The sequence below is a fragment of the Bubalus kerabau genome, chromosome X, assembly GCF_029407905.1.
Source record: "Bubalus kerabau isolate K-KA32 ecotype Philippines breed swamp buffalo chromosome X, PCC_UOA_SB_1v2, whole genome shotgun sequence".
Classification (NCBI taxonomy): domain Eukaryota; kingdom Metazoa; phylum Chordata; class Mammalia; order Artiodactyla; family Bovidae; genus Bubalus; species Bubalus kerabau.
Genome location: NC_073647.1, coordinates 131,247,972 through 131,308,919, shown reverse-complemented (window position 1 = coordinate 131,308,919; position 60,948 = coordinate 131,247,972). Strand labels below are relative to the sequence as shown.

Sequence of the window (60,948 nt, the reverse complement as noted above, 5' to 3'; positions counted from 1 at the left end):
AAGTGCAAGCATTTAGAGAACTCTTTTATAATGTTAATGAGAATGTCAATGGGTGCAACCATTGTGGAAAACAGTATTGAGGTTCCTCAAAAAATTAAAAATTAAATTACCATATGATTCAGCAAGCCCACTTCTGGGTTTTAATCCAAAAAAACTAAAATTAGACTCTCCAAGAGATATTTTCATTCCTGTATTTGTTGCAGCATTATTCACAATAACCAATACAGGGAAGCAGCCTAAATGTCCGTTGATGTATCAATGGATAGATATATGATATATACATATCATGGAGTGTTTTGTGTGTGTGTGTGTGTGTGTGTGTGTGCATCCTCAGTCACTCAGTTGTGTCTGATTCTTTGAGACCCCATGGACTGCAGCTCACCAGGCCTCCCTGCCCTTCACTGTCTCCACGAGTTTTCTCAAACTCATGTCCACTGAATCAGTGATGCCATCCTACCATCTCGCCCTCTGTTGCCCCCTTCTCCTTCTGCCCTCAATCTTTCATTCCTAGCGTCAGGGTCTTTTCCAATGAGCCAGCTCCTCACATCAGGTGGCCAGGGCATTGGAGTCAGATTCAGCATCAGTCCTTCCAATAAATATTCAGGGTTGATTTCCTTTAGGATGGACTGGCTTGATCTCCTTGCTGTCCAAGAGACTCTCAAGAGTCTTCTCCAAGACCACAGTTTGAAAGCATCAGTTCTTCAGCACTCAGTCTTCTTTATGGCCCAACTCTCACATCCATACATGACTACTGGGAAAACCATAGCTTTGACTACAGGGACCTTTGTCGGCAAACTGATGTCCCCATTTTTAACACACTGTCTCGCTTTGGAGCCTTAGGAAAATGCAGAGCCTTCAGCAAGAGGACATTTCAAGGGACGTTGCCTGGTGGGCTACTCCTAGACAGTGGGAGCGGTGAGCACGGCCAGATCCTCAGATGGAGGGCCTGAGAGAATCCACAGTCTCCTGGACTGGTGACCTTTATTTACCCTGGGTTGAGGGAGCCAGAGACCTCTCCTTAAGGACCTACTCGATTATTTTATCTTGTGTGTAATTGGGCAAATTCTAGGCAACTTCTAGATTTTTTGTTGGTACTTAAATGCGTGGAAATATTCGTTAATTAGAAGAAAGGATATCTGAGAGGGAAGATACTGGTCAATGACAAAAATTCTAAGAACTCTGAGTTGTTTCCAACTGGGAAAGATTCTACCTCAAGCACATTCTATGTTACATCCTGTGGTGGGAATGTTACATGATTGTCTTTGCTAGGCAACATTTAGTTCACTGTGATTTTCTTTGTCTTGGAGTTTGGGTAATGTGCTAGAGTTCAGGGGGCTAGTGAAACAGCATGTGAAACAATTGACCAGTTTAAACTGGTTTGACCTTCTCAAATAGATTGTTGATTAGTCATACCTTGAGTCATTTTACAAAGAAAGAACTGCATGTGTCCAAGAAGGAACACATGACCTCAGGATGACCCCGGAGCCAAGCTCTTCAGTCTGCACAACTCAGAGAAGAGAAATATTGTCCCGGGCTGTTTACAAAGTGAGACCTCCTTCAGTGAGGAAAACCTGGCTTCCTGTAACCTGAGTAGCTGAAATGGACTAATTGAAGACTAGCCAATTAGCTTCCAATTTAGAAATACCCCTGACCCCTTAGATTGCACCCAGGCTCCTGGATTGAAGAGAGATTTGATACCTTTCCTCCTGCATTGGTTGGCCTTGCAGTGAAGCTCTTTTCTCTAAAGCTCTTGCCATAAGTGTTGACTTCTCTTAGCATCCGGCAGTGAGCCCATGTTCCGTGAGTTTGGGCAGCCTTGTTGAGATTTAGGACTTGTGATCATCTGCTTGATGCACTGTAGCCCCTGGTGGGCCCTCAACACCAACCCTGAGTGGCCACCTATACTGAGTCTGTCTAGAGAGTTGGCTCTCGGGTTCCTGTTTGCTAGCCATGGCACTCTGGGCTCCTCTGGCTTCTGGGGCTCCTTTCACTTTTAAGGAAGAAAACAGCTCCTGGATCAGACATCTTTGGGGTGAGTAAACTCCTTAATATATGCCTGTAATTAAATGTGCTATATGAAGTTAGAATGTGCCTGTAGTCTAATAATCTCATCAGGACTGCTTGTTAGAGAGGATGAGATGGTTGGGATGGCATCACCGACTCAATGGGCATGAGTTTGAGCAAACCCGAGGAGAAAGTGAAGGACAGGAAAGCCTGGTATGCTGCAGTGCATTGGGTTGCACAGAGTCAGACGTGACGAATTGATTGAAGAACGACAACACCACCCTGGGTTAGAGTCCCACCTAGGAGAGTTTCTTCTGTCTGATTTGAATCCTAAGGCTACAGTCCTGGGTTAAAGACCCAACCTAAGAGGACAATGTCAGAGGTTAGCGCTACTGAGGTGCTCAAATGATTGGGTTAGAGCTCTGAACACTGGCTTAAGGTTCCAGGCCTTTGGATTTAATTGCCTATGTTTGTCTGTGTCTGACTGTTTTATGTGTTGGGATTGGCTAGTAGGAGTTGGCTATGGGATGAATGTGGTGAGACTTTATTCAACCTGTAATTAATGAGGGTCCTCTGAATCGGGAGATAAAACACCTTGCTCCTGGACTGGAAACCTTGCTGTATGGAGGTGATGGGGGTTTTCCCCTTTGCCTAAGGTGACAGCACAGAGGTATTGTTACAGATGAATATTCTTTTAAAAAAATTTTATTGGAGGTTTCTTGATTTACAATCTTGTGTTATTTTCAGGTGTACAGCAAAGTGATTCAGTTACACATATATTCAATCTTTTCCAGATTCTTTTCCCATATAGGCTATTACAGAATATTGAGTATAGGAGGTCCTATTCAGTTATCTATTTTCTATATTGGTTGTATGGGTATGTTCATCTCAAGCTTCTAATGTATCCCTGCCCACAAAGTTCTCCTTTGGTAACCATAAATCTGTTTCAAATTGTGCGAGTCTTTTTCTGTTTTGTAAATAAGTCCATTTGTGTCATTTTAAAAAATTAGATTGTACCCATGAGCAACACACTATGGGATTTGTCTTTGACTTACTCAGACAATCTCTACGTCCATCCGTGTTGCTGAAAATGGCATTCTTTCATTCTTTTTTATGGCTGAGTATTCTTCCAATGTATTTATGTATCACATCTTTTTCATCTGTTGATGGACCTTTAGGTTGTTTCCATGTCTTGGCTCTTGTAAACAGTGCTGCAAGGAACATGGGGGTGCTTGTTCCTATTCAAATTATGGTTTTCTTCAGATATATTCTCAGGTAGTCTATTTTTTAAAATTTATTGGAGTATAGTTGTTTTACAATGTTGTGTTAGTTTTAGACATATAGCAAAGTAATGCTGTTACACACACACACACACATATATATATATATATAAAAATTCATTTTCAGTTTCTTTTCTCATATAGGTTATCCCAGAATATTGATTAGAGTTCCCTGTGCTATGCAGGAGGTCCTTATTGGTTATATATTTTATATATAGGGGTGTGTGTACATTGATCCCAAGCTCCTGATTTTTCCCTTCCTCACTACATTTCCCCTTTAGTACCCATAAGTTCGTTTTCAGGATCGGTAAGTTTTCTGTTTTGTATTAAGTTCATTTTATCACTTTTTTAAATTAGACTCCACATATGAAGGATATATTTGTCTTTGACTTACTTCACTTAGTATGACAATCCCTAGGTCCATCCATGTTGCTGCAAATGGCATTCTTTCCTATGGCTGAGTAATATTCCTTTGTATTTCTGGAACACATGTTTATCTACTCCTCCGTTGATGGACATTTAGGTTGCTCCCTTGTCTTGGGTATTGTAAATATTGCTGCAATTTACATTGGGGTGATTGTTCCATTTTCAAATTATGATTTTCTCAGGATATATGTTCAGGAGTCAGATTGCTGGATATTATGGTAGTATGATTTTTCTATTGCGTTTTACTGAGTATAATTAATTTAAAATGTTGTGTTAGTTTCAGGTGATTCAGTTATACATTCACATATTCACTCATTTTCAGAGTCTTTTGTCATACAGATTACTACAGATTATTGAGTAGAGTTCCCTGTGTTATACAGTAGGTGCTTTGGGGTTATTGCTATTATATATATATATTAGTTGTAGATGTGGGCTTTCCAAGTGGCACAGTGGTAAAAAATCACCTGCCAATGCAGGAGACACAAGAGAAGTGGGTTCAGTCCCTGGGTCCCTGGGTCAGGAAGATCCCCTAGAGCAGGAAATCACAACTCACTCCAGTATTCTGACCTGGAAAATTCCATGGATGGAGGGTCCTGGTGGACTACAGTCCATGGAGTCATGAAGAGTCAGACACAGCAGTCATGTATGTTTATCTCAGGCGCCTAAAGTGTCCCTCCCCCAGCATGTCTCCAGTGGTAATCATAAGCTTGTTTTCGATATCCATAAGTTGGTTTCTATTTTGTAAATGAGTTTATTTGTGAAGTGAAATGAAAGTCGCTGTCTTATCTGACTCTTTACAACCCCATGGCCTATATAGAATTCTCCAGGCCAGGATACTGGAGTGGGTAGCCGTTCCCTTCTCCAGGGGGTCTTCCCAACACCGGGATCAAAGCCAGGTCTCCCACATTGCAGGTAGATTCTTTACTAGCTGAGCCACCAGGGAAGCAAGTTCATTTGTGTCATTTTTTAAAAATTAGATTCCACTTACGAGTGATAACATATGATATTTGTCTTTCTCTGTCTTACTTTACTTAGTATGACGTTCCCTATGTCCATCCATGTTGCTGCACATGTCATTGATTAATTCTTTTTATGGCTGAATAATATTCCATTGTATATATTTACAACATTTGCTTTATTCATTCCTCTGTTGATAGACATTTAGGTTACTTCCATATCTTCGCTAATATATATAGCTCTGCAATGAAGATTGGAGTGCATGTATATTTATGAATCATGGTTTTCTATGGATATGTACCAGGAGTGGGATTGGAAAATCATATGCTAACTCTATTTTTCATTTTTCAAGGAACTTCCATAATATTCCCCATAGTGACTGTGTCAATTTGCATTCCCAATGAGAGTGCAACAGTGTTCCCTTTTTTCCACACTCCATCATTGTTGTTTGCAGATCTGGGGATGATGACCATTCTGGCTGGTGTGAGGTGATACCTCATTGTACTTTTCATTTGCATGTTTCTGATAATTAGTGATGTTGAGCATCTTTGCATATGCTTTTTGGTCATCTGTATGTCTTCTTTGAAGGAATGTTTGTTTATACACTCTGCCTACTTTTTATGGGATTGTTTATTTTACACAGAGGTGCATGAGCTATTTATATATTTTGGAGATTATTGCGCTGTTGTTTGCTTTGTTTGCAAATATTTCCTCTCATTCTGTGAGTCGTCTTTTTCTTTTTGGTGTCTTTTGCCTGTGGAAGCTTTTGACTTTCATTAAAGGTCACCTGTTTGTTTTTGTTTTTATTTTAATTACTCCAGGAGGTGGATCAAAAACCATTTTACTAAAACAAAAAAATACTGCTGCAACTTATGTCAAACAGTGTTCTGCCTAGGTTTTCCTCTGAGGGTTTTATAGAATCTGGGTTTACATTTCAGTCTTTGATCCATTTTGAGTTTATTTTTTGTATGGTGTTAGAGAATGTTCTACATTCATTATTTTACATGTAACTGTCCAGTTTTCAAGGCACCACTTATTGAAGAGACTGTCTTTTTTGGTTCGCTAGTATTTTGTTGAGGATTTTTCCATCTGTGTTTTTCAGTGACATTGGCCTGTCATTTTTTTTTTGTTTGTTTTCGTGTGTGCTTCTCTGTCTGGTTTTGCTCTCAGGGTGATGGTGGCCTCATAGAATGAGCTTGAGTGTTCCTCCCTCTGTAATTCTTTTTGGAAGAGGTTGATAGAATCTCTAAGTGTTGGATAGAATTATCCGAGAAGCCACCTGATCCTGGACATTTTATTGGAAAATTTTAAATCACTGTTTCAGTACTTGTGATCTGTCTACTCACGTTCTCTAGTTCTTTCTTGTTTAGTCTTGAAAGGCTGTACCTCTCTAAGAATCTGTGCATTTCTTCTAGATTGTCCATTTTATTTGCATATAGTTGTTTATAGTAGTCTCTTATGATACTTGGAGTTCGACACGAGTGTATTCTTAATGAAACCAGCCCTGATTACCTTGTTGTGGTGTGAGCATAAATGTAAGATGAGGGAATATAAAGCAGGAAAAGTCTCCCCTCCATACACAGAAGAATGCACCCTAATCTGGCTAAGGAATTTCTTTTTTTTTTTTTTCTCCTTCCAGTTTTATTGCAATATAATTGACTTACAGCACTGGGTAAGCCTAAGGTGTACAGCACAATGATTTGACTTACACACACAATGAAATGATTGCCACAGTAAGTTTAGGGAACATCCGTCATCTTATATAGATATAAAAGAAAAGAAAAAAAATTTTCCTTGTTTCGATGCACCATATAGGATGCTTGGGGCTGGTGCACTGGGATGACCCAGAGGGATGGTACGGGGAGGGAGGGAGGAGGGTTCAGGAAGGGAAACACGTGTATACCTGTGGCAGATTCATGTTGATATATGGCAAAACCAATACAATATTGTAAAGTTAAAAAATAAAATAAAATAAAAATAAAGAGAAAAAATCAGATGAAGGAAGTAAAAACGTCACACTTCCAGTTATAAGATAAATCAGTACTAGGGATGCACTGTCTTTGGGCTTCCCCCATTGGTTCAGATGGTAAAGAACCTGCCGGCTAAGGAATTTCATACAATAGGGCACATTCTGGTGTTTCCTCACTAAAAAGTCCAGTCCTATTGTATATCAGCCGGAATAGCGGGAGGTAGTACTGAACTACTTTTATATATTTGTGCATGTGTGATGTTAAAAATGAAATTTTACCAGGAAAAATAGCCATTGGTTATGGTCTTAAAGGCCATGGGCTACATAGAGGCCTTGGAGTGAATGTATTTCCCCTGGAAATTACCCAGACATCTAGATTTGCTTGTCGGTGATCTCTGCTGGAGGGGTAATGTATTTTGGTCATCTACCAGACAGATTAAACCCCAGCATGCTCAGAAAGGAAGTGAGGATATCGGTGTTTGAATGTGTGTGCTCCTGAATTGCTACCTGAGTCTAAGACAGCTTCCTCTTTCACTTTCTTCAATGCGATGCAATCGCTCTCTCAGCCTCCTACTCAGTAGGTAAGTTTTTCTACGTGGAGACTGAGACAGAGACTGAACTTCTATAGGACTCTGCTCAGTAGACAAGCATGCCCTCAGCACTTGGCGGGGCAGAAATATTAGGAGCCTGTGACCAAATGGGCTGCGGTCTTGGAACTGGTGGGACAGATTCCTTGGAAGCTGGGTAGCATGTGTGCCTTTCAAGCTACAGTTTGACAACCACATATAATAATGGAAAACTTTTCAGGGTTCTTTAAGTGAATCCTCAGATCCAAGCTGGTCACCTTGAGACTGTCCATTCTTCTCAGTGGTTTCTCCAGGGAACTCATACAGCCAGCGCTTTCCAGAAACCAAACTAGGAGATGGAATGGGTCCTAAATTAAGGGGCAATGCCTTAAGTTTGCCCATTTTCTTCCTAGAGAGGAACAAAGTGCTCTGAGCCACAGATAGAGAAGCCCTGAAGGCTTTCCTACAGCTCCCACGAATGCAATGGCTTTCCAGGGAGACCTCAAGCTCCTGATAAGAGTGCTGGTTGACGTCAACTTCTATCCATGAAGGCTGGGAAGAGGCAGCAAGCATTGGTTAAAGACAGTTGGTCCAGGCTCTGTTTGCTGGCCAAAAGGTAAACTATTTTCAGCACTACAGTGGAAGAAATTGGTCAGTCAACTGCAGAGCTCAGTTTGGGCTGAGGAGTGGCCAGGAAGAGCCAAGACAGATGACCCAATAGTAATAAATTCCATCCAGGCACCAAAACGCCAAACTTCAAGCAATAGCCTGAAAAGAGACATGTGAAGGAAACTAAGCCTCTGATAATCACCTTTCTTAAATACCAATTAATCCAACCTTGTCAGTGCTTATGTAACACTCCAGTCCTGGTGGTAGAAAACTCTGGGACCTGGGATTATCATTTTCTACAGAATTTGAGACTCATTAACCAAATCGAGGATGATTTCCCACAAGCTTGAAGAATGTACAAGGAGAAATGGTGGGATTGACGCATAAAGCATTGACCAGTTTAAACTGGTTTTGCCTTCTTAAAACAGGTTGTTGATTAATCATACCTTGAGTTATTTTTAGAGGCAGCACTATGCATGTGCCAAAAAGGAGCCTATGTTTCCAGGATGACTGCAGAACCAAGAGGGTTCAGTCTGTGGAACTCTCAGAGTAGGAATGTTGCCAGGGGAGAACTGTGAAGTCCTTCAATATGGAAAATCAGGCTTCTAGCAGCATGAATAGCTTACATGAACTAATTCAAGACTAGCCAATTAGCTTCTAAGTTTGCAGTTCCCCTAAACCCTTTCATTTTACTTCAAACTCTGGATTGAGGAGACAGATATGAGAGCCCCACTTCTGTCTTCTTGCTAGTCCACCTTGGATTAAAGTTTGTCTCTCAAAAGCCTGTTCCATAGTATTGGCTTCTAGGTGCATCAGGCAGTAAGCCCTTGCTGGGGAACACTAGCGACTGATAGGCCTGGAATTAGATTCCTCTCTGAATTCCTCTAGATCCGACGCTGTTATACTCCTCTTGCCCTAAAGCAGAACTTGTGTTCCTTAACACTCAAATGTATCTTGGGATAAAAGCAAGGATTGTGGATATATTCCAATACACTTCTTCAGGCACAAAGCCTTGAGGGCTACATCAATAAATGACAGGAATAAAGAAGAGAAACAGATGATAGGGACAGTAAGTTCGTCTCTCTGTGCAGTGTCCAATAACCTCAATCAGAATAGCACAAAACCATCTTGGATCACTTTTTTCCTTTAGAATTGTACTCATATCTCAGATATGGTGACTTGGGTTCTAGATCACTGCAGTAAAGTGAAAATGGCAATAGAGTAAATCAGTAGGAATTTGGGGGATTCCCAGTGCTTATAAAAGTTGTTAATCCTATTGTACACTTACTAGAAGATGTCTAAAAAATGCACATAGCTTAATTTACAAATGTAAGACAGTTACAATAGTAACAAAGACCACTGATCAGAGCACCATAAGAAATAAAATAAGGAAAGAGTTTAAAATATTTAAAGAATTAACACTATGTGGAACAGGGACCCCAAGTGAATACATGATGTTGGGAAATGATGCCATAGACATGTTCAATGCATGGTTACCATAAACTTTCAGTTTGCAATGAAACACAGTATTTGTGACGCATGATTACATGCAGTAGAATGTTTGAAAAGTATGCCTGTCAATCAATTAAAACCAGTCATGAAAAGAGACTGACTCTGGCTTTTGAAAAGGATGGAAGCAGCATTTTTCTCTGGGAGCACACCCCATTCTACCCCGTGCCTTCTGTGTTATTTTCTCCATCTCAGGTCCAGTCTGGGACATGAAACTGTAAGGTTTGCATTAGGGACACTGCTCAAGAGTTTACTGGGATGTGGTGTTCCCCAGGAATCCTTTAATCCAAGAGATAGAGAAAATTTGGGCCCCCGTAAGTGGGGACTGGAGAGCAACCACCATAAAATACAGGTCATTGAGAGACCTGCCCAAACTTGCTCTCAGGCTTAGAATGCCCAGACAGGACATTCCCTCTTATAAGCCTTGTAGTTCTCTGTGAGGTCAAAGTCTCAGTCTAAGAAGAATGGCCTCAGTTCAGTAGAGGGAGAATCTCAGGTTGGAGGGTCAGGTCCCAGGACTGGCCAGGACCATGGTGAGGTCCCTGAGTGAAGAAAGAAGTATCACTAGACCCACAAATGAGGAGGCTTTACATACCCCTGCCCCTATTCCTAACCCCAGAGGCTCCAGGCAGAGTTACAGGGATGAGAAGCCTCTTCATTTCTGTCTGGTCTCAGCGAGGGAATGGATGGAACCCCAGTTCTGAGGAGGGTGGCATCTTGGCCATCACCACTGGGAAGATGAGGACCATCAGTGCTTATGAGAGGGTCTCTCCCACCATGGAGGAAGGCTAATGGAGTGGCACTGCTCCTGTCAAGGAGAGATGCACAGAGAAGTGCCCTGATTCCCCACTAGGGACTCGGAGAGGTGAGGGCTTCGTTTGGGGGCAGGACTCAAGTTCGTAGTGCAAATGGTTCCGGGCTCTGACAGACGGCATGGTGAGGACCCTAAGCGGTGACCCAGGGACCGCTGAACACTGAACGACGGGGTCCCCACACAGCCCCGCCCCTTCCATCATCCCTCAGAGATTGTGCACAGGGCAGCCATAGCCGAAAGTGTCTCTGCAAAACTTCCGTGCTGGTGGCGAAGAGCTTGGACTGATGTTCAGCGCGTTCGTGTGGCTAAGAGTGGATTCCCAGGACTGATCTGAAAGCAAGGTGAGGACCTGAATGTGGACTCAAGGGACCATTACCCCGTCCGGTAACAAAGATAACTCCCAAAGTCTCATCTCTGTGATCGGCAGGGGAAGGTTCCTACAACTCTCTTAGGCCGATTTCTTCGGTACATCGTGATCTAAGACATTCTGTAAGATAAGCGATTACTTGATTCTGTAAATGAAGGAAACCTAGGCCCTAACTCCAGTCACCGGGAGAGCGCCGAGTGCGAACGAGGCATGGGGCAGTAAAGATGGCGACACAAAGCGGCACCCATGCACTCAATTCCCGGACTTCTCCCCTGCCGAACTCTAAGAGGTGAAACTTTGGAGGCTTGTGGACATAGTTGGGGAAAGGGAGGAGTGTCAGACTCTGAGAGATATGAAGATTGGGACTCTGAATGAGGACTGTAGAACACCCCGCCAGACTTCTTCCCCCTCCCCCAACCCCACCCCTTCTGTCAGCTATCAGAGATCCTGGGTATCACAGCTTTGAGAGGTGAGGAAGAGAGGGTCCAAGCCAGCACATATCCCAGTGTTCCTCCAGCAGTTCTTCCCACACCTAATGAAGCTGAGCCAAATTCTGTACTTTGTGGCTGAAGATAGCATTCAGTGTTCTATAAGTAGTATAGAACTGGGCATCCCAGAGGGTGCACAGTGTATGATTCCTTGGGGTTTGTGTTCTGTATGAGGAATTTAGAGATAAATCTGTGTTTTTATGTTCTTGCTACTTTTCAAAGGTTGCTCCTCAATGAAAGCTTATATTCTAAGTGTACGAATGACATCAGTCAGACTTATTGTTGTTTATCGGTCTTAAGGATAAGAGTTTTTCTGTTGTGTAAAACAAATGGGAAAGCTTCCATTTTATTTAGTCAGCTGGTGCAAGATAACAAGGCATTAAAATATGTTATTTCCTTGACAATATGAAAAAATTAAGCAGTGCAATACGTGGGGTTCAGAAATAGAGGGAAAGTAAGATGGATGGTATTTTGTTTCCTCATCTTTTGTAGTCTGTGTTTTACAGAATTATAAGTGACCATGTATGCTTCGTTAATTCAAAAATGTAAAATTAAATTCTAAGAAATTCATCCTCATGCTCACAGGCTCATTTATTCCCTAAACAGTAATTGAGCCTCTGCTCATAGAAGACTCCATGCTAGTACTTGGAGAGCTGAGAAAAAAGATCTAGGCACTGACCATAAAATTATAGAGTCGAGAAGCAGCTGTCATGTAAAGGAAATGGTGACATGACAGCAGTCAAATGTGAATTCCCTGATGCAAGGTAGTGGTGGGCCTCGGGAAAGTGTAAGTCTTTCGGTGGGAAGTAATTATAAGTTGAGTGCATGGTGGGCTGGATGAGGCTGTGGTAATCGTGACCAGGGACCAGGTTCTCACATGGTGGGCCGCATAGTTTAAAGACAAAGCCTGGGATGGGAAACTGCCTTTAACAGTCACAGGCACACTTCACTCTGTTGCACGTTGCTTTATTGTATTTCACAGGTACTGCTTTTCTTTTGTTTATTCTTTTTCTTTACCAAATTAAAAGTGTGTCAGTCAACCTTGCTTCCAGCAAGTCTTTCGGCTCCATGTTTCCATCACCTTTGCTCACTTCATGTCTGTGTGTCACGTTTTGATACCTCTTGCAATGTTCACACCCTCAGCAGCAAAAATGATGGACTCAGTGAAGGCTCACATAATGGTTAGCATCTTCTTTCTTTTAGCAAAGAGGTGTTTCTATTTAAGATATCTATATTGTTCTGAGGCATAATGCTATTGCCCACTTAATAACCTATAGTACAGTATAAACATAAATTTTATGAAAGCACTGGGAAACCCAAAAATTCGTATGACTCAATTGTGATATGGAATTTCCTTTGGGGGTTGAGACCCAAACCTGCAATATTTTCTGAATCTCCCTGTGCTTTGGGATTGTGAGTAAATCAGAGAGACATCATGTGAAGCTGGCATGGAATGTGTCCTGTGCCCTTATTCCAGTACAGGGAAACCCTGTGCAGATTAGATGGTTTATTCATGTTGTCTTCTGTCTGTGGAGTTTCCCAGAAATCTGGGTGACACTCCCCTGAGGTGAGATGATGCCTTGAAGCCGCTGGACTGGCGCACTCTGCCCTCAGGGTGGGGGTGCCAGAGCCCACGCCACTAAAAATATAAGAATAATTGAAATCAAGTTATCTTGACTGTAATTTGGCAAACAATAAGGAAGGAATAGATACTTGTGGGTGGTTAAATAAATGAAAGTAAGAGTGGTTTATGAAAAAGGACAAGTTAGAGATAGGTAAGTTCGGGGCCCTTAAAACATTTTGGAGCTTTCTGTTACATTCACTGAGGATGTCTACCTCATGGTGACCTTCAGTGGCATACTTTTAACTGGAATATGCTAGTTTCCCTTGCTAACCAGTATTTTTCTGATTTATTTATTGATGAGTTTGGAGATAAGTCTACTCCTGTGAAATGACCACCACAGTTTATGCCATAAACATATCCATTACCTCCAAAATTTCCCTCTCATCCTTTTTTAAGATTATTTTTTATTGGAGTTTAGTTGCTTTACAATATCGTGTTGGTTTCTGCCATACATAAACATGAGTCGGCCATAGGTATACATATGTCCCCTCCCCCTTGAACATCCCCCCACCTCCCACTCCTCCCCACCCGTCTAGGTTATCACAGAGCACCATTTTGAGCTCCCTGCATCACACAGCAAATCCCCATTGGCTGTCGATGTTCCATATGGTAATGTGTATGTTTCAGTATTACTCTCGGTTTGTCCCTCCCTCTCGTCCACCCCTGTGTCACCAAGTCTGTCCTCTACGTCTGCATCTCCATCCTGCCCTGCAAATACATTCATCAATGCTGTCTCCTAGATTCCATGTATATGTGTCAGGATACGATGTTTATATTTCTCTTTCTGACTTTCTTCACTCTGTATAATAGGCCCTAGGTTCACCCACTACATTGGAACTCACTCAAATACGGTCTTTTTTATGGCTGAGTAGTATTTCATTGTATACATGAACCAGAGCTGCTTTATCCATTCGGCAATGGACATCTAGGTTGCTTCTCTGTCCTATCTGTTGTAAATAGTGCTGCAATGAACATTGGAGTACATGTGTCTTATTCAGTTATGGTTTCCTAAGGGTTTATGCCCAGTAGTGGGATGGTTGGGTCACGTGGTAGTTTTAGTCCTAATTTTTAGGTAAACTTCATACTCTTCTCCATAGAGGCTGTATCAATTTACAGTCCCACCAACAACAATGCAAGAGAGTTCCCTTTTCTCCACACCCTCTCCAGCATTTATTGTTTATAGACTTTTTGATGATGGCCATTTTGACAGATGCCTTCTCACCCTTTATGTTTTGTGTCTGGGATAAGAACACTTGCCATAAGATTTGACGTCTTAGAGAGTGTACAATATAGTATTTTTAGCTACAAGCTGTATATTATATAGTAGATCCCTAGAACTTATTCATTTTGTATAATTAAACTTTGTAACTTTTGATTAATACTGAAAATTGGAATACTGCCTGCTGTATCAGTGAATAAACACTGTCAGTTATCGACAGTTGCAGCCACCACGGATGGTGAACCCTGAGGGAACACAGGATGTAAAAATACAGGATACGGGCCCCAGATATGTGAAGTTCATATCAAAGGAATGATTTCAGTGAGCCCCGATTCTTGCATCTTTCCATATATGGAAAAGGGCTAAATTCCTTAACCAGGGTTATCTGGTTTTCCTTCATTTATCATAATCTTTTGATATTCAGACTACCTGCCCTTTGTTGCCAAACTTCTATGTAACCTGGCTCCTCCCCTCCCTTCTTTGGAGCAGTTCTCTAAGGGTTATTCGAGACGCTGCCTCCTGGCTTGAAGTCCTAAACGTTTTTACCAAAGAGAACATACCTGTCAGCTTTTAGGCCATGAATGTTTTTTTGTTTTTTTTTTTAATTTATTTATTTTAATTGGAGGCTAATTACTTTACAATATTATAGTGGCTTTTGCCATACATTGACATGAATCAGCCATGAGTGTACATTGTTCCCTTTCCTGACCCCCCTCCCACCTCCCTCCCCATCCCGTCTCTCAGGCTCATCCCAGTGCACCAGCCATGAGCACCCTGTTTCATGCATACACTGTGAATGTTTTTTAAGTCTACAATTCCTTCTCATTCACCCTCCCATAGACCATGGCTACCACCACTCTACTCTGTTTTTGTGACTTTGACCATTTTAGATTATTCATATAAATGACATGCAGTATTTGTCCTTGTGTGTCTGGCTTATTTCACTGTAGCAGAAGGTCCTCTAGGTTTATGCACGCTGTCATAACTGGAGAGGTTAGCTTCTTTTTAAGGCTGAATGGTATTCCATTATATGTATATTTTGCATCTTTTTTTAATCCATTCATCTGTCACTAGACACCTAGGCTGCTTCCCTTTCTTGGCCATTGTGAGTAGTGCTGCAATGAACATGGGAGTGCAGAGCTCTCTTTGAGGTCCTGATTTCAGTTCCTTTGGATAGGAGTGGAATGTGGAAAGTATTATGAGTTATTTTTGGTTTTTTGAGGAACTGCTACACTGTTTTCCCTGCAAATTGGCTGTACCAATTTATATTCCTACCAGCAGTGTTGAATATGTATAGTTTACTAAGAAACTTGCAAATTGTCTTCCAAAGTCGCTCTACCCTTTTGCGTCACCACCACCACCGAGGAATGAGAGTTCTTGTCGATTCACGTCCTTACCAGCATTTGGCGTTGTCAGTCCTTTGAAATCTGGCCATTCTGAAAGGGATGTCGTGGTAGCTGCTTGTTTTTTTTATTTGCAGTTCCCTAATGATATATGATGTGGAGCATCTTTCCATATGCTTGTTTGCCATCTCTGTATCTTCCTGGGCGAGGTATCTATTCCTCTCTTTTGTCCATTTTTTTATTACATGTTTTCTTCTTATTAATATTAAGAGTTCTTTGTATATTTTAGATTAAAGCCTTTATCAGATATGTCTTTTGCAAATATTTTCTCCCAGACTATGGCTCATCTTCTTGTTCTCTTGGTGTATTTTTATAGAGCAGAAGTTTAAGGGAATGAAATCTAGCTTATCAATTATTTCTTTCATGGATCCCCATCACTTTTTTCTGTGATGATATTTTGTTGATTGGTTTGCTATGTGGCACATGGGATCTTAAATCGCCAACCAGGGTTTGAACTCACAGCCCTTGCACTGCAGGCACAGTGTTTGTAAAATTTTAGCTTTTTTATTTTGTGTTGGGGTATAGCAAATTAACAATATTGTGACAGTTTTCAGGTGAACAGTGAAGGGACTCAGCCATACATATACACGTATCCACTCTCCCCCAAACCTCCATCAATACTGCCACATAATACTAAGCAGAGTTCCCTGTGTTACACGGTACATCCTTGTTGCTTATCCATTTTAAATATAGCAGTGTGTACATGTCCATCGGAAATCCCCTATCTCTGTCCCACATCCTTCCCCAGCGGCAACCATAAATTTGTTCTCTGAAACTGTAAGTCTTTCTATTTTGTAGTTCAATTCATTTGTATCATCTCTTCTTAAATTATACATCTAAGATACGTCATATAATATTTCTCCTTCTCTGTCTGAGTCACTTCAGTCAGAATGATGATCTCTAGGTCCATCATGTTGCAGATTGGCGGTTGCCACAAGAAGGGGTTGGAGGATGGGTGAAATGGGTGTAAATGACCAAATGGCATAAACATTCACAACTTTCACTTACAAAATAATAAGCCCTAGTGTTCTTTCCTGGAGAATCCCAGGGACGGGGGAGCCTGGTGGGCTGCCGTCTATGGGGTCACACAGAGTCAGACACGACTGAAGCGACGTAGCAGCAGCAACAGCAGCAGGGATATAATGTACAGCATCGTGACTGTAGTTAATCATTGCTGTTGTTAAGTCGCCAAGTGGTTTCCTACTCTCTGCAACCCCATGGATTGTAGCTTGTCAGCCTCCTCTGTCTAGGGAATTTTCCATGCAAGAATACTGGATTGGGTTGCCGTGTCCTCCTCCAGGGCCTCTTCCCAACCCAGGAATTGAACCCACATCTCCTGCATCAACAGGCAGATTGTTTACCACTGAGCCACCAGGGAAGCACATAGTTAATAATATTGTATTGTATATGTGAAAGTTCCTGAGAGAATATATATGTTTTTAAAGCGAGCTATAGTTGTTGTGGGCTTCCCTGGTGGCTCAGATGGCAAAGAATCTGCCTGCAATGTAGGAGACCTGGGTTTGATCACTTAGTCAGGAAGATCCCCTGTTGAAGGGAATGGTTACCCACTCCAGTGGGTAATTCTTACTTGGAGAACTCCATCGATAGAGGAGCCTGGCGGGCTACCGTCCTTAGGGTCAAAAAGAGTTGAACAAGACTGAGCAACTAGCACTTTCAGTTTATTTTCATAGCTGATGTACAATATTCTATGTTTCAGGGACACAACAAAGTGATTCACAATTTGTAAATGTTATGTTCCATTTATAGTTGTTATACAATTTTGGCTATATCCCCTTTGTTTTGCAATATATCCTTATAGCTTATCTATTTTATACATATGAGTTTGCACCTCTTAATCTTCTATCCCTGCCCTTACCCTCCCCCTTGCTGCTCTCCCCTGGTAAACACTACTAGCTTGTTCTCTGTATCTGTCCGTCTGCTTCATCTCCCTAGTCGGTTTTATTTTTTAACTCTCCATATAAATGGTATTATACAGCATTTGTCTTCCTCTCTCTCAAATATTTCAGTTAACATAATGCCTTCCAATCAATCCATGTTCTTGAAAATGGCAAAAGTTCATTCTTTTTTATGACTGAGTAATATTCCATTGTGTATGTGTGGATCTTTTCTTTTCTTTTTTTTTTTTAATTTTATTTTATTTTTAAACCTGAAACACTGTATTAGTTTTGTCAAACATCAAAACGAATCTGCCACAAGTATACATGTGCTCCCCATCCTGAACCCTCCTCCCTCCTCCCTCCCCACACCATCTCTCTGGGTTGTCCCAGTGCACCAGCCCCAAGCATCCAGTATCGTGCATTGAACCTGGACTGGCAACTCATTTCATATATGATATTACACATGTTTTTGTGGATCTTTTCAAATTAGTGGATTATTTTTTTCATTTTTAGCAGCAATAAAGTAAGTTGAGCACTGAAGAATTGATGCTTTTGAACTGTGTTGTTGGAGAAGACTCTTGAGAGTCCCTTGGACTGCAAGGAGATCCAACCAGTCCATTCTGAAGGAGATCAGCCCTGGGATTTCTTTGGAAGGAGTGATGCTAAAGCTGAAACTCCAATACTTTGGCCACCTCATGCGAAGAGTTGACTCATTGGAAAAAACTCTGATGCTGGGAGGGATTGGGGGCAGGAGGAGAAGGAGAGGACAGAGGATGAGATGGCTGGATGGCATCACCGACTCGATGGATGTGAGTTTGAGTGAACTGCAGGAGTTGGTGATGGACAGGGAGGCCTGGCATGCTACAATTCATGGGGTCGCAAAGAGTTGGACATGACTTAGCAGCTGAACTGAACTGACAGTTTATTCAAGCTTTAATGCAGGTTATTCTGACTTTAAGGTAACATCACATGGCATACTTCTGAGTACATTTCTGAAAAATTCTTTTCTACTTATTTCTGTTTTATAGATCTATGCAACCTCTGGCACTGGGGAGGCTATCATCTGGGTTCTGATCATGTAGCAGTGAATAAATGGATACCGGAAATTCAGAAATCATGAAAGCAAGAGACCACAGTGATCTTAGAGTAGTGAACTGAGTGTTGCCATTAGTGTTCATGTCTGGATGACAAATTCTGTTGCAAAAGCACCCTTAGGTAGTGTGAACAGGTAATTTTTAGGGAAATGAATTGTAAGAGAGAATACACTGCCTCAACAGGGTCTGCCACTCTTTTTCATAATTGTGGTTTGCCAATGAAATGTATCATCCCCAACTGGACCTGTAGAATATTGTGCTGGAGGGTCCCTGGCCACCTCACTAAGTTCCTTATTAATCAATTTCAGGGCCACAGTCTGTGCATTTTGTCTGACTCCTCACTGTCTCAGTGTGTGCTCAAAGGTCCAGCCAAAACTCCTGATTATCTTGTGGCTGGGAAGTACTATCTCTTCATCTCATACTGGCTCTGCCAGTCACAGGTGCCTTCTTAATAAACAGGAAGGTTGGACTGGGGTGGGGTCACTGGCAGAGAGTAGATTAGGCTGGAAGGGAAGGGGAGACAAGTAGTGGAAACCCTTAGACTCAGAAAAGCATCAGGTACCTTACGGAGACCATCCAAATTAGTGGGTTATTATTTTTTTTTTTTTTCAGATATACACCCGGGAGTGCGAATGCTGGGTCATGTGTTAGTTCTGGTTTTAGATTTTGAGGACCCTCCTTACTGTTATCCATGGTGGCTGCACCAATTGACATTCCCAACAACAGTGTACAAATCATGTCCACATGCTCACCAACATTTGTTACTTCTGTTCCTTTTGGCTTAGAGCCCTTCTGATAGGCATAAGATAATACCTCATTGTGGTTTACATTTGCATTCATTTGACAATTAACGATGTTGAACATCTTTTCATGTGCCTCTTACCAGCTGTTTGTCTTCTTTAGAAAAATGTGTATTTAAGTCTTCTGCCCATCTTTTTCTTGATTTTTTTTAACCTGTTATATCAACTGTTTATATATTTTGGATATTAACCCCTTATTGGTTATATCTTTGGCAAATATTTTCTCCCGTACAGTAGGTTGACTTTTCATATTGTTGATGGTTTCCTTTGCTGTCCAAAAGCTTTTAACTTTAATTTGCTTTTATTTTCCTAGCTTTAGGAGACAGATCCAAAAAACTATTGCTATGATTTATATCAAAGGGTGTTCTGCTCATATTATCTTCAAAAGTTTTATGGTTTCCACTCTTATAGCTAGGTCTTTAATCCCTTTTCGGTTTACTTTTGTATATAGTGTTAGAGAATATACTGATCTCATTCTTTGAGAGCTACATGTCAAAGAATGAGATTAGAGCGTAAATACAGTTTGGTAATGCCAGAAAATTAAATGTGCTTTTACATTTGAGCCAGTAATTCAGTGTTTTCAGAAATTAACTCTGAAGAGACATCCACGAACACATGAAAATACGAAAATGCCTATGCCCATGTTATTTGAGGGAACATGATATATCCACAGAGTGGAGGACTACGAAGCTATAAAAAGGAATGAGTACAATTTTGTAAAGTAATATGAAGTGCTTCCATGATAGATATAGATATATAAAAGAATGTGGGAGTTTGGGGCTAATGTCGATGATACCAAGTCCAGTGCCTTCCCATTCTGGTATGAGGAGGCTTTGAGAGCTGAAGAAGAGAGAGCCAGAGCCAGAGCTGCAGCCAGGGCTCCTATGGTGCCAGGGCCAGTGCACTTTCTGGAGCATGTCCAAGTTTCCTCCCACCCCTAGTGAAGTCTGAGCAGATACTTCACATTGCATTTCAAGAAAGCAGGCAGTCTTCCCACTAGCGGAGGGCCATGGTGGGGCTCATGGAAATTTAGCATATAAGGTATTTGTGTTCCTATACAATATTCACAAATTTGAGGTTTTTCTTTTCTCTGTTTTTAAATGTTGTTCCCTTTAATTAAAGTTGTGTTTAGCTCCAGAGTCCAAGCGTACTAATGGCACAGCTCCCACATGTACTACAGATTATCAAGTTGAAAAATCAGAAATTTCGTATTACATAGCACAGACTGAAATCCTTGAATCATTTCTTGTCATTCGGAACAAGATAACATGATATTGCAATATGGATTCTTTTGTGAAAATGGAAATTTTTCCACAGTGAAGTCTGTGTGATTATCAGATACAGAAAAAAATCATAAGAGGTATTCACTTCTTGTTTTGTTGTAGTCTTTCTTTGTAATATTGAAGTTTATTTACCTGGATTGGCTTCATTTATTTCAGAATGTGGGGAAATGAAATCCCAGTAAATTGTTTTCTTGCACACTTGCACTGTAATTGTTCAGATATCAATTTAGCATCTGCTCTTTGGAAGGCTTCTGGGTGGTTTTGGGGATGCTAAGAAATATAAACTCAACCCCATAAATTCTAGAGTCTAAGAGCAGCATTCATATAAAGTAGCTGGTGAACTGAGATCTAGGGGCCCAATAAAAATGAGGTGTAAGGAGGTGAGGGGATTGAGGGCTTCCTCATGAAAAGTCTAGTGTGAATACACTGAGGCAAGGCACTTGGAGACTTTAGGACAATAAAAGTCCGGCAGTGGAAGGTAGTTTTAAGTTAGGCTACAGGGCGAGCCCACCAGGGAGGCTGTGGAAACACTGAATAGGGGTCAGACCCTCAGATGGCGGGTCTCAAAGTTGAGAGACTTAAGCCTGGAATGGAAAACTACCCTGAACAATTGCTTTGGAATTAGCTGCCATGTCTGCAGGCTCTTTAGTTGTGGCATGTGAGATTTTTAGTTGTGGCACATGAACTCTTGGTTGTGACATGTGGGATCCAATTACCTGACCAGGGATTGAACCCAGGCCCCCTGCATTGGGAGCACAGAGTCTTAACCACTCAACCAACAGCAGGAGGGTACTGAAAGTAAAGATTTTTAAACTACCCTAAATCTGGTGGCTCAGATGGTAAAAAATCTGCCTGCAATGCGGGAGACCTGAGTTCAATCACTGGGTTGGGGAGATCCCCTGGAGGAGGGCAACCCACTCCAGTATTCTTGCCTGGGGAATCCCCATGGACACAGGAGCCTGGCAGGCTGCAGTCCATGGTGTTGTGAAGTGTCAGATATGACTGAGCAAATAAGCAGACACCCTAATCTGGCTGAAGAGAAGGAATATATCAGCTCCTTTTCTCTGACAGCATAACATCTTTCCCGAGTTCCTTGATTTCTACTGCATGTTCCTAATCTTAGATTACTTTTGGGACCAAGACCTGTTTTCTCCAAATTTGCTAGAGGTTAACTGTTCAATGTCTGTAGGAATATGCATTTCCCAAGAAGCCTTTAGTCAAGTGACAGATGCTGATATGGGAACCTCCATGTAGGAGGGCTGAGGAGACAATCATCACTGAATATAGTGGTCATCCAAAGACTAAGAAGTGGAATGTTAGATGAGTAGAAGGCAGAGACCCAGGTTGTAGTAGATGTAGTATGTTGAGCAAAAGGAATCCGAAAGGACTAGAGTTGCATCCCCACTGTCTGTTCTCAGAGGCCCTGATGGACTACGATCACATGAGGATCACCCTGACTTCCCACTTGGAATTCTCAGGAGACTAGGACCTTGACGTAGGACAAGCAGCTTCATAAACCAGAGAGTGGAGTTACAGGATTCGTCTTGAGTCAATGTGAGGACCTGAAAGTGAACTCATGGTAGCACACACTATAAAAGGAGGCCCTGGAAAATCACTGATGCTGTGGTCCCCAGGAAGCGCTGGGCACAGATGTCAGGTTGATTTCAGTCTGGAAAGTCTCAGCGAGGTGAGGCCTTTGTCTAATAGGATCATCCTGTTTCGCAGAGGGACGGACCTGAACCCAAGGAGGACCTCACATGCGATGCTGAGTGTTAGACAGGACCCCTGGAAAGGGAGCCAAACACATTTCTGTAAATTCTTAGCCCTGAGAGACCCAGAAGAGCTACTTCTGAGTGGTCCCCTCATTCAACCTGTGTGATCTTAGGGAGGACAGGGCCTCCTCTAGCAGAATCGGACCCCAGATCTGCAGAGGGGGGCATCTTGACCATAACCGGACTTAAGGTGAGGACCATCAGTGCTAGTGAGAGGGTCTCTCCCCCTACGAGGGAGGCTCACTGAGTGGCGCCCCCTCCTGACAAGCAGAGATGCTCAGAGCAGCACCCTGACTCCCAACACTAGGGACTTGGGAAGGCGAGGGCTTCGTTTGGGAGCTGGAGAACTCGAGTTCGTAGAAGGAGGTGTCCTGGGCTCTGATAACACTGCACAAGGAGGACCCAGGGACGGATGAATATTGAGCTACCGGGTTTCTGTAGCACCCCGCCCCTGCCCCCTGCCCCTGCCCCGCCCCTAGGAGACCCCACGTACGAACGTATGCAGGACTCCTCTTTTCCGCTTTCGAGGCGAGGAGAGCGACTGGTAGCTGCAGCGTCTGTTCAGCGGAGATTGTGTACTGGACTCGTCCGGAGCCAAGGTGAGGACCTGAATGTAGCTGAAGTGAATTTCCCAACCCCTCCCTGTAAGAAAAGTGACCCAACCGCATCCCACCCCTGCAATCTACAGTGTAACATGCCCTGTCCCGAGTTGCGGGCCGAGGAGCCATCTTGTTGCCACGTGGAGGGTCGGTGGCGGCTCGGGCTGCTTTGTTGAAAGAGGATGGATTCTTTATGCGTTGGAAGTGGTATTTGCCCTCAACAGGTGAAAAGATGGGGCTTTCAGCGCTCACAGGGATATCTCCTTCGAAAGTGGTGGCTGCACAGAAGTCATTCCTGCAACCAATGCTGCAGTGCCACACAGTAGTGGCCCCCAATCTTTTTGGCACTGGGGGATCGGTTTCTTGGAAGACAATTTTTGCATGGGGTGGGGTGCAGTGTGGGATGGGGTGTGATGCGGTGGATAAAGGAGGGTGGGGTGGCATGAGGGTAGGGTGGGTAGGCTAAAGGGATGGTTTCAGGATGCTTCAAGCTCATTACATTGTTTACTTTATTTCTGTTATTATTACATCCCCTCCCGCTCAGATCATTAGATCTGATCATTAGATCATTAGAATAAGAAGGTTTGGACCCCTACCATAGGGGTCCAAATTACCATAGTGTAATTCAGGCTGAGAGAACCCGTCATTTTTGCATGGTGTGCGGGGGCTGGCGGGGTTTGGGTATAAGGGGCGTTCAGGTAGAGAAAGGCCTTTATATAAAAGGATATGGACCTAGAGGGTATTATGTATGTTAAGTGAAATGAGTCAGAGAAAATGAAATACTATATGATTTCACTTCTGTGAGGAATCTGAAAAACAGAAACAATTATAGAAGCAAGAGAGAAAAAACAGGTGGTTGATGGGGGTTAGGTTTAGGGGTGTGGGGGAGAAGAGAAAGAGGTGAGAAAGGTTAAGATGTAACTACCAGTTACATAATAAAAAGCAATGGGTGTGAAAGGTAAATAAATAAAGACATAGAATGATAGATAAGGTAACCCCATGAGGCATAGGGAGGAGTCTCAGCCTTAGAAGGAGTGAAGCTGGGACCTTCAGTGCTAGTCAGCAGGCCTGGCATCCAAGCAGATTGCTGCACTAAGGAGCAGCCCTGCTCTCAGGTCTGGGCATCCCCAAACAAGGTAGCTGGATATGGAGCCCCCAGCATCTCCTCTAGCCACTCAGGGAGGTGAGAGCTTTGCTCTGGGGCATGCAGACTCGGGTCAGCAGAGGGAAGACCCCAAACCCTACCCAAACTGGAGGCCAGAATCCTGAGTGAGGACTGAGGGAGCCCCTGACTCCAGAACTGGGGCAGGGGGTGGGGGTCGAGAGTGCTGCCCTTGTGGTTAGCAGCATAGCCCCAAATCATTTTTGGCGGAATGTGGCTCACTCTGTCAGCTTGGGTCCTCTTGGGAAAGGTGAAGACCTTTCACAGGGTCTTGGGCTCAGGTCTGCAGAAGGCAGAGTCCCAGGAAGGATGCAGAGTCGAGGGGAAGATCCATACACGGTAGAGACAGCCACATCTGATGGCGCCTCAGCTGTCAGCCCTGGGGGTCCCAGGGAAGAGTTGGCCAGTTCTGGTGCCCCTGATTTTGCCTGTGGGGTCCGAGGGAGATGAGGGCCTGGTTTCAGGTCTGCCTGCCCAGGTTAGGAGAAAACGAGGAGTCCTAGGCCATGAGAGATGTTGAAGCACCAATTCTATGTGAGGAAGGAGACAACTGACTCCCCCAGAACAGAGGAGCCCACACAGAGTGCCACCTCTGCCGTCACCCTGGGAAGCCGGGTTAGAGCTCTCAGGCAGAGATGCCCTCTCATTTTCTCCAAGGATGGTATCAGGGACATTCAGGTTTGACTCTGATGGGTGAGGCCTCATTCAACATAGGGAGGAAGACCGGTTCCTAAAGGGAGTGACAGTGGTAACACTGAATGAACATGCCAGAACCCCACCCAGAAGGAAGTGAACCACATAGTCGCATCACTCCTCTCAGACCTGGGAGACCCAGGCATGGGGACCAGAGGACCCCCACTTGCTTCTGCCCAGAGCCTCGCAGGGAGGTGAGGAACCTCGATGATGGGGGTATGGGTTCAGGTCCGCCACTGGAGCATTTGCAGCTAGTACCAGGAGCCCAGAAGAGGACCTAAGAATTGAGGGACCATCCAGCTACACCTCGACAACAGAGGGCAGTGCAGAATCTCTTCCTGACTGTCCGCATCAGGAGTCCACACACAGCTGTAGCTAGAGATTGGGAAAATGTCACTGCTTTCTAGTGGGTCTCAGGGAGATGGGGGCCTTAGTAGGAGGGGAGAGATCTCAAGTCGAGACAGAGATTTCCTGGTCTTGCCAGGAGTCACAGAGTCATGATAAGGACCCAGAGACATGACTTAGATGAGCACCTACCCAAAGCAGTGGGGGCCTGCAAAGTCCCAGTCCCTGTCTGCCCTGGGGCACCTCAGGCAGAGATTGCCAGATGTCACCCCTCACTTTCAGCCCCAGGAACTCAGGGAGATGTGGGCCTTGATCTGAGGCCAGAAAACTCAGGGTGGACTAAGGGAGGAACATAAATCACATCCAAGTGCGGACTAAAGGGGCCAGTGATGACAGAACAGTGAAGTCCCACAGAGTCCAGCCCCTGCTGCCATCCCAGGGAGGTCAGGGACAGGGATGCCGAGAGGTGGCTCACACTTTCTTTCACCTTGGGAACCTCAGCGTGCTCAGGTCAGCAGAGGGAGAATTTCTAACATTTGCCAGGACTCACAGAGAAGATGCTGAGGACTGTGGGAAACTCCCAGAATTCCTCGCACTGTCACTCCTTGGTGCCCCCAGGCATACATGGCCGGCAGAAGTGTGCCTCACTCACAGCTAACAGGGAAGTGAGCACCTTAGTCTAATGGGTCAGCAGAGGAAGGAATCTTAGACTCTGCCCTGAGTAAAATCTGGGGACCTTGCATGAGTAGCACCCATTACAGGGCCTCAAACTCCTGCTGCAGCTCTTCTGGCCACAGAGACCATGGGCGGTAGGGCCAGGTAAGGCCACCCTGGCTTTCCCCATTCGATCTCAGGGAGCTGTTGGCCTTGCTGTGAGGAAAGGTCCTCAAGCCAGGAGAGAAAGGAGCCCCCAGATCCTCCCAGGAGTCAAAGTGGGGACTGCGAATGAGGACTGAAGGTAGCACGCTCCCCCTTCCAGCTAATCAAATGAACACTAGAGTCTTGCCTGATCCTCTGCTGAGGCCCCTCATTTCTTTGTGTCATTTCTAAGGGAGATGAGGTTCTTCACCTGAAGAGGCAGCACCAGAGGCAGGAGGGAGGGGCCCGAACCCTTGGTGTTGACAAGATGAGGACCCTGAATGGTGGAGAACCGAGTTCAGGACAGAGCAGGCCCCCAGAACTGCCAGTGCCATCCACCCCTACTGTGTCCACGACTCGGCTCCTTCTCATGGGTCCCAGGGAGCTTTGAGGTGTCACCTTTCAAGCGGCACATGGCAGGGGTCCCGGCCCCACTAAGAGCTGATGTGACAGTTGTGTGTGTGAACGAAGGGACCCAGAAAGGGCCCCGGTCCCAGGATCTTCTGTCAACTGGAGGCAGCCACAGGCAGGCTGCGGCCTGAGGCTGGCACGCGCTCACTTCTTACACAGGGTTCTCAGGGGATGGGCTGACCAAGAACAAGAGGCCAGCGGTTCCTGGAGTAGGGCTCTCAAGGAAACGGGCAGAGCAGCCTCATTCCCTCCATGCTGAAGGAGCTCATCCACTAATCTTCCCTTCTCCAGGTTCCAGCATCACCTACTTCCTGCCTGCTTCCCTGCCCGCTGTGCCTGCTGATAGTCATGCCTCGGGGGCAGAAGAGCAAGCGCCGTGGACGTGAGAAACGCCGCCAGGCACGCATGGAGGCCAAGGATCTCGGGAATGCTCTGGCTGCTGCCACCCCCACCCCTACTTCTGGGGGTACGCCCCCGGGCTCCCCCCCTGCCGGTGCAGGCCAGAAGCCTCAGGGAGCTGCAGCCACTAGCTCTCCTGTTGCAGGGGCTTCACACCCAAGATCTAAAGCACGTGGCAGGGGCCAAGTTGAGGAACGTGAAAATTCCTCCCGGGCCTCAACCTCTGCTAAGACCACTCCTCTAGATCCTCTGACGGAGAAGGCAGGAGTGTTGGTCAATTTCCTGCTTGATAAGTGTAAGATGAAAGAGCCCATTAGGAGGCTAGATATGCGGAAGCTTTTTCACAAAAGGTACAAGACACGCTTCCCCGAGATCCTCAGGAGAGCAGCTAAATGCATGGAGCTGTCATTTGGTCTTGAATTGAAGGAAGGCAAGCCGAATGGTTACTCCTATACCCTGGTCAGCAAGATAGGCCTCATCAGTGATGAGGTGCTGAGCAGCAGCTGTGAGGTGCTGAAGAATGGGCTTCTGATGCCTCTGCTGAATGTGATCTACCTGAATGGCAACCGCGCCTCTGAGGCTGATGTCTGGGAGTTCCTGAATGTTCTGGGCATCTATGATGGAAAGCAGCATGTAATCTTTGGGGATCCCAGGAAGCTCATCACGGAAGAGTGGGTGCAGCAGAATTACCTGGTGTATCATCAGATTCCCGACAGCGATCCCCTGAGCTATGAGTTCCTGTGGGGCTCAAGAGCCTACGCTGAAACCAGAAAGATGAAGGTGCTGGAGTTTTTGGCCAAGATCAAGAGTACCATCCCCAGTGCTTTCCCGTTGCATTATGCTGTAGCTTTGGGAGAAGAGAAGAGATCCCGAGGCAGATCTCTAGTTAGGTCTCGTGGTGCTGCCAGGGCCACTGCCTGCTCCAGGGTCCCACCCAGAGATCCGTCCAGTGCCCAGTGAGTTCTCAGGCGGCAGCTTCACTTTCTTTGACCAATACTGCCAACCTTTTAAGAAGTGAGAGGCTAAAGTAGGGCTGGAAATGTCAATACGTATCTTCTTTGTGTTCCTGTTTTACACTATTACCTTTCAAATGTTGTTTCATTTCCTAGAATGTTTGTTTAGATTCAGAATCCAAATTTACAAATGACATGGATCACAGATTTGTTGTTGTCTGTCAGATCTAAGAGTAAGAGTTTTGGTACTGTGTAGTGTAATTCAGAAAATCCTTCATCTTTTGGGGATCCAGAACAAGATAACACAGCTTTGGAATAGTAATTTTCTTGGAAATGTGAAAGAATGTTGTAGTTTTAAAACAGATGAAAATCAAGTAAGCTGTAGTCAAGTTTTGATTTATGTTATTCACCTTTGTCTCTCTCTCTATAACATTCAGTAGTACCCTTGGCGATATATTTAGATGTTGTTAGCTTATTCAAGAATGCCGATAAAAACAATGAGAAACTACATTCCTTGCTTGGTGGCTCCTTTATTCCCATCTTTACTTGAGCATCTGCTCTTCAGAAGGTTCTGTGCTGGTGGGGGTGATGCAAAGATAAAGGAGTCCCTGTACCTGCCTGTAGATGTCTTGAGTATATGAGCAGTGATTCCATAAGGAAGGTGGTGTGATGATCTAAGACAAGTGACAAAAAGCAGGGAGGATGCTGGGGAGGGAGTTGGGATGAGAGCAGTGAGGTATAAATTCTCAGCCTTGATTCTCTTAAACCAAAACTTTGAGGTTTGGTATTTTGGCCAAGGTCAATGGTAACATCCCCAGTGCCTTCCCACCCGATTATGAAAAGGCTCTGAGAGAGGATGACGAGAGAGCCCGAGCTGCAGTCAGGGTTTATAGTCCTACCAAGGCCAGTGTGTGCTCCAAAGTCACGTCTAGCAGTCCCTCCAGCCCCTAGTCAGGTCTGAGGCAACTATTTCACTGTGTTCGACCAACACTCCCAACCTTTTAAGTTGTGAGAGGCTAAGGTGGGGCTGGAAAGCTAATCATAATATGCATCTTCTCTGTCTTCCTGTTCCTTCGTGGGAGGTCATTTTAAGTTGGCTGCGTGGTGGGCTGGATGAACCTGTGATAATGGTGAGCCGGGCCCAGATCCCCAGATGGTGGCCCTCAAAGTTGGGAGGCTGAGACTGAAATGCGAAGCTTCCCTGAACAGTTACCCTGAGATTGTGAGTCAACCAGAGGGAATCTCCACCTGGGGGAAAGAACAGAAGGTATCCAGTGCTCCTGCCCCAGTGCAGGTGAACACAGTCCACAAACCAGGTGTTTGATGCATATTACTGTCTCCTTTGTGATGGGATGTTGAGACGTCACTGTGCTGGCACTCTGGGCCCTGAACAGAAGGAGCCCCAGCACACTCCAAACATGAGGGTATCTCGAGTGTAATCTAGTAGACCTCCTGAGCGGGGCTAGATTTTAGTGGTGGTGAAATACATGAAAATCAGGGTGTTATGTCGGGAGGGCTTTGGGAGGCAGGGGAATTACTGGTCCTTGACACAAATTCTATAAGGTTTTGCATTGCATCCTGGTAAAACACTTGCCTCTAAATTCAATAACATATTCTCTGATAGAGTAAATTTACTTAGGATTACTTGTTTAGTTGCTAAGTCGTGTCTGACTCATTGTGGCCCCATGGACAGTAGCCTGGCAGGCTCCTCTGTCCATGGAACTTTCCAGGCAAGAATACTGGAGTGGATTGCCAATCCCTTCTCCAGGGGATCTTCACAACCCAGGGATTGAACTGACATCTGGTTGTCAGGTAGATTCTTTACCACTGAGCCACCAGGGAAGCCCTACAGTTTCTTGCTAAGCAGCAGTTTGATTGACTTAGCTTTCTTTGTTTAGAAGACTACATAGTCTCTAGTTTCTCCTGGGTAAAGAAAAATTCCCATAGATGAAGGTAGAAATTCCCATAGATTTTCTTCTGGTATGAAAATAAGCATCATAAGACCTAAACATTGCCAGCTGCAGTGCCAGGTGCTTTACACAAGCTACATATGTTCTGATACTTCTGTAAGACAAGGCTTATCAAATTCACTTAGCAGACAAAGAACTTCTATTCTCCAGGCTGATAAAGTGACAGAACTGAGTGTAGAGCCTGGTCTGAATTGCTCTAGAGGCCATAATGTTTCACTCCTCCCAGTCTGAGGCTGACATATTGTCAGTTCATTTCTCTTGACACTGCCTGGTCACAATCCCCCTGCCTGGCTGTGATCCCCCTCGCTATGGGGGGATACGAGAGCACTCCTGTGGGGTCTGAGAGCCGCTATGGAAACCAGCAAGGTAGAAGCCCTGGAGTTTTTGGCCAAGGTCAACTATACTGTCCCCACTGCATTCCTGCCCCCATTATGAGGCGACTTGGAGAGAGGACGTAGAGAGCACTGGAGCCAGAGCTGCAGCCTGGGCTGGCACTTCTACCTCGGGCAGTGATGGCCCTTCTGTGGCCAGTGCCCAGTCCATGGCCGCATCCAGCCGCTCATCTCACCTCTAGTGTGGTCTGAATCTGTTCTTCACTTTGTGATCAGAAAAGCCTGTCAACCTGTGTTCCTGATACGCGTCAATAACTTTTCGACTTACCCTTTTCTTGCGGGGGGTGAGGCGGTAATTTTCAAGTGATTTTCTTTTCAGTACTAAGTTTATTTAGATTCAGATCATAAGCTTATGAATGACACGGGGTCACACACTTATTGCTGTTTACCAGATTTAGAAATAAGAATTTTGCTTTCTGAAATACAAACTGAAAAATTTTAAATCATCTGTGTGATCCAGAGCAAGATTACATGGCATTGGAATAGGGGTATCCTTGGTCATGTGAAAAACCCCACACTAAGATAGGATAAGAAGAGGAAAAAAATTTAAAGTGGTTCAGTTATGGGTCTAGCTTACTGTATTCAGTCTCTCATTCCTAAATTTCAAAGATGTATACCTTTTAAATTTAGAAGCATATATAACTTTTGCATTTAGGATATACTTAAATTATTAAAGAAAATGTGGGTTTATGAAAATGTAAATTGATGCAGCCACTATGGAAAATAGTATAGATGCTCATAAAAAAATTGAAAATAGAACTACCATGTGATCTGGCAAGTCTACTCCTGGAAATTTAGCTGAAAGAAATGAAGCCAACACCTGGAAAAGATATCTGCACCCCCCATGTTCGTTGAAACATTATTTACCATAACCAAATTATGAAAACAATATAACTGCCCATTAATGGATGAATGGATAAAGATACTGTCACATAGACACACACACACACACACTCATCCTCACTCAGATGTTCTTTAGCCAATAAAAGAAAAAAAGGAAATCTGGCCCTTTGCAGTAACACAGTTGCACCTTGAGGGCATTATGCTAAGTGAAATAAGTCAGACAAAGACAAATACTATATAATCTCACTTATATGTGAAGATTTTTGAAAAATGAACTCACAGAGAATAGATTAGTGGTTGCCGCCAGTGGGGGTTGGAGGATGGATGAAATGCGTATAAGTGGCCAAACGGCATAAACTTTCACAACTTTAATGTACAAAATAAAGAAGTCCTGGAGATATAATGTACAGCATGGTGACTAGTTAATCATTGCTGTTGTTAAGTCGCCAAGTGGGGAATTCCTACTCTGCAACCCCGTGGATTGTAGCTTGCCAGCCTCCTCTGTCTATGGAATTTTCCTTGCAAGGATATTGGATTCAGTTGCCATGTCCTTCTCCAGGGGATCTTCCCGAAACAGGAATCAAACCCTCATCTCCTGCATCAACAGGAAGATTCTTTACTGCTGAGCCACCAGAGAACCCCATAGTTAATAATACTGTATTGTATATGTGAAAGTTCCTGGGAGAATTGATTTTTTTGAAGTGAGGCATAGTTGATGTGGGCTTCCCTGGTGGCTCAGATGGCAAAGAATCTGCATGAAAGGCAGGAGACCTGGGTTCAATCCCTGGGTCAGGAAGATGCCCTGAAGAAGGGAATGGTTACCCACTCCAGTATTCTGGCCTGGAGAATTCCATGGACAAAGGAGCGTGGTATGCTACAGTCTATGTGGTCAAAAAGAGTTGGACAAGACTGAGCAACTAATACTTTCACTTCATTTTCATAGTTGATGTACAATATTTTATAAATTACAGATGAATAACAAAGTGCTTCACAGTTTTTAAAGGTTATGTTCCATTTACAGTTATTATAAAATACTGGCTATATCCCCTTTGTTGTACAATATATCCTTGTTGCTTATTGTGTACATATTAGTTTGCACCTCTTAGTCTTCTGTCCCTGTCCTTCACCTCCTGCTTGCCACTCCCCACTGGTAACCACTAGCTTGTTCTCTATATCTGTGAGTCTGCTTCATTCCCCTAGTCTTTTATTTTTTAAATTCTCCATGTCAGTAGTATCATACAGCATTTGTCTTCCTCTATCTCACTTATTTCATTAATACCATCCAACTATTTACTAATTAATAGCATAATACCCTCCAACTCCATACATGCTGTTGAAAGATTGCAAAAGTTCATTCTTTTTAATGACTGAGTAATATTCCATTATGCGTGCACACACGTGTGTGTGTGTGTGTGTGTGTAGGTTGTATACATATAGATTACTTTTGTACCTTGGCAAATGTCAGTAATGCTGCTATGAACATTGGAGTGCATGGAATTTTTGAATTAGTGAATTTTGTTTTCATTTTAAACAGTAATTTAAAGTTTATTCAAGCTTTAATGCAGGTTATTCTGACTTTAAGTTAGCATTACATGGCATACTTCTGAGTCCATTCCTGAAAAATTCTGTTGTACTTCTCTCTGTCTGTTTTATAGATCTATGCAACCTCTGGCACTGGGGAGGGGGTCATTGGGGTTCAGAACACATAGCAGGGAACAAATGGATACCAGAACTGTAGAAATCATGAAAGCAAGAGACCACAGTGATCTTAGAGTAGCGAACCTAGTGCTGCCATTAGTGTTCATGTCTGGATGATAAATTCTGTTGCAAATGCACCTTCAGGTAGCGTGAACGGGTAGTCTTTAGGGAAATGAATTGTCACAGAGAATACACTGCCTCAATATGGGCTGCCATTCTTTTTCGTAATTGTGGTTTCCCAATGAAATGTATCATCCCCAACTGGACCTGTAGAATATTGTGCTGGAGGGTCCCTGGCCACATCACTAAGTTCCTTATTAATCCATTTCAGCGCCACAGTCTGTGCTTTTTGTCTGACTCCTCACTATCAGTGTGTGAAAGTCCAGCCAAAACTCCTGATTATCTGGTGGCTGGGAAGGACTACCTCTTCATCTCACACTGGCTCTGCCAGACAAAGGTGCCTTCTTAATAAACAGGGAAGTTGGACTGGGGTGGGCTCACTGGCAGAGAATAGATGAGGTTGGAGGGGAAGGGGAGACGAGCAGTGGAAACCCTTAGACTCAGACAAGCATCGAGTACCTGACGGAGACCATGCAAATTAGTGGGTTCTTTTTTTTTTTTTTTCAGATATATACCCAGGAGTGGGATTGCTGGGTCATTTGGTAGTTCTCTTTTTAGATTTTGAGGGCCCTCCTTACTGTTATCCATGGTGGCTGAACCAATTGACATTCCCACCAACAGTGTATAGATCATGTCCACATGCTCACCAACATTTGTTACTTCTGTTCCTTTTGGATCATAGCCCTTCTGATAGGTATAAGATAATACCTCATTGTGGTTTAAATTTGCATTCATATGATGATTAAAGATGTTGAACATCTTTTCATGTGCCTCTCGGCCATTTGTATGTCTTCTTTGGAAAAATGTGTATTTAAGTATTCTGCCCATTTTTTTTAATCTTTTTTTAAACTGTTGAGTTATATAAGCTGTTCATATATTTTGGATATTAACCCCTTATTGGTTATATTATTGGCAAATATTTTTTCCCATATAGTAGGTTGTCTTTTCATTTTGCTGATGGTTTCCTTTTCTGTGCAAGTTTTTACCTTTAAATACATCTCATTTATTTATTTTTGCTTTTATCTTCCTAGCTTTAGGAGACAGATCAAAAAAAAATATTATTATGAATTATATCAAAGAATGTCCCACTCATAGTGCCTTCTAAGAGTTTTATACTTTCCACTCATATTTAGGTCTCTAATCCATTTTCAGTTTATTTTTGTATATAGTGTTAGAGAATGCACTAATCTCATTCTTTCACAGCAACATGTCATAGAATAAGATTAGAGCTTAAACACAACTTGGTATTATCAGAAAACTAAATATGCTTTTACATTTGAGCCAGTAATTAGTTTTCAGAAAGGAACCCTGAAGAGACATCCACAACCATATGAAAATAGTTACATATCCATGAACATGTTAACTGAAGGAACATGATATATATATATATATATATATATATATATATATATATATATATATATATCTCCACAGAGTGGAGTACTATACAGCTATAAAAAATAATGAGCATGATCTTTGTAAACTAATATGGAGTGCTTCCATGATAGATAGAGATATATAAAAGAATGTGGGAGTTTGGGGCTAATGTCAATGATACCAAGTGCAGTGCCTTCGCATCCTGGTATGAAGAGGCTTTGAGAGCTGAAGAAGAGAGAGCCAGAGCTGCAGCCAGGGCTCCTACGGTGCCAGGGCCAGTGCAATTTCCAGAGCATGTCCAAAGCTCCTCCCACCCCTAGTGAAGTCTGAGCAGATACTTCACATTGCATTTCAAGAAAGCAAGCAGTCTTCCAACTAGCAGAGGGCCAAGGTGTTTCATGGAAACACAGCATGTAATGTATTTGTGATCCTATACAATATGCAAAAATTAGAGGTTTTTCTTTTTTCTGTTTTTAAATGTTGTTCCTTTTAATTAAAGATGTGTTTAGCTTCAGAGTCTAAGTATACTAATGGCACAGCTCCCCCTTGTACTGTAGATTATCAAGTTGAAAAATAAGAATTTTCATATTACATAGCACAGACTGAAATCCTTGAATCATTTCTTGTCATTCAGAACAAGAAAACATGATATTGGAATATGGATTTTTTGCAAAAATGGAAATTATTCCACAGTGAAGTCTGTGTGATTATCAGATACAGAAAAAAAAATCTTGAGAGGTATTCACTTCTTGGTTTCTTTTCTTCCTTTTAGTCTTTCTTTGTAAAACTGAAGTGTATATACCTGGATTGGCTTAGCTTATTTAAGAATGTGGGAGAAGTGAAAACCCAGTAAACTTTACTTCTTGCACACTTTCACTGTAATTCTTCAAATATCAATTTAGCATCTGTTCTTTGGAGGCTTCTGAGTAGTATTGGGGATGCTAAGAAAAATAAACCGAACCATTTCCCATAGAATTCTAGAGTCTAAGAGAACAATTCATATAAAGTAGCTTGTGAACAAAGATCTAGGGGCCCAATAAAAATGAGGTGTAAGGAGGTGAGGGGATTGAGGGCTTCCTCATGAGGAGTCTAGTGTAAATACACTGAGGCAAGGCACTTGGAGACTTTAGGACAGTAAATGTCCATGGGAGGTAATTTTAAGTGAGGCTACATGTTGAGCCCACCGGGGAGGCTGTGGAAACACTAAATTGAGGCCAGACCCTCAGATGGTGGGTCTCAAAGTTGAGAGACTTAAGCCTGGAATGGAAAACTACCCTGAACAATTACTTTTCAGTTATCAGGCTTCCCAGGCCGCTCAGTGGTCAAGAATCCACCTGCCAATGCAGGACATGTGGGTTCATTCCCTGGATCAGGAAGATCCCCTGGAGGAGGAAATGGCTACCCAATCCAGTATTTTTGCCTGGAGAATCCCATGGACAGAGCAATCTGTTCAGTCCATGGGGTAGAAAAGGGTCAGACATGACCGAGTGACTAAACAGCAACATGAGTAGACCAGACAGAAATCCCCCCCGGGGTGGGGATGGAATGTGCCCTGTGCTCCTGCCCCAGTGCCCGTGAACACAGTGCACAACCTAGATGTTTCATGCACATCATCTCCAAGGAGATTCTGTGAAATAAAAGTAATAGTAGAATGAAACCGGAAACTCAGAAGCCAGTGGGCTGACACTCTGCTGTGAGTCATGGAAACAGAGCTCATTTTATTGAAAGAGCATTCCATTCAGCGGTTTTGGCTGTGTTGATAATTCCACAAAGTGTATGAGATGAGTATATTTTAGGTGATGGTGAAATTGATGAAGGTAGGGGCTTATTTTATTTAGTTACTTATTTATTTGGCTGTGCTTGGTCTTATCTTCGGAATCCAGGATCCTTGATGTTCCTTGCACCCTGAGAGTTCTTTAGTTCCAGGATGAGGAATGTTTTAGTTCTGGTATATAGGATCTTTAGTTGTGGCATGTGAACTATTACTTGTGGTGTGTGGGGTCTAGTTCCCTGATCAGGGGTGGAACCCAGGCCGCCTGCATTTGGAGCACAGATTCTTAGCTACTTAGCTACTGGGCCACTAGGCAACTCTCTAGGAGTTGTTTAAATGAAAGAGCAGCTTGGAAGGAAGAAAGAGTTAGCTTTAGAACCAAATTCTAGATTATTTGAATTTCATTCAGCTAAAACACTACACCCAGACTCAAAATATGATTTAGTAGTGGAAATGAAAGATTCTTTCTAAACAGCATTTTGGACTGATTTGGTGTTTCATGTCCGAGAATGCCACAGATTCTCTGACATCTCCTGGATTTAAAAGATTCCTCAGGGTCGGTGGTATCCTCCAGGATGAAAATAATCATACTCATAGTAAAAACAGATATTGTGTAAAGTCTCAGTGTGGTCCAGGCACTGTGCCAGGTGCTTTAGCTACATGCCACTAGCTCTACAAAAGCCACTTCACCTGAGGCTCCCCGATTTTGGGGATGGACCCAAGTCCTCACAACTGATAAGAGACAGAGCTGGGACTAGAGCGCTGGTCTGAATTGGTCCAGAGCATGTACCGTTCCGCTTGTCCCGGCCTGAGGTGCTCATGAGTCAGTTAATTCACTGTCTTCTAGCACTCCAACATGTATCTTGAGTGACAGAAAGAGGGACACTGTGACGAAAACACTGGGATGGAATACATAGCCAAGGCAATACAAACACCAAAATAATTAAGAGGTGTGAATAAAGGAGAGAAGGAGATAATGCTCAGTTAGCAAATGATCACCTGCATGTGGAAATTCAGACACCCTCAAGTGATCGAGGGCTTACAGGATTATCTGGCGCTATCCTTCTATGGAGAAAGTAAACATTTTATTTGTTTTAATTAAAAATAGTTATTTCTATTTATTTTTTGACTGCTCTGGGTCTTAGTTGTGACACTTGGAATCTTAGTTGCCACATGCAGGGTCTTTAGTTATGGAATGTGAGATTTTAGTTGTGGCACGAGAACTCTTAGTTGTTGGATGGGAGATTTTTAGTTGTGGCATGTGGGATAAAGTTACCTGACGAGGGATCAAACCTAGGACCCCTGTACTGGGAGAGCACAACCACTGGACCAACAGGAAGGTGCCGAGAGTAAATATTTTAGAACTACCCTAAATCTGGTGACTCAGATGGTACAGAATGCACCTGCAATGCGGGAGACCTGGGTTCGATCTCTGGGTTGGGCACAATCCCTGGTGGAGGGCATGTAACACACTTCAGTATTCTTGCCTGGAGATTCTGCATGGACAGAGGAGCCTGCCAGGCTATAGTACATGGGGTCACAGAGAGTGGGACATGACTGAGCGATTAAACACACACCCTAAATCTGGCTGAAGAGCAGGAATATATCCCCTCTATCTCTTTGACATCATAACATCTGTCCTGAGTTCCTTAATTTCTGCTGCATTTTCCCAATCTTAGGTCACTTTTGGGACTGAGACCCGTTTTCTCCAAGATTTGCTAGAGGGTAACTGCTCACTGTTTATAGGAATATGCATTCCCCAGGAAGACTTTAATCGAGGGACAGAAGCTGACATGGGAACCTCCATAAAGGAGGACTAAGGAGACATTCAACCCTGAATATAGTGGTCACCCAAAGACTAAGAAGAGGAATCTTAGCCCAGTAGAAGGAGCAGTCCCAGGCTGTGGTAGGTGTGGTGAGGATGCTAAGCAAGAGGAATCAGAAGGACTCAAGTTGCATCCCCACTGTCTATTCTCAGAGGCCCTGATGGACTAGGATCACATGAGGATCATCCTGACTTCCCACTTGGAATTCTCAGGAGACTAGGACCTTGATGTAAGACAAGAAGCTTCATAAAACAGAGAATAGAGTTACAGGATTTGTCAGGTGTCAATGTGAGGGCCTGAAAGTGGACTCACAGTAGCACACAGTATAAAAGGAGGCCCTGGAAAATCACTGATGCTGTGGTCCCCAGGAAGCTCTGGGCACAGATGTCAGGTTGATTTCAGTCTAGAAAGTCTTAGCGAGGTGAGACCTCTGTCTAATACAATCAGCTGCAGTTTCGCAGAGGGAGGGACCTGAATCCAAGGAGGACTTCACATGCTATGCTGAGTGTTAGCGGGGACCCCTGCAGAGGGAGCCGAACAGAATTCTGTAAATTCTTAGCCCTGAGAAGCCCACAGGAGCTACTTCTGAGTGGTCTGCTCATTCAACCTGTGTGATCTTAGGGAGGGCGGAGTCTCCTCTAGCCAGATCAGAAGCCAGATCTGCAGATGGGGGTGTCTTGACCATAAATGGACTTAAGGTGAGGACCATCAGTGCTAGTGAGAGGATCTCTCCCCCAACGAAGGAGGCTCACAGAGTGGCAACCCACCTGACAAGCAGAGATGCTCAGAGCAGAGCTGGCCTCCCACCACCAGGGACTTGGGAAGGCGAGGGCTTTGTTTGGGAGCTGGAAGACTCGGGTTCATAGGAGGGGGCATCCTGGGCTCTGATACACCGCACAAGGAGGACCCACGGATGGATGAATATTGAGCTACTGGTGTTCCCGTAGCACGCTGCCCCTGCTGTCATCCCTGGGAGACCCCACGTAGGACCTTACGCATCTCCCCTGCACTTCCGCTTTGAAAGCCAGCGGATCGACCGGTAGCCGCGGCGACCGTATGGCGGAGACTTAGTGTTCAGGACTCGTCCGGAACCAAGGTGAGGACCTGAATGGAGGTGAAGGGACTTTCCCAACCCTCCCAGTAATAAAAGTGACCCATCCACATCCCACCCCTGTGATATGGCTCTTATGAGTCCCTCAGAGCTATCGGCTGAATATGGTCTAGAGTGTCTCAGGCTAAGGCATTGGTCTGTGGGGGTAGGCCTGGATTCTACCCCCGGAAGAGCTGTAGGACCTAGATGAAAGCCCTGAGGGCTGATGAGCAGACTTCGACACTGCCAAGGGGGCCACACTTAACGGCTCCCCTGTACTAGGCTCTAGGAAGCCCCGGGTAGAGCTGGCCAACTGTGGTGCCCCCTGGTGTCCACTGGAGGTGGTTTGGGGGAAGTGAGAGCCTTGCTGTAATGGAATAAACCCAGCTCAACAAAGGGACCTAGTCCCCAGTATTAATGGCTGTGACGCTGAGTGAGGATGGAGGCTGCTCCCATAAGAAATGGAGTCACATAAGGCGCCAGTCCTATTTTGAGGACTGGGAGAATCAGGCGTTTTGACATGACACTTCCTGGGACATCTCAGGGAAGTGAGAGACCAGGTCAGTGGGGGCAGTCTCAGGTTGACAAGGGAGGGTTTCAGGTGTCCTGGTGGATGGTGAGAACCTTGGAGGCTGTGGATGTTCCACACCACGTCAATTGGACCACATCTCCCTGTCGTCATCCCTGGGAGACCTCAAGAATACATATCTGTCCCCACTGCAGGCTCATGGGGAAGTAAGGGTCTTGGTCTGAATGGAGTGGTCAGCAGAGGGAGAAACCTTAGACCCTTTCATGAGTTAAATGTAGAGCTTGGTTGCTTCTGTGTCCTGGCTATTGAAAATAGTGCTGCAGTGAAGAGTACAAGTGTCTTTTTCCATCACCATTTCCTCAGGGTATACGCCCACTAGTGGGATTGTTGGTTCATGTGGTAGTTTTATTTCTAGTTCTTGTAAGCAGAGTGAATTAAGTCAGAAAGAGGAAAGCCAATATCCTATATTAATGCATATATATGGAATCCAGAAAGATGGTACTGATGAACCTATTTGCAGGGCAGCCAGGAGATGCTGACATAGAGAACAGACTCGTGGACACAGTGGGGGAAGGAGAGGGAGGGGCAGATTAACATTGAAAACGTGCACATTACCATATGGAATATAGATAACCAGTGGGAAGTAGTTTTATAACCAGGGAGCTCAAAGCCAGCGCTCTGTGATATCTTAAGAGGGGTGTGACGTGGGAGAGAGTTTCAAGATGGAGGAGACATAAGCTATACCTATGGCTGATTCATATTGATGTGTGGCAGAAACTGGTACACTATTTTGAATTAATATTGTAAAAAAATTATTTTCGAAAAGACGTATAGGAGAAACCAGAAGCAAAAAAATATTTTAGACCTTGAATTGGGATTTTGTGAGGGTCCACAGGGACATCAACCTGCCTGCACCAGATTTTGTTCTCAGGAGACTGTGTTTGGTAAGATATGGTCATCTTCACTTCCTGCTTTTGGGACCCAGAGCGATTGGCTTTTACTATCAAGCAGTCATCACTACAGGAAAAAGTTGAGTTTCTCTACTGCTACTGCTAAGTCACTTCATTCCTGTCCGACTCTGTGTGACCCCATAGACGTCAGCCCCCAGGCTCTCCCGCCCCGGGGATCCTCCAATCAAGAACACTGGAGTGGGTTGCCATTTCCTTCTCCAATGCATGAAAGGGAAAAGTGAAAGTGAAGTTGCTCAGTCATTTCCAACTATTAGCGACCCCATGGACTGCAGCCTACCAGGCTCCTCAATCCATGGGATTTTCCAGGAAAGAGTACTGGAGTGGGGTGCCATTGCCTTCTCTGAGCTTCTCTACTGGGAGCTCAATTGATGAACCTGAGTGAGGACTCAGTGCATCCATCCCAACCCTCGGATTTCAGCCCAGGAAATCTCAGGGAAGGGCTGTGAGGCTGAGTGCATCCATCTCAACCCTCGGATTTCAGCCCAGGAAATCTCAGGGAAGGGCTGTGAGGCTGAGCCCCTTCTTTACTGTTCTATATGAAGTCTATGGGAGGGAAAATGTCTAGTCTGAAGGTGCAGACACCAGTCCACAAATGGATAATGGTGCCCAACTTTTTATGGAGCCAAGGTAAGGACCTTGAATGATGATCCCAGTGAACTCAGGATAGAAAAGACCCTAATGAGCTCTCAGCACTGGTCATCTGTCTCCTGGCAGGGAGGTGGCATGAGGCATCCCTTCACTTATCTCTGGATCATGGGGTGGTCTAAAGTGTCTACATCAGAGTAGCAGAGGGAAGGGTGCCAAGGCTCCGCCAGGACTTGACGTGATAATACTGAAGTAGAACTTAGAAAACCCCACTGCTGGTACCTGCTGTCACCTGAGTAAATCCAAAGCAGAGCTGAGAGGACGCAGAGGACAAGTAAGTCCTCTGTTCTTCCTCTATGGGATTCTGTGGGAACAGGCTGAGCAGGAAAACAGGAGGCTTGTGGGTTCCTAGGGCAGTGTCCTCAAGGACACCTGCAGAGGCGGCCTTTGATTAAGCCAAGGTGGAGTCTCCCTGTTTTAAGGTGCTCATGTCACCCCATTCTCCATCCTCCAGGTGCCCCAATCTCCTGTCTGTTGGCCCAGACTCCCGCCTGCGGTCCCTGACCACAGCCATCATGCCCCATGGGCAGAAGAGTAAGCACCGTGCTCGTGAGAAACGTCGCCAGGCCCGAGCTGAGACCCAGGGTCTTCATGATCAGGCGTCCACATCTAGGGGAGAAGAGACCACCTCCTCCTCCCCTCCTGATACAGAGAGCGCTCCGTCAAGCTCGTCTGCTGCTGGCACCTCCAAGGGGCCTCAGGGAGCCCAAGGCACCACCAGTGCTGCTGCAGGTGCTATACCCAAAAGATCTGGTGGTGGTGGCGCAGCACGCTCGAGATCTGCAGCGCATGGCGCAGCACGCTATAGATCTGGTGTAGGTGCCAAGGGCCAAGTTCATAAAGGTGAAAATTCCTCCCAAGCCTCAGCTGCTGCTGCGAGCTCTTACACAGATATTCTGACCAGGAAGGCAGAGATATTGGTGGAGTACCTGCTGTTTAAGTATAAGATGAGCGAGCTCATTGAGAGGTCTGAAATGCTGCAGGAAATCAATAGAAGGTACAAGAAACAATTCCCTGAGATCCTTAGCAGGGCCTCTGAGCGTATGGAGCTGGTGTTTGGCCTGGTGCTGAAGGAAGTCAGGCCCAACAGTCACTGCTATACCCTGGTGAGCAACCTAGATCTCAGCGACAGTGAGTCTATGAGAGGTGACGGGGGGCTGCCGAAGAATGGTCTTCTGATGCCTCTGCTGGGTGTCATCTACCTGAATGGCAACCACGCCCCTGAGGAGAAGATCTGGAAGTTCCTGAATATGCTGGGCATCTATGATGGAAGAAGTCACTTCATCTTTGGAGAGCCCAGGAAGCTCATCACAGAAGATCTGGTGCGGGAAAAGTACCTGGAGTACCGCCAGGTGCCCGGCAGCGATCCCCCTCGCTATGAGTTCCTGTGCGGTCCTAAAGCGCTCACAGAAACCAGCAAGACAAAAGTCCTGCAGTTTTTGGCCAAGGTCAAGGATTCGGTCCGTCCTGCCTTGCAGCCGCAATATGAAGAGGCTTGGAGAGAGGAAGTAGAGAGCACCGGAGCCAGAGGTGCAGCCAGGGCTGGCACTTCTGCCTCAACCAGGCCTGGCACTGCTGCTTCAGCCACTGCTGGCCGTTCTGTTTCGGCCAGGCCTGGCACTGCTGCCTCAGCCAGCACTGGCCCTTCTGCTTTGGCCACTGCGCACCCCAGGGCCGAGTCCAGCCGCTCATCTCGCCCCTAGTGTGATCTGAAGCCCGTTGTTCACTTTGTGGCTGGAGAAGCCGGTCAACCTGTGTTCCTGATATGCATCAATAACTTGTTGTCTTTATTTCCCCCAATTTTCAGTTGTTAAAACTTTTCAACAGAAAGGTCATTTAGAGTCATGATATAAGTATATGAATAACATGGGTCACACACACTTTGCTGTTTGTCAAATTTAGGAGTCAGAATTTTGTTTTCTCAAATAAATATTGGAAATCCTCACATCACTTTTGTGATCCAGGATGAGAATAACATCACTTTAGGATGAGAATGTCCTTAGAAATGTGAAAGACACCACACTAATAGAGGCTCAGAACATTGATACATTGTTAGGGAGAGAGCTGAAATTTCTTCAGATTTTGGCTGGCTTTACTCTCTGCTTAGTCTCCCTTTTTGTTAATGTAAAAGACACATACTTGCCTCTGCTTATGGTTTATGGTTTTCGAGAATGTTTGAGAATATAAATTATAGCAAATGATTTATTCGTGGCTCTTCTTTTACACAAACATTGAGAATCGGCTCTTAAGAAGTCTTCATGCTTGTACTGGTGATGTTTAGTTAAAAAAAGTCATGGCCTCTGTCCACTCAGTATAGTTTCTTAGAGATGCTGTCATTCTATGGAAGAGGCTGAGATACTCTCTACTTCAGGAAGAACAAGAAAGAAGCAGGGTAAAGAGGGGTTGGAGAGAACCTATTACTTTGGTTTCATTGCTAAGTGGAATTTTGGCTGATTTGGGAGGTTGGGTCTCTATTTTCCCGACTTGGAACACTGCATAGTTCCTGACATCTGATAGAATGAAAAAAAAAATCCAGCTGATGTAACATCTGAGGTCAAGATAATCATAGTAATAACTGCTGTTGCTCTGAATTTCTCAATAGAACAGGTGACGTGATAGAAGCTTTCCATAAATACTTACATTCCACCAATCTGCCAAGAAAGGGCTTATCAAACTTACTTCACAGGGGAGAGCCCAAGGCTCATAGAGTTAGGGTTTGGTTTTGTGCTGAAATACATAAGGCTGGTAAATGACAGCTGGCAATAGACTCCTGCTCTACACTACTTTACCCACTCCAGTGTTGTTGCCTGGAGAATCCCAGGGACAGGGGAGCGTGGTGGGCTGCCGTCTGTGGGGTCGCACAGAGTCAGACACGACTGAAGCGACTCAGCAGTAGCAGCTACACTACTTTAGGACTCATACTGTTGTCCTCCCAACCTGAGACATACCCTTGTCTTTTTTATTCAACAAGTCCTTTTAACATTTGACATTTCCTTTTCCTTATTTATTTATTATATTTATTTGGCTGTGCTGGATCTTAGTTGCTGCACGTGTGGTCTAGTTCCCTGACCAGGGATCGAACCTGGGCCCCCTGCATTGGGAGCCTGGAGTCCTAGCCATTGGACCAGCAGGAAAGTCTCCACCCTGTATCTTTTATTTCAGTGCTTTTCTCAGTACTCCAAAATTTGTCCTGGGTGATAGAAAAGAATGCCCTCATGCTCAAGCTACTGGATCGAAATGTGTAGCCAGAGCAATAAGAATACCAGATGTACTTAACCAAATATATGTATCCCTTATTCATTACTCATAGATAAGTGAAAGAAACAATATTCAGGGACAGTACAAGCATGTACGTTGGCCATGTTACATAACCTCTGAAGAGCATCCTTACAGTCTTTTCCCTGTGGAAAGTAAACCTATCAGAACAGAAATGACATGAGAATCTTCACCTGGCTGATGAGATAGATTGATCTACTTTTTTCTCCCTAAAGGACTGCCACCTGTCCTGGGACTCCCGCCTTAGACTAGAGCTTCTCCATCTCTCATCACTCCTGGGACAGGGACCCATTCTCTGTAGCACTGTAGAGCAAACATAGCTCAGGAGTTTGTAGAGACGTGGAATTTCCCCCAAAGGCCTTTAATCCAAGACACAGAAAGCAAGACGAGGGCCCCAGGTAGGAGGATTGAGGAGAGCAAGACCCAAGAATATGGGGGATGGTGGTCACTGGGACAGCACTCCCTTCTGATCTCAGACACAGAGGAATTCAGAACTGGTGGGCTTAGCCTATAAGCCTTAGCATAGCCTCACTTATTCTTCAGGCTTGTCAAACTCCCTTCACTGTGCCACTTAGGCCTGGTGACATGGTGAGTCCTACTCACTTCCTCCCAGAGGATCACATGGAGGTAAGGAACCTCATCCTGATCAAAGGGAGCAGCAGAAGCTCAGCAGAAGTATGATTTCCACGTTGTGCCAGAAGTCAAGGTAAAGACCCTGAATTCTTGAAAAGACCCCTCGCCTTAAACACAGTGGGGGCAGAACATATTCCTTCCACTCCTGTTAACCTCAGAAGACCATGGTCTGTGGTGGGCCTGTGAGGCAAACTCCTCTTCTTCCTCAGGGATCAGGAAACTAGTGGCCTGGGTGGAGAAGCTTTAAGGCAAGTCAGGGAATGTTTCCAGTTGGGGAATATTTCCAGGTTCTTTCCAAGACGGTGAGGACAGCAAAGAACGTGGGAACACAAATACCAGGATGGCCACACAGTATGTTCCCTACTCTCAGCCTAGTAGGCCTCAGGCAGATTTACCAGGCCAAGGGACCCTTCAGCTCTGAGGGAGGAGTAGCAGGAAAGTTAGGGTTTGGTCAGATGGTGGTGTTCCCATGTCAACAGAAGGGGGAGTCTTGGGCTTGGCTGAGAGTCAAATTTGGGACCCTGATTTGGGCCCCTGAGAAGAACCATCTGTCATTCCCAAGGAGCTTGCCACAGCTTTCATTCTTGTGAGACTATGGGTAGGGGTGGCTAGATAAGGCCACTCTTATTTCCTCCTCCAGGATCACAGGGAGGTATCGATCTTACTATGAGGAGATAGGCCTCAGGTCAAGAAGGAGGGGATTCCCCAGGCCCCACCAGAAGTCAGATTGTGAAGCCCGAGTGGAGACTGAGGGGCCTACTCATCCCTGAATGGAGGGAGCAAAGGAGAGTCATGCCCTCCCCTTTGATGTCAGTTCTAGAAAGCTCAGGGGAAGACTGTCAGGCAAGGCTCTCCCTCACTTCTTTATACCAGGCCTTCTTCTTGTTGAATTGCTAAGTCATGTCTGACTCTCTTGTGACTCCATGGACTGTAGGCCGCCAGGCTCCTTTGTCCATGGGATATTCCAAGGAAGAATTCTAGGCTGGGTTGCCATTTCCTCCTCCAGGGCATCTTCCTGACCCAGAGACTGAGTCTGCAGCTCCTGTATCTCAGGCGGATCCTTTCCTGCTGAGCCATCAGGGAAGCCCTATATCAGGCCTAAGGGAGGTGAGATCTTCGTTGCAAAGTATAGCCACCAGTCCTGAGAAGGGAGGGGTATGGTAGGTGCCTGCCAGGCACTGTGGCAGATGCTTTACAGTTACCACCACATGCCAGCAGTCCTTCCAGACAGGGCTTGTCAAACTCCCTTCATGGTTAAAGAGCCCGAGGCACTCTCAGAGAGTTGAATGATGTGACAAACTTCTCCATGGCTGTTTAAGTGACAGGGATGGCCATAGGCCCTTGATTTGAGTTAGTCTAAAGCTCACCCTCTCACTCCTGCAAGCCTGATCTGACCTTGTGCCCTTAATTCCCTTTTTATTCTCATTACTGTGAAATGTATGAGGCATTAAGAAGAGGGACTCTCGGGTCCAACTATTAGATTGTAATACATAGCCAGAGCAATAATAATAATAATTATGCCAAAATAAATGTGACATATGAAGAGAGGAAAAAAGAGATAGTATTTGCTGACAAGGGGGTCATCTGTCCATACATATGAGGATTCAGACATCTTAAAAGATCTGAACGTTTTAACTTGCAGATAAGCTTATAAGATCAGTAAGGGACTCAAAAACATCATCTCACAGCCATTCCTTTGTATAAAAAATATCTATCAGATCTAAAATATAAAGTTTATTTATTAAAACAGAGATTGCCTGAGAAGTCTGGCTGAAAGAGAGAAGGGACAGGTTACCACGTTTTGTTTCCCTCACAGGTCTCTGCCTGGGCCCCCTTACTTATGCCATGGATTTCCTATCTCTTATCACTCCTAGGACAGGGATTCCTTCTCTGCAAGGTCCGCAGTAGAGAAAGCACTCAGGGCCTTTCAGGGATGTGGCATTTCCCAAGAAGGCTTTAATCAAAGGGGCAAGGGCCTTTAGGAAGACACCCATGCAACTGGACTGAGGAATGCAATGCCCCAGAATATTAGGTGTAAGAAGGCTTCAGGCAGAGCTCTCAAGCCGAACATCTCTTTTCTCTGTTGTCTCAGTACAGTTGTCAGGGACGTGAGACCTTTGGTCTAAGGAGGGCAATCTCAGGTCAGAGTAGGAATTGTCAAATATATATGTGAAGCCCCTTAAAAAGAAGGGAAAGAAATAGCCACCCAGAACCACTGGGGTTCTGTAGTGTCCACTTGCTGCTGTCAGCCCTCAGGGGTCCTGAATTCCATCATGGGATGAGGTAGAGAGAGGCCTTGAGAGCTGAGAAAGACAAGAGCGCTACCGCCATGGGCAGGGCACGTTCCAGAACCAAGTCTGCCAGCTCCTCCCACATAGTGACATCCAGGGAAGATGCTTCATCTTGTGGTTGAAAAGAGAAGTAAGTATTCCAAGTAATTGAGTGCCAAGGTGGATCTGAAGGGAACACATTTTATGTCTTGTTTTGTTCTTGCTTGACCTCAGTAACTGGGAGATGTATCTTTTTCTGTTTAGGGCTTTCTTTGTGGCACTATTGAAATACCCTTCTTGTAATTGAAGGTTAATTTGACTTCTGTATTTGTGTTTATGAACAAAGTATATCCCATTTATTGCTGTATTTCAGTATACGTACAAAGGTTTTTATATTGAGTCAGAAATCCGTGAATCTCCTTTTGTGGTTCAGAACAAGATGACAGGACAAGAGAATTGGGAGTTTTTTGCCAATGATAATGGACAGTGAGTGAAATTGTTCCTATTGGGAAATAAAAAAAAAAAAAAAAAGGTCTTGTCTGTGTGGCATCTGCAATACAGTGGAACGGGAATTCCCAGCCCCTGTTTCCCCTCAGCAACCCAGATGTTAAGAGTATATAAGTAGCAAAATAACCTTTATAGAAGGTCCAGAATCCAATTAAGAAATTGCAGTACCACAGGTAAGCATACAACTTAGATCAGCTGCACTTGAAATGGGTAAGAACAACACACACACACACACACGCACTTATGGATCATGAATAGCACTATTATTCATCTATGATGAACAGTTTCTATACTAAACTGTTATCTCAGCAAATGTGATCACCAGTGGTTCACAGCTATTTCTTACTCTGTTTAGTACGATACTGTAAACTTTGAGTAACACAATAGGACTCATGTGAAGTGCCCCTAGTGGTGCTGGAAGTGCTCTCACGAAGCAGAGAAAGTCATGACATTATACAAAAAAGTTGAGTTGCTCCTTGTATACTGATTTGGATCTGCAGTCGTGGTTGCCACCATTTCAAGATGAATGAATCCAGCATAAGGACCACTGTAAGAAAAAGAAAAGGAACTTTATGAAGCCATCACTGCAGCTACACCAGCAGGTGTGAAAAACTTGTGCTTTTTGTGAAATAAGTTTTTATCTTGTATTGAAAATATAGCTTGTATGTGGGTGCAGGATTGCTATAAGCAAGGCATATCCATAGACTCGAACATGATTGAGGAAAAAGCAAAGTCATTATGACAACCTAAAGCAAAAGTGGGTGAAGGATCTAAAGCTGGAAAATTTAATGCCAGCAAAGGATGATCTGATAATTTCAGAAAGAGGTTTGACTTCAAAATATCTAAATAATAGGGGAAGCAGCTTTTGCAAACAAGAGGCAACAGGTGCTTTCCCATATGTCATTAAGAAAATCACTGGGTATTAATTTTGTATCCTGCAACTTGACCAATTCATTGATGAGCTCCAGTAGTTTTCTCGCAGCAACATGAGGCTTTTCTATGTCTAGTATCATGTCATCTGCAAACAGTGCCAGTTTCACTTCTTTTCCAACTTGGATTCCTTTTATTTCTTCTGTTCTCTGATTGCCACGGCTAAGACTTCTGAAATCATGTTGAGTAAAAGTGGAGAAAATGGACATCTTTGAAATTTTCATATTACGTGAAGTCTGCTGCTGCTGCTAAGTCGCTTCAGTCGTGTCCGACTCTGTGCGACCCCATAGACGGCAGCCCACCAGGCTCCCCCGTCCCTGGGATTCTCAAGGCAAGAACACTGCAGTGGGTTGCCATTTCCTTCTCTAATGCATGAAAGTGAAAAGTGAAAGTGAAGTCGCTCAGTCGTGTCCAACCCTCAGCGACCCCATGGACTGCAGCCTACCAGGCTCCTCCCATCCATGGGATTTTCCAGGCAAGAGTACTGGAGTTGGGTGCCATCGACTTCTCCTTAAGTGTAGTCAGACAAAGACAAATATCCCGTCACTCAAATGTGGTGTGCTTTTAGTGATAGATCAACACTCAAAAATGCGCAACTAATTTTGTGGCAGCAAGATACAGTGTGAAAATACTCAATCAGGTTGAGAAGCTGATTGCGGTTTCTTAGGGATGTAGAACATCTGGCCCTTTGAACCTAAAGTTCTTCACTGACTAGCTTGTGTTTGAACATGATTCATTAAACATTTGCCTTTAATTCTGAAAAAAAAAAAATGTGGTGTGATAGAATTCTATTACTATACACTGTCCCATCTCTCTCTTGTGAATGGTAAACGGCACATCAGCCTGTCATCACAGGTAAGTGTTTTCTCTTAAAGTAAAAATATTTTCAGCACTTTATTATAAATATGACTGAAATAGCATAGGATATAAAAATTTTTAGCGATCCATTCATTACTATATATGCTTGGCTACCATGAAGCAATCCTATCGTTACACTAGTCTACTATAAAGCAATCATATTGCTGCTTCTTCATTATCGATGCTTGAATCATTATACCTGTAACTAACTACGAATTGCTTTTCACATTATTTTTTCATTGTTGATATTTAGTGTTTTGCATCTGTAGTCTTTTTGTCATATAAGGCAATATATATATTGCCTTATATGACAATATATATAATATTGTCAATAAGGCAATTACAGACAATTCTTGCAAATGCATGCTGTAAACTTACAATATTGATAAATACAGTCCTGTGAATATATTTTCTCTTAAGATTTTCTTAATAACATTTTGTTTTCTCTAGCTTACATTATTGTAAGAATACAATAGCTAATACTTATAGCTACGTCAACTAGAAAGAAAGGAATACATCAAGGTTGTATATTGTCACCCTGCTGATTTAACTTATATGCAGAGTACATCTTGCAAAATGCTTGGCTGGATGAAGCACAAGCTGGAATCAAGATTGCAGGGAGAAATATCAATAACCTCGGTTTCGCAGATGATACCATCCTTATGGCAGAAAGCAAAGAAGAACTAAAGAGCCTCGATGAAAGTGAAAGAGAAGAGAAAAAGCTGGCTTAAAACTCAACATTCAAAAACCAAAGATCATGGCATCCGGTCCCATCACTTCATGGCAAATAGATGGAAAAACAATGGAAACGGTGAGAGACTTCATTTTGGGGGGCTCCAAGATCACTGCACATGGTGACTGCATGTGCATGTGCATGAGCAGTTGCTTTTCACTTGGTATAACGTTTCAGTTATGCAAGATGAAGCAATTCCAGAGATCTGCTGGGTAACATTGTGCCTATATTTAACATTACTGTATTGTGTGCCTAAATATTTAAGTGAGTAGATCTGATGTTAAGTGGTTTTACCACAACAATCATTTGAAAAGTTGATTGTCTTGCTCCCTCTCCAGGACAGAGTAAGATGATTAAGTGCAAGCATTTAGAGAACTCTTTTATAATGTTAGTGAGAATGTCCATGGGTGCAACCATCGTGGAAAACTGTATTGAGGTTCCTCAAAAAATTAAAAATTGAATTACCATATGATTCAGCAAGCCCACTTCTGGGTTTTAATCCAAAAAAATTAAAATTAGACTCTCCAAGAGATATTTTCATTCCTGTATTTGTTGCAGCATTATTCACAATAACCAATACAGGGAAGCAGCCTAAATGTCCGTTGATGTATCAATGGATAGATATATGATATATACATATCATGGAGTGGTGTGTGTCTGTGTGTGTGTGTGTGCATCCTCAGTCACTCAGTTGTGTCTGATTCTTTGAGACCCCATGGACTGCAGCTCAGCAGGCCTCCCTGCCCTTCACTGTCTCCAAGAGTTTTCTCAAACTCATGTCCATTGAATCAGTGATGCCATCCAACCATCTCACCCTCTGCTTCCCCCTTCTCCTCCTGTCCTCAATCTTTCATTCCTAGCGTCAGGGTGTTTTCCAATGAGCCAGCTCTTCGCATCAGGTGGCTAGGGTATTGGAGTCAGATTCAGCATCAGTCCTTCCAATAAATATTCAGGGTTGATTTCCTTTAGGATGGACTGGCTTGATCTCCTTGCTGTCCAAGAGACTCTCAAGAGTCTTCTCCAAGACCACAGTTTGAAAGCATCAGTTCTTCAGCACTCAGTCTTCTTTATGGTCCAACTCTCACATCCATATATGACTACTGGAAAAACCATAGCTTTGAGTACAGGGACCTTTGTCCGCAAACGGATATCTCCATTTTTTAATACACAGTCTCGCTTCAGAGCCTTAGGAAAACGCAGAGCCTTCAGCGAGAGGTCATTTCAAGGGAAGTTGCCTGGTGGGCTACTCCAGACAGTGGGAGTGGTGAGCACGGTCAGATCCTCAGATGGAGGGCCTCAGAGAATCCACAATCTCCTGGACTGGTGACCTTTACACTGAGTTGAGGGAGCCAGAGACCTCTCCTTAAGGACCTACTTGATTATTTTATCTTGTGTGTAATTGGGCAAATTCTAGGCAAGTTCTAGATTTTTGTTAGTACTTAAATACGTGGAAATATTCATTATTTAGATGAAAGGGTATCTGGGAGGGAAGATACTGATCAATGACAAAATTTCTAAGAACTCTGAGTTCTTTCCAACTGGGAAAGATTCTACCTCAAGCACATTCTATGTCACATCCTCTGGCGTGAATGTTACATGATTTTCCTTGCTAGGCAACATTTAGTTCGCTGAGATTTTCTTTGCCTAGGAGTTTCGGTAATGTGCTGGGGTTCAGGGGGCTAGTGAAACAGCATGTGAAACAACTGACCAGCTTAAACTGGTTTGACCTTCTCAAATAGATTGTTGATTAATCACACCTTGAGTCATTTTACAAGGAAAGAACTGCATGTGTCCAAGAAGGAACACATGACCTCAATATGACCCCGGAGCCAAGCTCTTCAGTCTGCAAAACTCAGAGAAGAGAAATATTGCCCCCGGCCATTTACAAAGTGAGACCTCCTTCAATGAGGAAAACCTGGCTTCCTGTAACCTAAGTAGCGAAAAGGGACTAATTGAAGACTAGCCAATTAGCTTCCAAGTTAGAAATTCCCCTGACCCCTTAGATTGCACCCAGGCTCCTGGGTTGAACAGAGATTTGATACCTTGCGTCCTGCATTTGTAGGCCTTGCAGTAAAGCTCTTTTCTCTAAAACTCTTGCCATAAGTGTTGACTTCTCTGAGCATCGGGCAGTGAGCCCATGTTCCGTGAGTTTGGGCAGCCTTGTTGAGGTTTAGGACTTGTGACCATCTGCTTGATGCACTGTAGCCCCTGGTGGGCCTTCAACACCAACCCTGAGTGTCACCTATACTGAGTTTGTCTAGAGAGTTGGCTCTCAGGTTCCTGTTTCCTAGCCATGGCACTCTGGGCTCCTCTGGCTTCTGGGGCTCCTTTCACTTTTAAGGAAGGAAACAGCTCCTGGATCAGACATCTTTGGGGTGAGTAAACTCCTTAAAATATGCCTCTTACTAAATGTGCTATATGAAGTTAGAATGTGCCTGTAGTCTAATAATCTCATCAGGACTATGTGTTAAGAGAGGATGAGATGGTTGGATGGCATCACTGACTCAGTGGGCATGAGTTTGAGCAAACCTGAGGAGAAAGTGAAGGACAGGGAAGCCTTGTATACTGCAGTCCATTTGGTTGCACAGAGTCAGATGTGATGAATTGATTGAAGAACGACAATACCACTGTGGGTTAGAGTCCCACCTAGGAGAGTTTCTTCTGTCTGATTCGAATCCTAAGGCTACAGTCCTGGGTTAAAGACCCAACCTAAGAGGACAATGTCAGAGGTTAGCGCTACTGAGGTGCTCAAATGATTGGGTTAGAGCTCTGAACACTGGCTTAAGGTTCCAGGCCTTTGGATTTAATTGCCTATGTTTGTCTGTGTCTGACTGTTTTATGTGTTGGGATTGGCTAGTAGGAGTTGGCTATGGGATGAATGTGGTGAGACTTCATTCAACCTGTAATTAATGAGGGTCCTCTGAATCGGGAGATAAAGCACCTTGCTCCTGGACTGGAAACCTTGCTGTATGGAGGTGATGGGAGTTTTCCCCTTTGCCTAAGGTGACAGCACAGAGGTATTGTTACAGATGGATATTCTTTTAAAAAAAATTATTGGAGATTTGTTGAATTACAATCTTGTGTTATTTTCAGGTGTACAGCAAAGTGATTCAGTTACACATATATTCAATCTTTTCCAGATTCTTTTCCCATATAGGCTATTATAGAATATTGAGTATAGGAGGTTCTGTTCAGTTATCTATTTTCTATATTGGTTGTATGTGTATGTTCATCTCAAGCTTCTAATGTATCCTTGCCCAGAAAGTTCTCCTTTGGTAACCCTAAGTCTGTTTCAAATTTTGCGAGTCTGTTTCTGTTTTGTAAATAAGTCCATTTGTGTCATTTTAAAAAATTAGATTTACCTATGAGCAATATACTACGGTATTTGTCTTTGACTTACTCAGACAATCTCTAGGTCCATCCATGTTGCTGAAAATGGCATTCTTTCATTCTTTCTTATGGCTGAGTATTCTTCCATTGTATTTATGTATCACATCTTTTTCATGTGTTGATGGACCTTTAGGTTGTTTCCATGTCTTGGCTCTTGTAAACAGTGCTGCAAGGAACATGGGGGTGCTTGTTCCTATTCAAATTATGGTTTTCTTCAGATATATGCCCAGGTATTCTATTTTTCAAAAATTATTGGAGTATAGTTTTACAATGTTGTGTTAGTTTTAGGCATATAGCAAAGTAATGCTGTTACACACACACACACACACACGTATAAATTCATTTTCAGTTTCTATTCTCATATAGGTTATCTCAGAATATTGATTAGAGTTCCCTGTGCTATGCAGGAGGTCCTTATTGGTTATATATTTTATATATAGGGGTGTGTGTACATTGATCTCAAGCTCCTGATATATCCCTCCCTCACTACATTTCCCCTTTAGTACCCATAAGTTCGTTTTCAGGATCTGTAAGTTTTCTGTTTTGTATTAAGTTCATTTTATCACTTTTTAAAATTAGATTCCACATATGAAGGATATATTTGTCTTTGACTTACTTCACTTAGTATGACAATCCCTAGGTCCATCCATGTTGCTGCAAATGGCATTCTTTCCTATGGCTGAGTAATATTCCTTTGTATTTCTGGACCACATGTTTATCTACTCCTCTGTTGATGGACATTTATGTTGCTCCCATGTCTTGGGTATTGTAAATATTGCTGCAATTTACATTGGGGTGTTTCTTCCATTTTCAAATTATGATTTTCTCAGGCTATGTGCTCAGGAGTCAGATTGCTGGATATTATGGTAGTATTATTTTTCTATTGTGTTTTATTGAGTATAATTAATTTAAAATGTTGCGTTAGTTTCAGGTATATAACAGAGTGATTCAGTTATACATACACATATTCACTCATTTTCAGACTCTTTTGTCATACAGATTACTACAGATTATTGAGTACAGGTCCCTGTGTTATACAGTAGGCACTTTGGGGTTATTGCTATTATATATATTAGTTGTAGATGTGGGCTTCCCAAGTAGCACAGTGGTAAAGAATCACCTGCCAATGCAGGAGACACAAAATAAGTGGGTTCAGTCCCTGGGTCAGGAAGATCCCCTAGAGCAGGAAATCGAAACTCACTGCAGTATTCTGACCTGGAAAATTCCATGGATGGAGGGTCCTGGTGGACTACAGTCCATGGAGTCACGAAGAGTCAGACACAACAGTCGTGTATGTTTATCTCAGGCTCCTAAAGTATCCCTCCCCCAACATTTCTCCAGTGGTAATCATAAGCTTGTTTTCGATATCCATAAGTCGGTTTGTATTTTGTAAATGAGTTTATTTGTGAAGTGAAATGAAAGTCGCTGTCTTATCTGACTCTTTGCGACCCCATGGCCTATACAGTCCATGGAATTCTCCAGGCCGGGATACTGGAGTGGGTAGCCGTTCCCTTCTCCAGGGGGTCTTCCCAACCCCGGGATCAAAGCCAGGTCTCCCACATTGCAGGTAGATTTTTTACCAGCTGAGCCACCAGGGAAGCAAGTTCATTTGTGTCCTTTTTTAAAAATTAGGTTCCGCTTACGAGTGATAACATATGTTATTTGTCTTCCTCTGTCTTACTTTACTTAGTATGACATTCCCTAGGTCCATCCATGTTGCTGCACATATCATTAATTAATTCTTTTTATGGCTGAATAATATTCCACTGTATATATTTACGACATTTGCTTTATTCATTCCTCTGTTGATAGACATTTAGGTTACTTCCATATCTTCGCTGCGATTCATGGGTTCGCAAAGAGCCGGACACGACTGAGCTACTGAACTGAACTGAACTGATATCTTCGCTAATGTAAATAGTGCTGCAATGAAGATTGGAGTGCATGTATATTTATGAATCATGGTATTCTCTGGATATGTACCAAGAGTGGGATTGGTAAATCATATGGTAACTCTATTTTTTGTTTTTCAAGGAACTTCCATAATGTTCTCCGTAGTGACTGTGTCAATTTGTGTTCCCACTGAGAGTGCAACAGTGTTCCCTTTTTTCCACACTCCATCGTTTGTTGTTTGCAGATTTTGGGTTGATGACCATTCTGGCTGGTGTGAGGTGATACCTCATTGTACTTTTCATTTGCATTTTTCCCATAATTAGTGATGGTGAGCATCTTTTCATAGGCTTTTTGGTCATCTGTATGTCTTCTTTGAAGGAATGTTTGTTTATACACTCTGCCTTCTTTTTTATGGGATTGTTTATTTGACACAGAGGTGCATGAACTATTTATATATTTTGGAGATTATTGTGCTGTTGTTTGCAAATATTTCCTCTCATTCTGTGAGTTGTCTTTTTGTTTTTGGTTTCTTTTGCTGTGTGGAAGCTTTTGACTTTCATTAAAGGTCACCTGTTTGTTTTTCTTTTTATTTTCATTACTCCAGGAGGTGGATCAAAAACCATTTTACTAAAAGAAAAAAATACTGCTGCAACTTATGTCAAACAGTGAGTGTTCTTCCTAGGTTTTCCTCTGAGGGTTTTATAGAATCTGGGTTTACATTTCGGTCTTTGATCCATTTTGAGTTTATTTTTGTGTATAGTGTTAGAGAATGTTCTAAATTCATTATTTTACATGTAACTGTCCAGTTTTCAAGGCACCACTTATTGAAGAGACTGTCTATTTTGGTTTGCTAGTATTTTGTTCAGGATTTTTCCATCTGTGTTCTTCAGTGATATTGGCCTGTCATTTTCTTTTCTTTTCTTTTTTTTCGTGTGTGCTTCTCTATCTGGTTTTGCTCTCAGCGTGATGGTGGCCTCATAGAATGAGCTTGAGAGTGTTCCTCCCTCTGTATTTTTTTTTTTTTTTGGAAGAGGTTGATAGAATCTCTAATTGTTTGATAGAATTACCCGAGAAGCCACCTGGTCCTGGACATTTTATTGGAAAATTTTAAATCACTCTTTCAGTACTTGTGATCCATCTACTCACGTTCTCTATTTCTTCCTTGGTTAGTCTTGAAAGGCTGTACCTCTCAAAGAATCTGTGCATTTCTTCTAGATTGTTCATTTTATTTGCATATGGTTGTTTGTAGTAGTCTCTTATGATATTTGGAGTTCCACACGAGTGTATTCTTAATGAAACCAGCCCTGATTACCTTGTTGTGGTATGAGCATAAATGTAAGATGAGGGAGTATAAAGCAGGAAAAGTCCCTCTCACAAACAGAAGAATGCACCCTAATCCGGCTAAGGAATTTCATACAAAAGGCCACATTCTGGTGTTTCCTCACTGAAGAGTATAATCCTATTCTGTATCAGCAGGGAGGTCGTACTGAACTACTTTTATATATTTGTGCATGTGTGATGTTAAAAATGAAATTTTACCAGGAAAAATAGCCATTGGTTGTGGTCTTAAAGGCCATGGGGTACATAGAGGCCTTGGAGTGAATGTATTTCCCCTGGAAATTGCCCAGACATCTAGATTTGCTTGTCGGTGATCTCTGCTGGAGGGGTAAAGTATTTTGGTCATCTACCAGACAGATTAAACCCCAGCATGCTCAGAAAGGAAGTGAGGAAATCGGTGTTTGAATGTGTGTGCTCCTGAATTGCTCTCTGAAAGTCAGCTCTGCCTGAGTCTAAGACAGCTTCCTCTTTCACTTTCTTCAATGTGATGCAATCACTCACTAGGTAAGTTTTTCTACGTGGAGACTGAGACAGAGCCTGAACTTCTATAGGACCCTCTTCAGTAGACAAGCATGCCCTCAGCACATGGCCAGGCAGAAACATTAGGAGCCTGTGACCAAATGGGCTCCAGTCTTGGAACTGGTGGGACAGATATCTTGGAAGCTAGGTAGCATGCGTGCCTTTCGAGCTACAGTTTGACAACCACATATAATAAGGGAAAACATTTCAGGGTTTTTTAAGTGAATCCTCAGATCCAAGCTGGTCAGCTTGAGACTGTCCATTCTTCTCAGTGGTTTCTCCAGGGAACTCATACAGCCAATGCTTTCCAGAAACCAAACTAGGAGATGGAATTGGGTCCTAAATTAAGGGGCGATGCCTCAAGTTTGCCCATTTTTCTCCCTAGAGAGGAACTAAGCGCTCTGAGCCACAGATAGAGAAGCCCTGAAGGCTTTCCTACAGCTCCCATGAATGCAAGGGCTTTCCAGGGAGAACTTAAGTTCCTGATAAGAGTGCTGGTTGATGTCCACTTCAATCCATGAAGGCTGGGAAGAGGCAGCAAGCATTGTTTAAAGACAGTAGATCCAGGCTCTGTTTGCTGGCCAAGATGTAAACTATTTTGAGCACTACAGTGGGAGAAATTGGTCAGTCAACTGCAGAGCTCAGTTTGGGCTGAGGAGTGGCCAGGAAGAGCCAAGACAGATGACCCAATAGTAATAAATTCCATGCAGGCACCAAAACGCCAAACTTCAAGCAATAGCCTGAAAAGACATGTGAAGGAAAAAAAGCCTTTGATAATCACCTTTCTTAAATGCCAATTAATCCAACCTTGTCAGTGCGTAAGTAACACTCCAGTCCTGGAGGTACAAAACTCTGGGACCTGGGATTATCATTTTCTACAGAATTTGAGACTCATTAACCAAATTGAGGATGATTTCCCACAAGCTTGAAGAATGTACAAAGAGAAATGGGGGGATTGAAGCATAAAGCATTGACCAGTTTAAAGTGGTTTTGCCTCCTTAAAACAGGTTGTTGATTAATCAAACCTTGAGTTATTTTTAGAGGCAGCACTATGCATGTGCCAAAAAGGAACCTATGTTTCCAGGATGACTGCAGAACCAAGAGGGTTCAGTCTGTGAAACTCTGAGAGTAGGAATGTTGCCAGGGAAGAACTGTATGAAGTCCTTCAATACGGAAAATCTGGCTTCTAGCAGCATGAATAGCTTGCTGCTGCTGCTGCTAAGTCGCTTCAGTCATGTCCGACTCTGTGCGACCCCATAGACGGCAGCCCACCAGGCTCCTCTGTCCCTGGGATTCTCCAGGCAAGAATACTGGAGTGGGTTGCCATTTCCTTCTCCAATGCATGAAAGTGAAAAGTGGAAGTGCAGTTGCACAGTCGTGCCCGACTCTTAGTGACCCCATGGATTGCAGCCTACCAGGCTCCTCCGTCCGTGGGATTTTCCAGGCAAGAGTACTGGAGTGGGGTGCCATCGCCTTCTCCGATGAATAGCTTACATGAACTAATTTAAGACTAGCCAATTAGCTTCCAAGTTTGCAGTTCCCCTAAACCCTTTCATTTTACCTAAAACTCTGGATTGAGGAGACAGATTTCAGAGCCCCACTTCCTGTCTTCTTGCTCCTCCACCTTGGATTAAAGTTTGTCTCTCAAAAGCCTGTTCCATAGTATTGGCTTCTAGGTGCATCGGGCAGTGAGCCCTTGCTGGGGAACACTAGTAACTGATAGGCCTGGAATTAGATTCCTCTCTGAATTCCTCTAGATCCGATGCTGTTATACTCCTCTTGCCCTAAAGCAGGGCTTGTGTTCCTTAACACTCAAATGTATCTTGGGATAAAAGCAAGGACTCGGGATATATTCCAATACACTTCTTCAGGCACAAAGCCTTGAAGGCTATATCAATAAATGACAGGAATAAAGAAGAGAAACAGATGATAGTGACAGTAAGATCGTCTCTCTGTGCAGTGTCTAATAACCTCAATAAGAATAGCACAAAACCATCTTGGATGGCTTTTTTCCTTTAGAATTGTACTCATATCTCAGATATCGTGACTTGGGTTGTAGATCACTGTAGAAAAGTGAAAATTGCCATAGAGTAAATCATTAGGAATTTGGGGGGTTCCCAGTGCTTATAAAAGTTTTTAATCCTATTGTACACTTACTAGAAGATGTCTAAGAAATGCACATAGCTTAATTACAAGTGTGTTACAATAGTAACAAAGACAACTGATCAGAGCACCATAAGAAATAAAATAAGGAAAGAGTTTAAAATATTTAAAGAATTAACAATATATGGAACAGGGACCCCAAGTGAATACATGATGTTGGGAAAATGATGCCATAGACGTGTTCAATGCATGGTTTACCATAAACTTTCAGTTTTTAATGAAACACAGTATTTGTGACGCATGATTACATGCAGTACAATGTTTGAAAAATATGCCTGTCAATCAATTAAAACAAGTCATGAAAAGAGACTGACTCTGGCTTTTGAAAAGGATGGAGCAGCATTTTTCTCTGGGAGCACACCTCATTCTGCCCCCTGCCTTCTGTGTTATTTTCCCCATCTCAGATCAAGTCTGGGACATGAAACTGTAAGGTTTGCATTAGGGACACTGCTCAAGAGTTTGCTTGGATGTGGTGTTCCCCAGGAATCTTTTAATCCAAGAGAGAGCCAAATATGGGCCCCCATAAGTGGAGACTGGAGAGACAACCACCATAAAATACAGGTCATTCAGAGACCTGCCCAAACTTTCTCTCAGGTCTAAAATGCCCAGACAGGACATTCCCTCTTATAAGCCTTGTAGTTCTCTGTGAGGTCAAAGTCTCATTCTAAGAAGAATGGCCTCAGTTCAGTAGAGGGAGAATCTCACGTTGGAGAGTCAGGTCCCAGGACTGGCCAGGACCATGGTGAGGTCCCTGAGTGAAGAAAGGAGTATCACTAGACCCACAAATGAGGAGGCTTTACATACCCCTGCCCCTATTCCTAACCTCAGAGGCTCCAGGCAGAGTTATAGGGATGAGAAGCCTCTTCATTTCTGTCTGGTCTCAGCGAGGGAATGGATGGAACCCCAGTTCCTAGGAGGGTGGCATCTTGGCCATCACCACTGGGAAGATGAGGACCATCAGTGCTGATGAGAGGGTCTCTCCCACCAAGGAGGAAGGCTCATGGAGTGGCGCTCCCCCTGTCAAGGAGAGATGCACAGAGAAGTGCCCTGATTCCCCACTAGGGACTCGGAGAGGTGAGGGCTTCGTTTGGGGGCAGGAGGACTCAAGTCCTCAGTGCGAAGGGTCCTGGGCTCTGACAGACGGCATGGTGAGGAACCTAAGGGATGACCCAGGGACTGCTGAACACTGAATGACGGGTCCCCACAGAGCCCCACCCCTTCCATCATCCCTCAGAGATCATGCACAGGGCAGCCATAGCCAGAAGTGTCTCTGTAAAACTTCCGTGCTGGTTGCGAAGAGCTCGGACTGATGTTCAGCGTGTTCGTGTGGCTAAGAGTGGATTCCAGAACTGATCTGTAGGCAAGGTGAGGACCTGAATGTGGACTCCAGGGACCATTCCCCCGTCCTGTAACAAAGATAACTCCCAAAGTCTCATCTCTGTGATCGGCAGGGGAAGGTTCCTACAACTCTCTCAGGCCGATTTCTTCGGTATATCTTGATCTAAGACATTCTGTAAGGTAAGCGATTACTTGATTCTGTAAATGAAGGAAACCTAGGCCCTAACTCCAGTCACCGGGAGAGCGCCGAGTGCGAACGAGGCATGGGGCAGTAAAGATGGCGACACAAAGCATCACCCATGCGCTCATTTCCCGGACTTCTCCCCTGCCGAACTCTAAGAGGTGAACTCTGTTTGGAGGCTTGTG

General features: G+C 43.8%; 2 protein-coding genes and 1 long non-coding RNA gene across 3 annotated transcripts; all 3 read left to right on the top strand.

Moving 5' to 3' along the window:
• The first annotated feature begins 22,622 nt into the window (after positions 1-22,622).
• LOC129639155 (melanoma-associated antigen B1-like) lies at positions 22,623-27,960 on the top strand. The gene is made up of 2 exons (XM_055564098.1): positions 22,623-22,681; positions 26,442-27,960. The coding sequence occupies exon 2, from the start codon at positions 26,499-26,501 to the stop codon at positions 27,507-27,509; it is 1,011 nt and encodes a 336-aa protein (XP_055420073.1). The 5' UTR covers positions 22,623-22,681; positions 26,442-26,498; the 3' UTR covers positions 27,510-27,960.
• Positions 27,961-41,249: 13,289 nt separating this feature from the next.
• Positions 41,250-42,757, top strand: LOC129639659 (melanoma-associated antigen B2-like). Its single transcript, XM_055564809.1, has one exon. It carries the CDS (start codon positions 41,250-41,252, stop codon positions 42,435-42,437), a length of 1,188 nt encoding a protein of 395 aa, XP_055420784.1. The 3' UTR covers positions 42,438-42,757.
• Positions 42,758-51,515: 8,758 nt separating this feature from the next.
• Positions 51,516-55,820, top strand: LOC129638672 (uncharacterized). The gene is made up of 2 exons (XR_008707963.1): positions 51,516-52,316; positions 55,144-55,820. It is a non-coding gene; the product is annotated as an uncharacterized LOC129638672 (long non-coding RNA).
• Positions 55,821-60,948: the final 5,128 nt, after the last annotated feature.

Excerpts from the sequence above, each read along its gene's own strand:
- LOC129639659 (XM_055564809.1), top strand. The coding sequence starts at position 41,250 with ATGCCCCATGGGCAGAAGAGTAAGCACCGTGCTCGTGAGAAACGTCGC.
- LOC129639155 (XM_055564098.1), top strand. The coding sequence starts at position 26,499 with ATGCCTCGGGGGCAGAAGAGCAAGCGCCGTGGACGTGAGAAACGCCGC.